Genomic DNA, 72,089 nt, shown 5'->3' on the forward strand with positions numbered 1-72,089 from the left:
ATGTTCATAGGTACTGGAACACACCTGACAAAAACAGTCCCTCAGTCGCTGGTTTTTAGTGTAGTATTTCTAAGTTTCAGGAAACAGTCTCAAAATGGAAATAAACATGGTCCTGTCTACTAGAAGGTCCAAAATGATAGCGAAGATGAGAGCCTTGCTCCCCGGGCATCTCTTTTGTCAGAGACCAACAAATGAGAAAAAATGATCTTAACAATTATGTTAAATGAGAAACTGTTAGTGGTCTTGAAGGTGTAGAGGGGTCTTTGTATTGAGAAACAAAAGACATATAGTGACAGAAGTGGAAAAAAGCAAGCATTTGCTAACAGGCATATAGCACGAGAATGCTAAATGAGGAATCAGAAATGGATAGTTATCTATTTTCAGAGGCGACTCAAAAATACATAACATTATTCAGAGAAAATTATGAGCTCAATTGGGCATGCAATTTTATGGCTACCTATTGGAAGTGGTTGTTTACGATATGACACCATTTAATGATGAAGGAAAAACAAATCAGCTCTGTGCTGGAATACAGGAAAGGTCAGATAGAAAATGCATATTTATGAGAAAAACTAAATTCAAAGGGTCAGCTTTTCTATTTTTTAAAAATACTTTTGCTTTGCATGTCTCATGTTGCTTATTATAACTGAGTTCATGTCCTGTGGCAATTATCTGTCTTTATGTTGGTGGGTATGTGTGCCAATGGTTTAGCTTTTGAATAGATTGTAAGGAATGCATGCTACTGTTGGAACAGCTCTTAGGTTTGTTCTTCATATTGAAGATATAACACAATGGCTGTAATTCTGTGCAAAACCTGTTAACCCCCTGGACACAGAGTGTGTTCAAAGAACAGAGGTTGCCAGTGTGGCACCTGTTACACTGGCAAGAGCTCTGAGTTCCTGCCACTGCGCCCATGATCATAAGGTGATGAAAGAGGTAATCTTTTTCTACATTGAGAAGTGCAAAGAGCTAAAGAAGGAAGTTGGAAAAGTGACGCTCTTTCCGTTCGATGTGCTTTTTCCAAGGCTGAGATTAATTCTTCAGACTTTTCAGAGATCTGCATTGTTTGCTAATTTGCTACCAAGCCAAGTTCAAGGTGTTTTTTTTTAAAATAGTATTTATTAAAGTTTTAAGTTTACAAAAAGACAAAAGAAAAAACACCAAATTAAACAATAACAATTACAAAACCAATACATCACAATAAAAAACAAAAAAACAAAAACAATTAAAAACAAAGGAAAAAAGAAAAAAGAAGTAAAAAACAAATTGAGCCTTCCCATAACTTATCTTTCATTTGCTTGTTTCCCTGACCTCCTCACACCTCCCTTTTTTTGTATTCTAAATCAATTATCCATTTCAGCAAATCCTTTCCCTCTCTTCAAAATTTTTATCCTGAAAATTTATCTTGATCTTGATATAAGTTTACTTTCCCTCTTTTCACCAATTAACAGTCTATTTTCCTTAAATCTTTGATACATTTTTGCTAAAATCACCTAGATTCATTCCAACATCAGTCTAACATTCATTAATTTTACAATGTTTCTGTAAATAGTCTTTAAATTTCTTCCAATCTTCCTCCACCGACTCTTCTCCCTGGTCTCGGATTCTGCCCGTCATTTCCGCCAGTTCCATATAGTCTATCACATTCATCTGCCATTCTTCCAGAGTGGGTAGATCTTGTGTCTTCCAATACTTTGCAATAAGTATTCTTGCTGCTGTTGTGGCGTACATAAAGAAAGTTCTATCCTTCTTTGGCACCAATTGGCCGACCATGCCCAGGAGAGAGGCCTCTGGTTTCTTCAGAAAGGTATATTTAAATACCTTTTTCATTTCATTATAGATCATCTCCCAGAAAGCCTTAATCCTTGGGCATGTCCACCAAAGGTGAAAGAATGTACCTTCCGTCTCTTTACATTTCCAGCATTTATTATCGGGCAAGTGATAAATCTTTGCAAGCTTGACTGGTGTCATGTACCACCTGTATATCATTTTCATTATATTCTCTCAAGGCATTACATGCCGTGAACTTCATACCTGTGGTCCATAACTGTTCCCAGTCAGCCATCATAATGTTATGTCCGACATCTTGTGCCCATTTAATCATAACAGATTTTACCGTTTCATCCTGAGTATTCCATTTCAACAGCAAATTATACATTCTTGACAAATTCTTAGTTTTGGAGTCTAACAGTTCTGTTTCCAATTTTGATTTTTCCACCTGGAAGCCAATTTTTTTATCCAAATTATATGCCCAAGTTCAAGGTGTTACTGTGCCAAGCCCTTAACAACTTGGGATCAGTTTGTCGGAGAGAACACGAAGGTGGAACAGTTTTCAAACATACAAAAGCATTAATTAAAGGCAATGGGGAACAGCGGACAAGGAAAAGAAGCAATGGGTTTGCATTGCAGCAAAAGCAGACATGCAGACTGATTTTATGCATGTTTACCCCTATGTAAGGTCTATTGCTTCTGGTGGGCTTTACGTACAGTTTTAGGCTGTAATCCAGAGCTTTCCAAACTTTTCATGTTGGCGACACACATTTTAAACCTGCATCTTTTCATGACACGGTAATTCAATTTATTAGCAAACTGGAGGTTAAATTAACCCCTTTGCAGCTGCAGGAGGAGCGTTCTCATGATATACCTCCAGTATATACTGCAGCCGACACTAATGTGTCACAACCAGTGCTTTTCCCCCCAGGGAAAAAGTTAAAAAGTTTACCACTTACTGTAACAACTTCATGGTGAGTTTCAGAAAGCTCTGCTGTAATCCTTTGCACCCTTATCAGCAAGGGAATCTGACTGCATTTCATGCATATGTTGCTGGATGTTGAGATGGACTTCCTAGCCGTAGTTGTAACAAACTGGTGTTGTCATCTGGATTGGCAAAAATTCCGTTTAAGGAATTCACCAATTAGAAACAGCTACGGAAATCTCCATGAAGAGACAAAATATCTCTTTTGGAAGTAGTTTGAACACAAACTGATAAAGACAAGCAGATATCCTCTGAACAAATATATTCTGGCTGATATTTAAAAAATGTCTTTCAACACAACATTAGTGAAATGCGTCTTCATTCTTCCAACCGTCCTTTTCCATAAAGAGCTAAGCATTTCATGATGGACTTCAAAGCGTACTCACTCGTTTGTTTTGAGAAACCCGTTCCCTTAGGAAACAGTGCATTTAAGGCAGGAGTAGTGAATGTGGTGCCCTGCAGATGTTGTGGGACTACAACTTTCATCATTCCTGACCATTGGCCATGCTGCGATGGGGGTGATTGTGTCAAATCCCTCTATCTTGGGGTCCCATTGTTAGTCTGGGGAAGACTCAGATTCAAAAATTCTCTAATCAATTCACTTGGGGTAAGGGACTCAGCACCTGCTTCTATACTGCCATGGCCTGAGAACATGGCTTTTCCATCATGCTCGTCCTGAACATGATTCCCCTTCATCATCTCCTGCTGCATAGCTTTGGAAGGGAGTGCGACTGCAGAATCATCAATGGCTCCTTTAAAATTGCATACAGCCCTCCCAAGGAAATGGAACTACTGGGAAGGAAGGTCCTGCTAGCTCTCTGAAGCCTTCTGATTCTGGCATCTTTGATATCTCAGCCAGCAGGGCCTACTGGGAGCTGGCCAGAGTTCTGATCTGCCTTGGACCAGACCTGAAGTCAATTGGAAGAGGCTCACACAATTACAACCACTTCCCCTGTGGCCCCCAAGCCCCAACAGAACAGGGCAGATGGGAATTGCAGCCCAACAACACCTGGATGTTGATATGTTGGGTAGACTTCATACCCAAGGGACCGCATTATCCAATCTTTATTGAATAGATAGCTCCAACCTTAGCCGCTACATGCTCTGTCTTCTTGCCTTCTTCCCATGTTTGTTGTTTATATCTTGGGGTTTATATCATTGGGGGATGCAGATGGCACTGTGGTCTAAACCACTGAACCTCTTTGACTTGCCGATCAGATGGTCGGCGGTTCGAATCCCCATGACGGAGTGAACTCCCATTGCCCTGTCCCAGCTCCTGCCATAGTAGCAGTTCAAAAGCACACCAGTGCAGCGGGTAGGTAAACAGTGTTTCCATGCACTCTGGCACTTGCCACAGTGTCCTGTTGCACCAGAAGCGGTTTAGTCATGGCGGTCACATGACCCCAAAAGCTGTCTGTGGACAAATGCCAGCTCCCTCAGCCTGAAAAGCGAGATGAGCGCCGCTTCCCACAGTCGCCTTTGACTGGACTTAACTGTCCAGGGGTCTTTTACCTTTTAACTTTACCCAGTGCTTTTTTCGGGGGGGGGGGGGGAACACAGGGGTACACATACCCCTAAACATTTTGTGAATCTAAATTTGGCGTCATTGAAGGGGCAGTATTTCAATATGAGTAGAAAAATGACAGTACCCCTAAATTTTTTTTAAAAGAAAAAAGCACTGCCTTTACCTATATCATTATGCAGATGCACCAGTCATGCATGTTCAAACCTGCTTTCACACATCTATTTTCTTTCAAAACCTTTATAAACCGCTTACTGTTAAAGGCTCTCAAAGTGGTGCACAACATAAAGACAGCAACAACATTAAATCAAAAATACTCCACTGGCCAGTAAAACAGCTGGATAAATCTAATAAATAATGGTAATATTAATCATAAAGGTAAAAGGGCCCCTGACCATTAGGTCCAGTCACGGATGACTCTGGGGTTGCGGCACTCATCTCGCTTTATTGGCCGAGGGAGCCGGCATACAGCTTCTGGGTCATGCGGCCAGCATGACTAAGCCACTTCTGGCGAACCAGAGCAGCGCACGGAAATGCCGTTTACCTTCCCGCCAGAGAGGTACCTATTTATCTATTTGCACTTTGACTTGCTTTTGAACTGCTAGGTTGGCAGGAGCAGGGACCGAGCAACGGGAGCTCACCCTGTCGCGGGGATTCGAACTGCCGACCTTCTGATCGGCAAACCCTAGGCTCTGTGGTTTAACCCACAGCGCCACCTGCATCCCTATAGTAATCATATAAACATATAAAAACAAGAATTATGACAAATGAAGATTCGGTATGATCTTACGGTTCAGGGAAATCCTAGACAATAGAATGTTATCTCAAAATGTCTGAGGCAACCTGTGGTTGCTGCTTCACATATGACAGAGGAAAGAGCATTCCATAATATAGGGGCAATAGCAGAAAATGCCCTTTTCAAGTCACCACTTTCTGTAAGGTGTGGTGTCCCTGGTGATCTAATTGATCTTACAGGTCTGTACAGGGGCAGGCAGCCGTTCAGGTAACCTGGTTCCGAGTTGTTGCACATTACATGGATCTCTGTTGTTTCGCCAGGCTGCTTGTGTTTCCCAGAGTGTGCTGTCCCTCACTTCACCATGAAAATAATCATGATTTAAAAATAATTAGAAAAGCTTAATGCAAAAAGAAAGAAGTCTGCTCTTGACACTGACTTGGCTTTCAAGGAACTCTTGGTAACCTGAGGGCACGACCTGACATGAAGAGCAAAGTATGGCCCAGAAATCGAGTACAAATCAAACAAACACTCTGACAACATCTGCAAAGAGAGGGCAGCTTAAATAATAGATGCAGAGTTTGCTGCTCTCATCAATCTTTATTCATAATCTTTATTTTTAGACAGGCAAGAAACCTAATTAAAGATGCATTTTAAAATTAAAAAGACAAAGAGCCAAAAAGTCACAAATCCATTATCATTACTGCTTAGTGCATATTAAACAGAATGTAAATTATCCATTAGTTTTCTGTGCACTGTGGGGTGTCAAAATTATATATCATGTTAATGGGTCATCATGGTTGGCCCAGGGGCTGTGTAAGTCAGTTTCTCAGAAGCACAATTGCTATCCAGGCTCAGAGTAGCTGGGAATATTTCTAAGGGCATGCGGTGCAATCCATCAACTGGAGAAATATGCTCATGCCACTTTTTAGATAATGTCTTCAACCAACACAATGCCAGTAGGTTTCAGGAATAATTTCCACAATGCTGAAAGTGGACTGAAAGGTGGATTGTACAAATAGGTTCTGGATTTGGCTGCCTTGGGCAAGGAGTTTTGTGATGGTTTTCCACGTGTCTCGCCCACCAGGGTGGGAAACTCTTTTAAAAAGTAGTCAGTGCAACAGGTGCAACCAACTCAGACCCTGCGATAATCATCTGAGGCCCTTCTTCATGTGCCTCCTCCATGAGAAGTCTGGAGGGTGGCAAAATGAGAACTGGCCTTTTCTTCAGTGGCTCCCCCTTGTGGAATCCTCTACCCAGAAAGGCTCGTCTGGAACCTTCATTACATATACAGTATTTAGGCGCCAGGCAAAAGCATTCCTCTTTTACCAGGCCCTTGGCTAAATAAACAATCTCTGGCCTTTTTAAACTGGGTGGGTGTATTATTTTTGTTTGTTACTAGGTTATGTATTTTTGTGTTTTTATATTGTAAATCATCCTGTGATCCTCAGATCCTCAGGGTGGTATATACATTTAACAAATAACAATACCTTCATATGGTAGATGATATTCCAGCCATGCAAGAGCCAGAGATTTGTATGCAGACACCCCCCTCCACCTACCAAGCAAGAGACATTCTCACAGTTCAAGGAATCATTCTAGCCAGGCACATGCACCCAAGGAGTGCACAATGTAGAACTGGTGAAGTGTGACCGAGGGAGAGAATCTGTGGTCTGGGGAGTGGGGTCTACAGAGAATAATGGGAGTTGGATAGAAAGGCCCATGTGTCTGAGATTCATCACCTCATATGAGCTCATGAGCTACGAAATCTAGTCTACCTCATTTCCTCCTTTTAAGAAACCTGCATGAAAAATCTACATGTTTGCATTTACATTTTTAATTCTGCTTTCTCTCAAAATACTCATTTCTTTTTCACAGTTCATCCAAGTGAAATGTATTTTGATAGGTTTCTGGAGCCAATAGCTACACCAGAAAAATCTGTGAGGTGCAAAAGTGAATAAATAAGTTTTGATAAGCAGTTAGTCCTGGAAATGTAGATGTGGTCAACTCAAACTGGAGTTCATAAAGCTCTGGTTTTTCCAGGTAGGTCAATTATCTTACCTGACATGATTATAAGGCAGAGAAAGGTGACACCGAGAAAGCATTTGCATAAGGGCAGCACACTTTGGCATTTGTTGGTTTAGGTAATTAGTGAGCACTTAAAAAAAGAGAGAAACCTATTCTGTGCATAATCTGGAAATGATTCATTTTACTATTAGAAAGGATGGAACATCAGAGCGGACAATACACACATTCATTCTGTTAAGACAAAAGACAGCGGCATGATTTCAGTTCCTATCCTTTTCTCCTTCCATACTTTTTTGCCTCCCCGTGGGCTACTTACGCTATTGTCATGAATACATTAGGCATTATGCATAATATCAGATGATTTGAAGAACTCTCAGGCAGATGTAGATTAATTGGTTTCTAATGGGAAAATGCATGTGTGGTGCACTCAGAAACTATTTTTATTGCAAGGCATTCTTTCCCTCCCATGTGTTGGATCACAACCATGTATGCATCTGGAGATTAAGCTTTAATGAAACTTTTGTCCTCGTTGGTATAAGAAGGGGGGTGGGAGATAATACAGCTTCCTTTTTGCTTTAATACAGGACAGCATTTCTGAAACACTTACTCTGGTCTGTGATGGATATGCTGCTGTAATGATATTTGGATTAAGGATGAATGGATTTCCCCCATTCCATTCTTTATTGTTCCATGGGTTCACTCGGCCCTGCATCCACTCCTCCTAAATTCTGGTTTAACAAGGAGGATTTCTGAAATTAATTTTAAAAGAAACAGGAGGGGGATACCTTTATTAGAAGCAATGCAAATGTCACAAATTGGTAAGCAAGTTATCAAGCATCCAAGAACTCTTCTTTGGGGTAGGGTGATTTGAAAGCTTGTTCACTATTTTTTGTTTTTTTCATTGGCCTTAAGAAAATGTATTCCCCCAGTATCCTTTTTTTTTTTTTTACTTATGGCCCCAAACACCAACATGGTTACCTAGAATTTTTGTAAAATTATTTCTACACATTTTTTGCACAGTACCTTAGGAGTGGGTAGCTTGTGGTTCTACAGATGCAGACCCTCCAAGTGCCCCTATTATCCAGGGACACGCCTGGATTTACAGAAGCCATCCCGGCTTCTGATTTGACCCCAGAATGCCCCACGTTTCCTTAGGACACCCCTATTTTTATCAGATAAATGTTAGAGGATATGGAGTTATGTGCCCCCTTACACAAGGAGATAACTATACAACGTTTAGAAGACATCTGAAGGCAGACCTGTTTAGGAAAGTTCTTAATTTTTTTTAAATGCTTGATTATGTTTTTAGATTTGCTGGAAGCTGCCCAGAGTGGCTGGGGCAACCCAGTCAGATGGGCCGGGTATAAATAATAAAATAATAATAATAATAATAATAATAATAATAATAATAATAATAATAATAATACAATAGGACACCCCTATTTTCATTGAAGAAATGTTGGAGCATCCAAAATCACCATGCCCTCTAGTTCATACATTATATGTTTATTTGCAATTATAATCTATCATCTGTTTATCCATACATTGCCAGACCGATGGGTAGAGCATAAATATAACAACAGCAGCAGCAGCAGCAGCAGCAGCAGCAGCAACAGCAACAGAATAGGACATCCCTATTTTCATTGGATAAATGTTGGAGGATATGTCAATGGATGTTCCAGTGCAGATCAAGATAAATGTTAGCGAATATGGAGTTATGTGACCCCTGACCCAAGGAGATAACTATACAACGTTTAGAAGACATCTGAAGGCAGACCTGTTTAGGAAAGTTTTTTTAATTTTAAAAATGTTTTTATATATGTTGGAAGCCACCCAAAGTGGCTGGGTCAACCAACTCAGATGGGTGGGGTACAAATAATAAAATTATTTATTTATTTATTTATTTATTTATTTATTTATTTATTTATTTATTTATTTATTTATTATTATTATTATTAAGGAGAAAAAGTTGGAGAAAAGTTGTAGGGTAGCTCAGCACTACTGTCTACACTGACTGACAGTGTCTCTTCAGGGTTTTAGGCTGGGTTCCCTCCCAGCTACACCTGGAGAAGACAAGGGGTTGAACCAGAGACCTTCTATATCCAAAGCAGATGCTCTTTCACTGAGCTACAGCCCTTTCTCTTTGTAAGACTCCCATCACTGCCAACCATCATGGCCAATGGCCATTGATGATGGAAGCTGTAGCCCAGCAGCATCTAGAGATCCAGAGGTTCCCCACCACTGATATATTTTATTTATTTATAATTCCATTCATAAACACTTTAAGGTCACTTTTTTAGGCAGTGCCCACACAGGCTTCTTACAACCATAAAACCATCAAGAAAAGGGAAAATAGTAACAAAGAAGATTTTAAATGAAATCAACTCATCCAAATTTCTCACAAGAATAAGAAAGCTAGAGAAAAACAATCAACCCAATCTCTACTAAGTGGTACATAAGATTCCAGGGGTCTTGGCGCTTAGCTTAACCAGGTTTTGTGTTTCCTTTGGAAAATTAAGGCTATAGTGTCATTATGAAATATAGTTTATTTACACATATTTACAGCCTAATTCCTTCAGTGGAGGAGGTGCAGAATATTACACTTCTACAGTGTTTTTTGATGCTTCTCTAATAGCTTCAGCAAGCTTGGGTCCTGATAGCATGAATGGAGTCCTGTCCACTTCCTGTTCCTTCTTCCCAGGACCCCTTGCAAAACTCAACTTCCATTTACAACACCCCCCATCACACTGGCAACCTCCATTTCAAGAGCCACTTTTCCTGTGATGACATCACACCCTGTAACCTTGGCAACCTCCCCCTTCTTCCTTCTGTCTCTGTCTACTAAGTATCTGAATTGTCAATTGCCCTTCATGGCCTGGTACTTGGACTTTTTTCTCTCCTAATGGCACCTCTGTCAGCTGATCTCCTGAACAGGAAAACTGGTATAGCCTGCATTTTTACAGTGTGCCTGGCATCTTCCCTTAATACTCCAAATGTTAGCTCAGTTATAACATTTACCAATTTAAGAATTTGGGGGCCTGCCCTCTGCAATTCATAGCAATATGTAGCCACCGTCCAGCCAACAGACTGGAAGGTCAAATGAAAGGATAAGCCTTCAGGGCTGAGCTTGAAAACCCTGCAAAATGGTAATTCGGCACAGGCTGAAAGAAGAGAATTCTATTTATCTATTTTCTCCCCACTGCATTGTTGATACACATGTGCAAACACTGTTAAAACAACCAGCACCAATGCTTTGCTATCAGCTCTTACAGAAGGCCTGTTTATCTTAGCATTTGTACTTGCAAAGTAGCTCAGTTGAAATATTATGGCAGGCTCTTCTATACTGAACTGTAATTTTTTTACAGGGATCCAAATTTATCTCTCCAGTACTTTCTTTGCACTTGGGGGACCCAGGTGAATTTTATGTTTCAATTTCAATGGCAGACTTCTGTAAGATTACCGGGGGGGGGGGGGAGGATAGTCCAGGTCCTGACTGTAGCCATCAATACAAGCACACAATTGTTAAAGGGATGATGAGTTTTGAATCAAAATTGCCTGCATTTTTGAACCAGCTTTGAGTGTGGATTTTGTTATGCTTTTATTTTAAAAGGTGCTATCTGTAAACAAGCATATTGCGTTTTGCCCTCTGCTGTGGTTGTCTTAATAACCCTATACTGTATTTGATGTTTATGGTCTGCAGGCCAAGTAATCTACTACTAATTTTGATGCGATCATATATATAATTGCCTCAAGATTGTTTTCGTGCAATGTTTTAGTGATCCACATGTGCATTCCTACATAATGTAAAAGACCACACAAAAGGTATCTTGGTTGAATTACATGTATGATCAATGTTGTTTGCAGTGTTTTATCGATGCGGACATGTGCATCAGTGATGCAGCTGCCCCAATATGGCTGCTCCATGTTTGATAGACCACATACCTCCTCATACAGGATCTGAAATAGCACGTAGGCATGAAACCAGTTTTAGTGTCAAGTTCAGCCTCTGGAGACTTGAAGTAACAGAACGCCTTTGAATATGCAGAGCTAGCCACAACCAAACCCCACACATCTGGAATGAGGGAGAAAAGGCTTCCATGTAAAGAGGCATGAATTTGAAACAGACTTGGGTCCTGGTACATCTCATTTTAACAATTCCACACCATCATTCTTTAAAAAATGAAATAAAAATATTATTGCCACACTAGATCCTCATATTGTCCTTATAATATACCAGGTGATAAGTCCTGTTACTAAATCTTTGATGTACCTAATTCCAAAATAAATGGTGTGCGCTCGATACCTAAGTAGACTACAGAATCAGGCTACTGATTCATGGCTTTATACTTCAGTGAATAAGCTACAGAGCTAGGATACCATTAGAAAACAATAAGGACACGTTATAGGAAGATAAAGTATTGTAAATGTTCAGGTTTCAGGAGGGCTGGATTCAGAGATGCGCCCACTTGAGGTACTGTGAGAATGGTGATCTCTTATAGGATGTTCTGGACTATAAAGAAGCTGGACTATAAAGAAGGCTGATCGCCGAATAATTGATGCTTTTGAATTATGGTGCTGGAGGAGACTCTTGAGAGTCCCATGGACTGCAAGATGATCAAACCTATCCATTCTGAAGGAAATCAGCCCTGAGTGCTCACTGGAAGGACAGATCATGAAGCTGAGACTCCAGTACTTTGGCCACCTCATGAGAAGAGAAGACTCGCTGGAAAAGACCCTGATGTTGGGAAAGATGGAGGGCACAAGGAGAAGGGGACGACAGAGGATGAGATGGTTGGATGGTGTTCTCGAAGCTACCAGCATGAGTTTGACCAAACTGCGGGAGGCAGTGGAGGACAGAAGAGCCTGGCGTGCTCTAGTCCATGGGGTCACGAAGAGTCAGACACGACTAAACGACTAAACAACAACAACATAGGATGTTCATATTACAGCTAACAAGATGACATAGTGGTGTGCAAAGGTCGCAGCACTGAGCTTTTAAAAATAAGTTTCCAGCCCTTTTAGAAGGAAAGTTATGAAACAAAATGTGCAGACCACCTTCTAAGAGCTGCAGTTTCCCCCTCTGATCCTAAACCTCCACTGCCTTGAAGGAAAAATCCATACCTGCTGCACTGTGGGACATCTTCAAGAGAAGAAAAAGCTAAAGAGTAAACCCTGCAAAAATCCAGAATGGAGGGCATAGGATTGCAGCCTTGGCTTGCTTGTGGGCAGACAGGCTCATGGTGAGGAGGTCAGTATCAATGCAAAACAAACAGAACTTAAATATATTCAGCACACTGGGCATAAAATAAAATAACAACACCGACCTGATTATATTATTATTAATAAAATAAAACAATCCCATCACACTTAAAAATCCTTTTGCATATATATTGGAATGGACAAAGTCCCTCCTTAGAAACTTATTGAAACCTGAGCATCTTTTGCATGTGTTATACTACTTTTCAATTCAGGCAGGCTTTGGTGGGTGACAGGTAGAAATAGCTAAGCATTTGTGATGTTTGCAAGTTGCTTCATTGGAATCTAATGGATTTTTAATGTGAGCATTTCCTAATTTTCTGTGACCTACCCTGAGGCTTTAGTTGAATTAATCAAATATTATTAGGGAGTTTTGCAGGAAGCCTCCATGCATTGAAGTAAAGTGGGTTCCCCCCCCCGATGCGGGAGGGTCATCAGGTAGCATAAGTTACGTAGCTCCACCACAGTGACCATGCCTCCTTACAATCTATAGTTTTGGTGGGTATGCAAAAGGGGTGAGATAAAAACTAAAAAACAACCAACAATTGTCTTCAAATATACTTTTTGCAGATACGTTTTACACGTTTCCCCAAGAAAATTCATTTCTGCTCAACTAAGAATCTTCCTCTTTCCCTGTAAGATCCCAAAGTGGTGTTAATAACCTTATTTAAGAACAACAACGAACGAAACTTACCAGTATGGGAATCCACAGACAGAATTTGATTTTTCGTTTGTGGATTAAGCTATCAAGAAGCAAAAGAATTTAAGCTTGCATGATGCACTGCCTAATCTAACATTGGTTGCCTGGCTATCCACTCTGGCCTGCTATGACTCATTGCCTGGGTTGGAGCCACACACTGGGAATCCCTACTTGAAAGTATCCTCTATCTTTCCAAGATGGTTTGTCTCCCACTGCTAGGTTCATCATCATAACACAACTAGGGCAGTTCCATCCCATGGTGCCTCTTCCTTAGCAAGGCACACTCCACCCCCCTTTTATAAGTGGATTGGAGTTAACAAGCTGCCCCTGCCCCTGCGACTCAGAGACATAATTACCCATCATCTCGAGGCAGATCTCAAGCATCTGACATTGGGATGTCATGACAGGAAAAGCCCTTCAGGATCCAAGACCTTGCCTAGAACCTGCATGATGCTTCTCTGTGACTTTACAAAGCTGGTATAGCCTTATCTTTAGGGTACATACCAATTTGTTTCCCATTAATGTATTCTTTTTGTGACCTCCTAATTAATAATATTAAGGGAATTTAGCCTGGGAATCCAAGAAAAGGCAGTATTCTAGGACCCTTATTGAATATTAATATCCATCTTGTAGCAAAAGCTGAACACTTGTTTATGTATATTGGAGCCCCACTGGCTTAGGTCTTTACCAGGAAAACAACAAAGATCGGAAGGGGGGCACGCGAAATAACAAATTACAGCTGAAACAAATCATCAGCACCACTGTTTTCAAATTATTATATTTCTGGGGGATTTCAGTCAGTTACATGAAAAAGACACCAGATTCAACAGAGCTTTGATAGTCAGGTTATGTTAATAATGGGGACTCATGTAAAATGCATTAGGTATACCTTACAGATGAAGAAGATTGCCGATAATTATTCTGTATGCTAAGAGTGTAGCTCTTTCTGAACTGATATATAAAGACTCCTTTACATCCCAGCCTAATTACTTATAGACAGTTGAGCACAAAATTACTTTCATCTGTTTGAACATGTGGAAGGAAAGAGATTAGAGATGTAGGTTTCAAAACAGCTGGTTGGCGTGTTAAAGAAGAAAACCTACTGGTACTTTGGTACTGATTGAAAAAGTGCATTTCTTTATAATTAGACCTATTAAAGTGAATATCGTGTGTGTGTGTGTGTGTGTGTGTGTGTTCGTGTTCAAAGAGGGCATCTGGGGCGTGCAGCAGGAAAGCCATGGATTTGCTTTCTAGCTAAAGAATTCGAGAAAAAGAGAAAAGGAAATGTTAGCGGTTGGGATGATTTTCTCTCCCTTAGCCATCCAAGTTGTGTGTGTGTGTGTTGTTCCCTTTCTTCTCTTCTACTATGATGGGAGTTGGGATTACTTTCCGGGTTATTCTCACTTTGCTTCTCTTATTCCTGAGTAAATGTTTTACGGAGCATACAAAGTTACCTTAACTTTGATGTAAGTAGACATATTTGGGTGAGACACATTTGCTGAACCAGTTTCTCTTGAAAATTCAGAACCGAATGGTCAACTGAATCCATAGGAACATAGGAAGATAAGAAGCTGTACCAGTTCAGACCAACGATGCACCTAGCTCAGTATTGTCTAGGCCAGGGTTTCCCAAACTTGGGTCTCCAGCTGTTGTTGGACTACAGCTCCCATCATCCCTAGCAAGCAGGACCAGTGGTCTAGACTGACTGGCAGTAGCTCTCCAGTTCACTTACAGCCCTACCATGAGATGACTGGGACTGAACTTGGGTCCTTCTGCATGCAAAAAATAATTTTTTAATGCTTTGGGGGTCTTGGGCCAAAAGTGGTATATAAATAAAGCACAACATAATATTACGTAACAGTTGAAGAATGTTGGGGGGACATTTGAGGCAAAAGGAGGCTTTTGAAAAGTTTCCGCACAGTTATGTAGGCAGTCAGTGCCACCTGCAAGGTTAAAAGCTTGCTTTTTGTACTCGCTTAAATCTTTTAGCATTCCAACATTCAAATTCTGTTTCAAAGTCCTGGAAACACCTACCTCTTCGAAGCAATTCTGCACGAGCGGCACCTCTTTGAAAACCTGAAAACAGCTGTTTATCTTGCCTCCACGTGCTGTTTGAAATGAGTTCCCAATTCCTACAGTAGGTTTTGTCATGGTAAAGCCATAAGACTTTCCTGTCATCTGTGTGGAGCAAATCTTAAAAGGCTCCATGGATTGATCCTGTTATTATAGATTCAAGGGAACATGAAGGCTGCCCAAATGCAGATTCTGCCATGCTGGAAGAAGGTACAGCTTTGCTTATCGATGGCTGTCAGGTCTGTGCTTAAATACTCCCAGTGATGGAGTTCCCACCATCCAGTGCTTAGAGCAGGGGTCAGAAAACTTTTTCAGAAGGGGGCCGGTCTACTGTCCCTCAGACTTTGTGGGGGGGCGGAGGCGGACTATATTTTGAAAAATAAATAAATAAATGAACGGATTCCTGTGACCCACAAATAACCCAGAGATGCATTTTAAATAAAAGGACACATTCCACTCATGTAAAAACACACTGATTCCCAGACCATCCACGGGCCGGTTTTAGAAGGTGTTTGGGCCGGATCTGGTCTCCGGGCCTTCGTTTGCCAACCCATGGCTTAGAGAGTTCATTTAAAAAAGGAACTAGTTCTACTCTAAGTTCATCCTGTCCTTCATGGAACTAGTTCTAACTCATGTTCATCCCAGTGAACTTTTTGGTTCATAAAAGTTCATCCTTGGAGATTTCTTTTTCAGCTTCTTGCTGCAAGCTGCTTCTATTGGAAGGGAGTGAATCTCTTCAGCAGGGAAGACTAGAAAAATCTATTTTATTTAACAAAATGGATGTACCACCTAACTGTAAAACTCCCACTGCTTTAAGTGGTTTACAAAAATATGAAATAAAATATCAACATGGTTGGTAAAAACCGTTAAAAACAAGTATATAAAAGCATTCAGTGCCTCACATTCCTTCTTTTGCTTGTTTAGCAACATGAAGTGTCCTTCAAACCGGCAGTGCCTCCACTTCTGTGTCCGCCCAATGAGCCTTAGAACATTGCCTCCCGGCTTTGCTTTCTAAGGAAGGATTTCAATGTAGTACTTAGGCAATCATTTCACCAGTTGGTGGAACCATCTCGTGTTTCCTCTCTTTATGCACTGCTCTGAGAGCCAGAGTGGTATAGTGATTAGAGTGTTGGATGACCAGGACCTAGGAGACGCAGGTTCAAACCTGCACATGGCCATGAACCTCACCGGGTGACCTTGGGGCCAGTCACTGCCCCTCAGCCAACCTACCTCACGGAGTTGTTGTGGGGTTTCAGTGAGGAGGGGGAGCACCACCTTACCCTCCTTGGAGAAAAAGGTGAGAGATAAATGCAACAAACAAACAAACAACATTTAACCCGGAGCATCTGCATGTAAATGCTCTATCAATTTGTACTAATGACGAGACCATCTATACCCTCTGCCCCCAACCTGGTGGGCATTAGTGGCAGGTCTGTGAGTTGGGCCTCCATGGCCAGCCTCAAGACTCATACTTTTTGCGTGGACAGGCGGAGTCCCCAGATCCTGCGCGGTCCCCCCGTCATGTGGAATAACGACTCAAGACAACGTGCTATGGGATTAAATTGGCCACAACTTTATTAAATTTCAAATGTGGGTAGACCTTGGCTCAGGCATTGGGCGTTCTCCCTCCCCAGTCCCCAGCCGGGGACCTAGGGAGCATCAGGGTTATCCAGTGTGTGTGGGGGGGATGGGCCGGCTCTGGAGAACATATATTCAAGCAGAGATGGCCGCCCCCGTAACGCCGCCGCCGCAGGAGAGAGCAATGACGACCTTTCGGTGTACGGCCAAAGCCTCCCTTCAGAAAACCCCTTTAACGGGGAACCCTGGTATCGCCGCCGCAAGAGGAAGATGGACAAAAGGATTCCGCCCAAGGCCTGATACCGCCCAAGTTGTGACGTTTTGCTACGGGAAAGGCGAAACCTGCCAATGCAGGGAAATTCCTTTCCGGCCCTTTAACAGCGACCTTAACGTAGCAGCGCCCGCATACCTGTGACGAAAAGTTAACCTGCAAAACCTGTGAAGAAAAGTTAACCTGCAAAATAAGACATTAACTGAGGGTGGGTAGGGTGGGAGAAGCTCTGGAGCCAAGTGAGGATTCCTAGGTAAGATCCTCCCTCTATTGTGTGGGCAGGTAATCCCTCCCCTACCTGGCCTGGTCTCCTTGGCAACGCTTCCCCCAGGTGGGATTGGACAACTGACTGAGGTAGGCGGAGACCTCCAGGTATCCCACCTGAGGGAAGGCAAAGCCAAGCCTATGCTGTTGGGGCCGCTCCAGATCTAGGGGCTGCACGCGTCCACGCAAAGGGCGCCCCCCCGTTTTAAGCGGGGAGCGGTCATTGTAAATTTTAGAACAGGCATGCCCAAACTCAGTCCTTCAGGTGTTTTGGGACTACAACTCCCATCATCCCTAGCTAACAGGACCAGTGGTCAGGGATGATGGGAATTGTAGTCCCAAAACATCTGGAGGGCCGAGTTTGGGGATGCCTGTTTTAGAATTTATTGCAGATGTTTTCTTGTGTCTCTGGATGCATTAAATTCTCCTCTCAAAAGGGTGTTCTTTCCCCCCTTTCTCTAAAACCAGCTTGAATTATGCCAGCTGTGAAGTCTTTATAAATAGGAGATACTTCTGATTAAAAGATACATCTTGATTTAAGGGACAGCTACTGTGCCAAGCACATAATACATGGCTATCAAGAACCCCACTGATTGCTAATAATTTAATTCCTATAACAGACTAGGAAAAACCTTATTACCTGGCAGCTGGTATTCAATCACTCTTCCCCAAAATAAATAGCCAATTGGGCCAGTAATGATAAAAAACTAGACAGCAACGGCCTCAATTTCGTGTTTAAAAATGTAATATGCTGGGTTAACACGGGCCCTCTCCATGTTAATCCTCCTCAATAGCTATTTCTTGTTCTCACAGAATGCCCATTCAGGTAAACAATATTGTTACATTTATTTAAAACCTGACTTGCGGGCTGAGAAGTTTTAGTGCTTTGGGGCATAAAACACAATAAGGAGCATTCAGCGTGTGCATGGGTGGTTTGTAAAGAAACAAAGCCGTTGAGTTCTTTATTGCTTATTTTTTAAATAGCGAACAAACCCAGAAGCAAAACAGGCTAAGAAAACTCATTATCCTAAATTCTTCTCGTTTTACTCCTGTATCAGTTATTTAACCTATTTGCTTTGCATTTCAGGATAAAAAATATTTGTGTTCACTGGGCTCTTATTTAACAGGATATTCAGAGGTATTCTTGGGGCTGCAAGCGGCAACTGACTGAATTGCTGGATTAATCAGGGTAAGTTACAGTCTTCCAGTGTGAGCCCTGTTGAAATGAATTGGAGTTGCACCATGGAGGTGAACTTTTTGGATGATACTTCGGTAGTCAGGAATATAGTTTTTCAATAAATTTCAGCCGTGAGCTACATGCCCAGGGCACCCTAATCTGTGGCTGGGTTTTGATGCAGTTGAGCAGAGCAATTAGAAAAGCAAGGTATACAGATTCTGTCCACTCCTTTTTAAAATTGCTGTTTTATTCCAGGCACAGCTGCACTACAGAAAGAGATACACAAAGAAGGAAAGGAACAGAGACAATATGGACAATATGCATGGCAATGCAAGTCACAGATAAATAAGATATCTAAGGATTCATAAAGAAACAGTCCATCATCTCTAATGCATGTGTAAATTTTAATTGGTAAGGGCCCGGAGATAACACAAAGGATGCACAGTTGGTGTGTTACTGAAACATACTCTCTAACATTCCTCTCATGAAAATCAGGATATGAGACCATGGAACCAAAATGTGTGGTGCCACATTCTCACCTAAGTTTGCTGATTTGCACAAGAGCACCACTTCAAGAGCCAGCACCAGCTATAAGCAACGGCTCGTCCCCGGGACTTTCCAGGATCAAATCAGAAGCTGTGTGGCTTCTGCAATTCTGGGAATGTCCTGTTAAAATAGGGATGGTTGAAGGGTATGTTGTAATAGGGAACAGCAACATTTGGGAAGATGGTTCATCCTTCCAATAATGAGTGATAGCTTTTCATTCACGAAATTTAATTTAAATATCATCAATTGCTACTAGTCATGAAGCCTGAATGCTGCATCCCAGATCACCGCATCACAACACTTCCAACAAGAAATACACAACAGTTTTTGATGTTATATAAAGCCTTCTTCTGAAGCAATCCTAGGTGGTCATTTAATGCATCCTGAACAACCTCTGGGTTTGTACGGTGTTCAGGATGTGGTAAATATCAGGTATTTTATTTATTGTCCTTCTTTCTCATGCCCAATTCATATCCAGAGAAACCAGGGAAGTTACCAACAACCATAATCTATTTTATTTTTATTTTATTTTTCCCTCTGCATCTTTAACAGATAAAACAGAAATGGCCTGCCAGATGTTGTTGGCCTACAACCTCCAGTTGGAGCCCAACTATATTAGGAGGGTCATGGGTTCCCCACCCTTGAGCTAAACCATAATTCAAGAGTTCAACCTCTGTCGTTTCACGATTTTGCACTCCAATAAAAAGCCCTTCTGACTTTTGGTGTTTTTGATTAATTCTGGTAAGACGCTTCTGTACTGCGGTGGCTTACAATTTCTCCTGTTAACTTCTAGACTGTGGCGTCATGTCCCAAGACCTTCAGAGCTGTTTCCTTATCTGGAGCCATGAAGGTGGCCTGAAGAAAGAGGTGGAGAATGGCTCCTCTGAGGACTTGTCTTCAGTGGGCAGGATGGAGGAGTTAACCCAACTATTATTTCTTTTCTATCTCTAGCCCCCTTAATTCTGGGATTAAGGATTCCTTTGGTTATGGGCCTCACAGTTATATAAAAATATTGTCCTTTCAGCTTACAGTTTATGATGTCCTTGAAGTCAAGTCTTGCAAACAGGATTTCTCTTTAAATTAGAAATACAGTAAAGGGATGGAGAAACTGCCTTCTTGTGTGCTCCAAACGACAGCCAAAATAAATAACCAATGGAAGATTTTTATATGCAAAAGACCCTCAAGGACTTAAATAGGTACTTTCTTCGATGCCTAATATTTAGCTTAATCCCTTTTTATGTTGCCATTAGCTGCTACACTTTTATTGAATGTGTTTTATAAGAATACACTTTTTGTATAGAGTGCTCAGCAATGCTTTTCAATTGCCACATGAAAGCCCTAACCATAAGAAGGGGAGAATGGTGGAATTGTTGATGGAGGCTGGTTGTCTATATGGAATGGCTGCCCAACAGCTGATGGACAGAGCTTGTTTCTTTCATTCATTTTAAACTGGAGTCAGTTTTAAGTAGATTGGTCTGAAAATAAGTGGCACAGATTTGTGGACACACATCTAATTATAGCTCTGTGCAGACATAAACTCCCTCCTCACTCTTTCAATGTGGGGAGGGTTGTAACAGCTGGTCCTGCCCCCCCCACCCTTGGGTTGTTCAACCTCCTCATGTTGGAGATCACGTTTGCACTGGGGGCCATGTACGAAGGTGGAAGATGATGAGAAAAACCCCAACTCTCAGAAAAAGTGTCAGAAAAGCCAGAGATCCCAAGAAAGGTAAATAATGATCAGAAAAAGCCAAAGTCCCAGAAAAGGTGAAAAACAATCAGCAACTTCCTAAAATCCACAAATAGTGAAAAATTGTCAGAAAAACCATAAAGTCCCAGAAATGGTGAAAAATGGCCAGAAAGACCCAGAGTCCCAGAAATGTGGAAGATGGTACATGAAAGGAGATTCTGACAAACCATTAGGAAGAACTGTCTGACAGTAAGAGTGGTTTGACAGCGGAAAGGACGTCCTTGGAAGGTGGTGAATTCTCCAGTCCTTCCTTTGAGGTTTTTAAGCAGAAGTGGGAAGGCCGTCTGTCATGAATGCCTTGGTTGAAATTCTTACATTGCAGGAGCTTGGACTAGATGACGCTCAGGGTCCCTTCCAGCTCTACAGTTCTATAATTCTATGTGCAGAAGACAACAAACTTGTAGATCAATGTTATGGAAGTAAGCCACATGCACTTGTGAGATTCAGTGTACGGATGCTGAAGATGCAAAACTGTAGAGGGAAGGCTGAGAGGAACATGGGCCTCCTGTTACCACGTACATGCTGGATACCAGCATCTGCAAAATGTTCAGTGCTTTTTTTTCAGCCAGAGCACACAGTTCCAGCACTTCTCAGGTGGGCACCATTGTAGGTGGTACCCCCCTCCTGCTTCTTGCCTTTGCGTACTTCTGAGAAGCCCAAAATGAACATTTCAAGTCAAAATGGAAGCTGGCCAGCATGTGTGAGTCTACACATTTTTTTAGGTCTATGGCTCCACCTAGCTCCTAGCCACTCCTAGGTGTGATTGGCCAATTTGCATTTCCTTTTCTTTAATCCATTTCCTGTGTAGTGGCAGCAGGCTTTAAGCTTTCCGAAGGGTCCTTCCGAGCTTCCCTAAGAACGAGGGAGGCAGAGGTGCATTTATTTGATCTGCATCAAAACCAGGGGTGACCTCCAAACCAGCTAGGGAGGCAGCTTGCCATAGTTTTTAGCACCTCTGCAGGTTGACAGATTGGCATCACTCTGTGACGTACTGTAAGAACTTCATGGTGAGTTCTGGCACCTATTTTTCTTGAGGGGAAAAGCACTTATAATGCTTAATAGTTAAAAAAAAAGTTGCTTAAAGATGCCAGACTGTGGTGCTTGGCAGCTTATGCCTCAAAGCGAGAACTATGCCACTCCAGGCTCCCTACATGCAAGGGGAAGGGCTGTAGCTCAGTGGCAGAGAATCTGTCTTGTGTGCAGAAGGACACAGGTTCAATCCTTGGCATCTTCAGGTAGGAAATGGACAGATCCATCTGAAATCCTGGACAGGCAGACAGTGCAGGGGTAGGCAACCTAAGGCCCGTGGGCCAGATGCGGCCCAGTTGCCTTCTCAATCCGGCCCATGGATGGTCTGGGAATCAGCGTGTTTTTACATGAGTAGAATGTGTCCTTTTATTTAAAATGCATCCCTGGGTTATTTCTGGGGCATAGGAATTTGTTCATATTTTTTTCCCCTTCAAAATATAGTCCAGCCCACCACATGGTCTGAGAGATGGTGGACCAGCTCATGGCTGAAAAAGGTTGCTGACCCCTAGTGTAGACAATAGTTTTCTCTGTTTTCATATGGAAATACAAGATCTACCTACTACTATCACCTTGAAGCAGAAATATGGTTTGGAATATAATCCATACTTGGATATTTTAGGATCTGAGGACAAATGGTCATGGGGTCAGGTAAGAAATTTAAGAAGAAGGCAGAAATACAGTTCCTTGCTTCATTTCTACAAAACCTTCAAATCTAATGCCGTTGGCAAGGCCGTGCATTGCCAACTTATCCTTGAGATGAAACATTTTCCATTTACACAATATTTAAGGTAAAGGGACCTCTGACAGTTAAGTCCAGTCACGAACGACTGTGGGATTGTGGCGCTCACCTCTCTTTACAGGCCAAGGGAGCTGGCGTTTGTCCGCTCCGCAGACAGTTTTTCCAGGTCATGTGGCCAGCATGACTAAGCAGCTTCTGGCACAACGGAACACCAACACCAGAGCAGTGCACGGAAACGCCTTCCCACCGGTGTGGTACCTATTAATCTACTTGCACTTTTGGGCATCCTTTTGAACTGCTAGGTTGGCAGGAGCTGGGACCAAGCAACGGGAGCTCACCCCGTCACGGGGATTTGAACTGCCAACCTTTTGATCGGCAAGCCCAAGGCTCAGTGGTTTAGACCACAGTGCTACCCGCATTCCACAATATTTACATCCATATAAATCACTCAGCGTATGAATGGAAGGAGTTCCATAATCTAGAACTCATTACCCTTGTAGACTAATCATTTAGAAGTGAGCTCAAGGAACTATAGCCTAAACATGAACCCCAGCAATGAAGTTTGAGATGATGGTGGAGCGGGCAAGGCAGGGAGAGGAGAGAGGTTTGGCATGCTAAGCTGCCAATTCACACCACTTCTTCATGCATTGCATGCACCCACTGTGATTCTTATTTATGCTACCTGCTATCCAATTAGCACCCTGTTAAGCTGCACACCTGCAAAGGTTTTATCCTTCACCTCCTGCCTAGTATGTCTCGACTGACCCCTCTACCCCTTTGACATTATAGGATGATGGATTCTGCTTTAAACCACATTGTCACCTGCTGCCATTTGCAGAGTAGGCTAATTGTCCCGAGCCCTTTAATCTTTATTGCCCTGAAAATCCTCCAGCACCAGGCCAGAACAAATCAATTAGAGCAACCCATTTGCAGAATCAAATGTTGGAGGAAGGGATGGGGGAAACCCTCACATTGTGAAGCATAGGGGCTGGGAGAGACTGGTCTGACAGCTAAGTTTGCGTTTTAAGAAATCCATGCTTTCCAAAGGCAAAATGTCCAGCAGTCATCTGGAGGAAATCCAAGCTGTTGTTCAAATGTAAGTTTCTACACATTTTGGTAGTGTACACTGAGTTCAAGAGTGAGTTAAAAACCGTCGGAAGACCTTCATTGTACATAAACTGCAGTTGTCTTTCCAAAGCGCCTAGATATGGCAGTCACTTACAGTCACAGTTATCTCACTGGGGAATGACATCCGATTCAGCACTCAGTATGCTGTGTCCCATGACTGGCGTATTTCCTTTCCTGCTTGCCCATCTTCCCAAACTGCTTTCAGCAAGTTGTCATCAGGCTTTCCAATGCAAACAATGTAATTGATAGAGAGGGAAGAGCTTCCTTTCCCCAAATTTCTAATCCAGCACAGTCTTGCTACAGTTCACGCCAGCTCATATTAAGTTACATTTACTGACGCAACTGGAGAACAGCACAGTGAAAAGCAAAATTACAAGCACTCTCTCTCTCTCTTTAAAAAAGGGACAGTTTTTGGGATTAGTTTTCAAACTGTTTTGATGCTTCTGCACTTCTGGATCACTTCTCAACCAACAGGGGACCCGAAAATCACATGTTTCTCTTCTGGTTGCTCAGATTCCCATTGACTGGATCCAATTGTTAGACATTATAGAGTAAATGAATACATCTTCTAAATAGTGATAGTGCATTATGAGACTTCCATCCATGGTGGGAAACAGTTGTTTGGCAGCATTTAAGTAAACTACTTGCATCGGAACTTCTCAAATGTCTGAATTCTCATGGCTTTAATAAATACATTTTTAAAAGAAATGAATCCAAAAATCTGGATATGATTGAAATATCTGATATCAAGCTTCCATCCTTCTACCACTATTTACTATTACTGCCTTTTAATATAAATCCTACGTATAATTAAAATTGGATACATGTGTAGAATAAGATGTGCTAACAACAGCGTTGACTCAATGATAGTAATGAAACATGCCAACCTCAGGGCTACTAGAATTGTGAAGGGATATTCCTTTTGCTTCTCTCTCGCTTGCTTGAGATCAGTTCCCCGGAACTCCCTTACCCTTTTCTTCTTTTAACTCAGCAGAATTGAAAAATTGCCTTGTGGACCTTTGCATTTACATTCAGGTGTATGTTGTATATAGGTATAGTTTGACTTGTGTCCGTATCTTATGATGTGCTCTGTGGTGAAAGCAGAATGTCCAGATTCCCATAGACAGTGTGTGGAACAGCTTGTTCCTTTGCCCAGATGCTAAGATGCCCACTTTATGAATGCTGCATGAATCATTCATCCTACATTGGTGTCTTCACAAATATGGACGTGCCATATATATATGTGTGTGTGTGTGCACGTGAACTATGTCACCATTTTGTCCCTGCTCTGTGCAGTGTATGACATGCTACTGCAAAGCAATAGAGGAAGCAACATTCATGCAAGCTAAATCCAGCAGGAGGAACATGGTGAGAAGATAGAAGCTTAACTGGTCCCTGGAACCTTTGCCATACCTAATGCAAACATACACTCTTATTGGGCCATGAGTTTCCCCCAAAGTTTTCTTCAGCAAGCGTATTCCACCAGTAGTTAATTGAACATGAGCAAACCTATTTAATAGTTTGGGTTTGCAGATGCATGTGCGCATTATAAAAATGAAACACACTAAACTTAGGGAATGCAATCAAAATTTACATCTATTCACCCAAGCTATCATGATATTAACCTACGGTTAACATTGCCTGGTATTGATCCTTCAAAATTCCTTCCCTAAAGTGCATCTCCAAAACCTCTTGTTGACAATGAACTCTAACACTACTCAAAATTAAGAAAAAAGTCTGCTTCCAGATTCTGCTCACCATTTATCCTAAAATTTATTATAGGTTTGCTAATAATACATAACCATACATGTGTCAACTTCTGAATATTTAAAATGAATGTCCAAAGCAGATCAAGTATTAGACTAATAAAAGTTTTGAAAGAAGGAGAAAGAAGAAAAGAAAAGAAAAGAAAAAAGAAAAGAAAAGAAAAGAAAAGAAAAGAAAGAGATGTACATATGGATAGACAGATGAATACAGAAGCAGGAGGAGGGATTGCAAAAATTACTGTTGACAGATGGTGGTTTAGTCTACTGAAACCCAGTGACAACTGTAAGGAAGTTAAGAGGGTCCCTTAACCATGCCAGACACATGGGAAACTGCATGACAGGAACATTAGTAGAAAAATCTAATGTACAGTACTTCACACTGGAAGGAAAGAATGCTGATTTGCTCATTCATTTGTAAGGCTTTCGTCTTAACACTAGTGATACTATTGGGAGTGCCGGAGAGAGAAATCTACCAGCTATCATTACTTTTATCAAAGTCTTCCTTTGGTCTTGCTTTTCTCTCTTTTTTCTCTTTAAGGTTACGGCTCCCCCACACTTGCCATTTGATTTCGTTTCATGTCTTCAGCGCTGCCGATCTTCTCTGTACTTCCCCTGTTATCACAGCTTTTAACTGGTTTCCTTTGCCATCCTATTAGGATCTAAGGATGGATGTGGGAGTCATAAAAAGAGAGGCCGTTTCAATTGCTGTGTGATTACTTAGGTGCTGAGGAGTGCATCACGGGATGCAATAGATTGGACTCAGATCATTACTTGGGGCCATTTGTCCTTCTTTATTGACATTTAGGGTAAGGACCAATGGGCAATTTCCCTTGATACTTCATTTCATTTGATATTAAATTTATTCACAGACTGTGTTTGTAATGTGTATATATCTGGGGTGGGTATAGAACCCTCAGGGCCAAATGTAGACTATCTGACTCTTGGGGATCTCTCGCTGGCTCTCACCAGCTGCCCTTTGCACCCTTCCTTGGGTGTTTTTGCCTGGCTGCAATGTTAACTTCAACTCTGCTAATGGTCTTTTGTTTGCCTAGGTGGAGGATATAAAGGGATGTGTGAATGTGCGCAAAAATAAGGAGACTGTGCAAATAATAGTAAATAAATAAATTTGTATACTGCCCTATACCCACAGGTATCAGTCTGGTTCTCAACATAAAATCTCAATATTGAAACACAAAATACATATTACAGTGGTACCTTGGGTTAAGAACTTAATTCGTTCTGGAGGTCTGTTCTTAACCTGAAACTGTTCTTAACCTGAGGTACCACTTTAGCTAATGGGGCCTCCTGCTGCCGCCATGATTTCTGTTCTCATCCTAAAGCAAAGTTCTTAACCCGAGGTACTAATTCTGGGTTAGCAGAGTATGTAACCTGAAGCGTCTGTAACCTGAAGCGTCTGTAACCCGAGGTACCACTGTAATAATAAAAACAGGTACAACCCAATAATCCCTCTCTTCCCTGACACATTTTAAAAGGGCATTGGATGTCAACCAGCCCAAGGCCTGGTTGAAGAGGAATGTTTTTGCCTGGAGCCTAAAGGTGTATAATGAAGGCACCAACCAAACCTCCCGGGGAGAGCATTCCACAAACAGGGAGTCCCTGCAGAAAAGACCTGTCCTCATGTTGCTGCCCTCCAGACCTCTCATGGAGGAAGCACATGAAAAAGGGCCTCAGAAGATCTGGGTAGGTTCATATGGAGAGAGATGGTCCTTGAGGTATTGTGGTCCTGAGCTGTTTAAATTTGCATTTGTTGCTCTGCTCCCATTTGCCTCTTGCATCACCCACCATGGGCATGATGTGGACTCTGGAAGGTGGCTCCAAGCAAGCAGCTTCAAGAAATCTCTCTTGAGAAGAAGAAGCTCCTTGTGAAGGAAGGCACTGTGCAAGACTAGATCCTGCAGGATCTGGCCTTGTGCGGTGCTGGCTGTTGCTCTTTTGCAAGCCTGCAGAGAAGTGATTGACACCATGCAGGATCAGCTTCTCCTGGGAAAACGTAGAGAAATGAAGAGTGGAAAAATGAAAAACCCAGGGAACTGGAATCCACAGATTAGCCAATCCCCCAAGAACAGTTAAATGTTTGCAGCATTGGGGGGCAACTCAAACCTTGGCTGCAAACTGGCGGGGCCACCATTGCTCCATCTGGACCAGAATTTGGAGCAGAGGTCTTTCCCATCCTTGATGCTTATGATTATTGGTGAAAAGACGTGAGCGGAGATACTAGTGCCTGAAGCTGGACCCTTTCACCATGCAAAATATGCAGTCTCCCTTTTCAATAGCAGATGTATTCCCATTAAACACCATATGCATTGTGAGGTATGGTCCTAATCCTAGTGGAGTCATTAAAAAAAAAGAGAGAGAAACTTTCCTCCATAGGAGTTAGTTGGATCAAAGGCTGCTTTTCCACTGCAGGTTTTGCTTAGCAAAGCTGTTTTATCTCTCATGGAGCAGGGCAGTGTTCCCTTTTACTGCTCCCCGTTTCTTTCCTTTAATTCTGTTATTAATCACAATTTAACTTCTTTTGAAATAAGAACAGAGCTTTTACTATTTTGGGGTGGGTGGGGGTGGGGGGAGGATTATCCTTAAAAAAAAAGCAACAAAACCCCCCCACAGCACTAAAGTTGGGCTGTTTGTTATTCTTTCTACATACTAAGAACTGACACATTCTTGTTGTTACTAATTGCTACAGGTTGTTTCGAGTTCCTTTCCCCACCAAGTTAAAGATTTCATTAAGTTGGAGCGTATCGCTTTCAGAAACGAAGTACTGTTCCTCAGTCATGTGAACGCTATTAAAATGGCCTCTTTTGATGTGCGACCCCCTTTAAATCTCTATAGATGGGAAGCCTGTCTGGGTCTGAAGCGGGGGCACTTATTTGGCCTGCTTTCCCCCCCTTCTCTCTCTCTCTCTCTTTTTTACAGCTTGGCATAAAGCTAATAATTATTTCACGTTCTTCAAAGATTGATTTATTATCAGTTCCCAAAATATGCCTTTTCATTGGGAAAGCTATTTGCTCGCTTATTATGGCAAATAAATAGCTGCCAAGGGTCAGTGTGGGCCTCAGTGCTTGTTACTGCCTGTTCACCTTCTGATTTGAGCTCAGTGTGACTAGCATGGGTGTCCTGGGATTCCAAAGTCTGTACTGATTACCAACAAAAGCCTCTTTAAAATCAGCAGAAACAGTCTAGGGACTAATGGTGCCAAGGCAGTCTGAGGCAGTGTAGCAATGCCTGAGGTCATAAAATGAGCGATGACAATGGTCCTGTCCTTGCCGATTTTATCACTCGGAAACTTGTTTCTTTCTCTTTTTTTTTAAGGCATCACACAGACGACAAAAGGAGTCTTTAGGCCTCTCTTGCGCTCTCACCTGAGAAGAGCTCCACGAAAGATAGTTGGCATGCCTTTTAGTTATAATGAAGGGGGAGATTTTTTTTGCTCTGCAGCGCTGCACTTCTAGCGATTCTTACGATGTGCAAGCTTTTGAAGCGTTTTGCCCATGGAAGGAAGTGTCAGAACTGGAGGCTGAGCTAGAGATGTGAGGGATGTGTCAGGTAGAGAGAGAGAGAGAGAGATTCAGATTATATGCCACTCGCTGGCTAAAGGAGGCAACTGCAAGACGTACCAGCACCAACCAAGAAAGTCTCTCTGCATCGATAGGCCACAGTGGGTCAGGTGATACTCCCTGACATTTACACATTTATTTATTTTTAAATCCAGGGCTGGTTGGATCACTGGTCTATCTCCCAATGAGACTTGTTCTTGGTGGCTGTACACTGCTTTTGCCTTGTCTCAAACTGAGCTATCCAGGAGCTCAGATATGATTAGCAGTCAAGGCTCAAAGCACAATAATTTAGATTTTTGAGTGCAAGAATTCCATGGAATATTCCTGGAGTGAGTCTATTGTGGAATGAGAATGTCTATGTTACCAAAACTGTGTTTCTTATATGCAAAATACCAATTCTGATACCAGATTTTAGGAAAGTGGCAAAAAATCTGTTGAGTTTTATATGGTCTAAACAAATGAACAAATGTCAGAAGGTAGCACAAGTTAATTGGGAGAAAGGAAGCTAATTATTTGTACCTATGTTTACTTATTTACCTCCTACCTTTCCTCCAAGGATCTCTGGGCATTGTACATGTTATGATCCTGCTGAAGCAATATACTTTCTTGATGTGCTGCAAAGGACCACAAGTTAGCAAGTGGTATACCTTTTCTTTCTTCCATGATGAAGAATTTAATCTAGGAACTAGATCAACAGTTCAAGATTTTCATTTATTGGGGAGTAAGATATATTGGTACAGAAATATATGTATTAAAGTAAAGTAAAGGACCCCTGGACAGTTAACTCCAGTCCAACTTGACTATGGGGTACAGCACTCATCTCGCTTTCAGGCCAAGGGAGCCAGCGTTTGTCCACAGACAGCTTTCCGGGTCATGTGGCCAGCATGACTAAACCGCTTCTGGTGCAGCAGGAAACCGTGATGGAAGTCAGAGCACATGGAAACACCGATTTAGCTGCTGCAGCAGCGGTACCTATTTATCTCCTTGCACTGATATGCTTTCGAGCTGCTAGGTTGGCAGGAGCTGGGACAGAGCAATGGGAGCTCACCCCATCGCAGGAATTCAAACCAACATTCCAATGTACTGGCATCTTAAGTTGTTGCTAAGCAGGACATTGTATGTCATTTTATCTGGACTTTCATGTTTAACTTTTCTGTATGCATAGTAAAGAAATCTAACATCTTTAGAGTGGCAATAGATATTTAAAAAACCAGTTATGTGCTTGGATTTTATAGAAAATTTTATTATATTTTATGTGGAACAAAATGTGTAAGTCCCAAACATATATGGGAAAGTGGAGAAAGCCTTTACAGGAAATGATGCTGAAGGAAGTATTCTTTTATTTTGTTTTATTTAGGATATTTGTTTGCAATAAGCTTAAACCTAAGAACAACTAAAATTGTCACACAATGGCATCTCGTGCTCTGGATAATTTTGACCACATATAATTTGGATACAGGAATTTTTAGCAGAATAAGGGTAACTTTTATCATATATGACAGTCTAGCATAGGAGAAGCTCATAATTTTTGAAGAATGTGTGTGTGGGGGGGTGTTATCCAATAAGCAATAAAGAGCTGGTATTGGTCCCACTGATAACGTCTTTTGAATTTTCTAAAAACATCCAGTAAGCTCTCAAGAGTTCATTTTAAATTTACTAGCTACTGCAAGGATGACTTTTATACTAGGTATTAGAAATTTCAAACTGCGCCAGCCAAGTGTGGGATTTAATGCATCTTGTAAAATTAAGAACTTATAAAAGATCAGTGGTTCATTTTTACTCCTTGAGGGAACTTTGGTCTTGCTGCATTATATATAATGAACCAACTCTCAATATCAGAATGCTTGGATTTGATTCTAATTATTGCTATGAATTATAAGGAGGCTTCTGCCCTCATTAAGCAAACATGATGCACTTACGATTGCCTTGTAAGTGGAAAAACTGATTGTTTTTCTTTATATTTTCTTTGTTTTTGAAAGCTATCATTGCAAATTTTAATATTTTTTTTAGCAAAGTAGCTGAAGTCTTCTATGCAGTGCCAGATTTATGTATAGGCTAAGTAGGCTGAAGCCTAGGGCCTCTAAATCTAGGAGGCCTCACCAGCCTGCCCTCTCCCCAGCAGGCAGTCTTCCCTCTCCCAAAATTGCAAACCCAAGACTTCATGCGAGGGCAGGGCAACTTGGGCCTCTAAATCTAGGAGGCCTCACCACCCTACCCACTCCCCAGCAGGCAACCTCCCCTCTCGCCAAATTGCAAACCCAAGACTTCATACGAGGGCAGGGCAACTTGGGCCTCTAAATCTAGGGGGCCTTGCCAGCCTGCCCTTTCCTCAGTGCCGCAGTCTCCCCTCCCAAAATTGCTGTCAGGGAAGCCATAAACCTGTACGTTCAACCACTGAAATATACACCCAATATGTAGCAATGGAGATTTATGTTACTGCTTGATGAATGAACACTGTGTTTTATGAATGGACTCTGTATTTTGTGAATTACCTAAGAGCCACCAATAGGGAGCTCTAGAATCTGACAGCTAACCAATTGGTTACTACCAAACAGCGACCCCTATTGCTGAAAGCAGGTAACCAGCAGGAAACGCTTCAGCTCAGCCTTTGCACTGTTGACTGAATACCCCCTGCTGTGCAGATAATGGAGAAAGCTCATAAATTGTATCCCTTCTGGCATCCTGGCCAACTCTATTATGCTGGTGCACCAGAAGCCCAGAATAGCAGCAAATAAAATCCGCTCATACGTCAGTGACTGATAAGACTTGTCAACCAGTTCTTTCAAAGTCTTCCTAAATTATAAAGCTCCAAAATACAGGCCAAAAGAGAGCAGGTCTGGGAAGAACAAGGCATACAACCAGTGAAAAGGCCCTGCTCAGTATAGCTCTTGCCCTGTCATTGGATAGGGTGCCCACTTGCCCTCCTTCTTGACATGGAATGCTCTCTATTGGAGTCTCCAGCTCCAGTACAAAGACCATAAGAAGGGAGAGCAGGGACCTTGAAGTTCCCAACAGCTGTTAAGCAAGCACGCACACAGGTCACCTTTTCACAGTCAGGACGCTTATGTCCTGGCCAGGCCTGCACCCAATCTTGTTTTTGTACAATCTTTTTTGTTCTCAGTAACCAAAATTATATTATCAACATATACAAGCAAAAAAGTTGTTTCCCTTCATTTGCAAGAAATCATACAAAACAAAACGGCACTAATAAAGAAATGTTCCAGGGTGGCAACAGAAAGCAAACTAAAAATGCTTTTGCAGTTCGTCAAAACTATCCAGCAAATCAAGTTTTAGTAAAACTGGTGCTATTAACAGTAATCCTTCTAGTTGGTTAATTGGTTCGGCAACTTCCATGCAAATGATGTGTATTGCTGATTATTTCCCTAAAGAGTTAAATGATAACTAATCAGAGGCAGCTACAGTTGCAAATGGCAACAAAGTATCTGTGAAAGGAAGAGGACCAGGTTTGCTCAAGTGTGTTGCAGGTAGAAAAACTGTTTGTAATGAAGTGAGAGCAGTAGTTTACTTGCTCGAATTAACAAATAAGAAAGCTTTGAGAATTTAAATTCTAGATTAAAATTGATTACTCAATTGAGAAGGGGATTGTAACAAAAACACCAGGGCCTAATTTGAATAGTAGAGTGCCTGGTATCTGGTGGGCAATCTCATTCTTTATTTCTACACTGTGGCTACAGACCAAATCACCAGTCAGGAGGGTTATGAGATTCAGTTGAGAGTCAGATGGTTTGTCAATCCCAGCAGGTATATAAGAGGACGACTGCCCTCACAAGGCCTTCGCCCACATTTTTTTTTAAAAAAAGAATAACATTACAACTTCATTTTCCTAAAAAAGAATGCTTATTCCACAAAAGGTTTACAAAGTTCAGTTACTGAAAGGTTTTTCAGTGTTAAAATCACCATGGTATTTAACAATAATATCTTATATCCTTTAGAGGAGAAATTGTGAATTGCAGCATTTTAAATACGCATCATCATCCTTGGCTTCACTCTATTTTGTTTATAAGATTCTTCTATTTTCTTCTAGCTGTGAGGGCTGGGGAGGGGCCTCACAAGTGGAGTAGCCTAGGGCCTCGCTTCATCTAAATCCTGCCCTGCTTCCATGTATGGTAATTTCTATAGCCATACTTGTGACAAGCCACAGAAACCCAGGCAGTTGAAAATGGGCTGCCACCTGAACTATTAAATCAGGGATGGGGAACCTGTGGGCCTCTGGAGGTTGTACTACAGCTTCCATCATCCTTGAGCACTGGCCAGACTGGCTGGGACTGATGGGAGTTGGAGGCATGAGGAGTGCTTCAGATTCCCCATTCCTCCATTAAGGGCTGGACCTCTTCTGATAAAAAGGGATGAATGCTGACAACCATTTGCTCACACATCTGCACCTGAGGTATAAACTGCATAGCAAGATGCTACAGGTGGCAGACTAACCCAGGGGTCAGCAAACTTTTTCAGCAGGGGGCCGGTCCACTGTCCCTCAGACCTTGTGGGGGGCTGGACTATATGGGGGGGAATGAACAAATTCCTATGCCCCACAAATAACCCAGAGATGCATTTTAAATAAAAGCACACATTCTACTTCTGTAAAAACACCAGGCAGGCCCCACAAATAACCCAGAGATGCCTTTCAAATAAAAGGACACATTCTACTTATGTAAAAACACGCTGATTCCCAGACCGTCCACAGGCCGGATTGAGAAGGCGATTGGGCCAGATCCAGCCCCCAGGCCTTAGTTTGCCTACCCATGGACTAACCTGACAGTTACAGTCAAAAATATGTAAGTTACCGCTTGGCCATTGGCCATCTGTACACACCCATCATTCTCCATGTATAGTGTTGTCTGGGCCCAGTAATATCGGACATGTGGGATGAGTGCAATGTTCAGTATGTTGGTGTTCTTTCTTGTGGTACCTTTGCATGAGCTTGCTATGGCACACCATCCAAGAGTCCCTATTTTCCAGGGACAGTCCTGCATTTACAGAAGCCGTACCAATTTCTGATTTGATCCCAGAATGTCCCGATTTTCCTTAGGACACAGTTATTTTTTTCAGAGAAATGTTGGAAGGTATAGTAGGATGTTCCTATTTTAATCAGAGAAGGGTTGGAGGGTATGGAGTTATGCAACCAAAGAGATAAGTAATTATACAACCTTTAGAAGACATCTGAAGGCAGCCTTATATAGGGAAGCTTTTTAATGTTTAATGTTTTATTATGCTGGAAGCCGCCTAGAGTGGCTGGGGCAACCCAGTCAGATGGGTGGAGTATAATAATAATAATAATAATAATAATAATAATAATAATAATAATAATAATTTAATAGAACACCTCTATTTTCATCAGAGAAATTTTGAAGGGTATGCTGTGGTTGGATTTTGAATAGGCAGTTTTTAAAAGTTGTGGTGTGCGTGTATGTGTGTAGATCCATGCATTCACAGTTTAACTATGCTTCTCAGAACAGGGGCTTTATTTAGAGTAAATAGAGTAAATATACCTAGAAAGAAAAAATTCGATCCCCAAAATTGAATATACTTGGCAGGGAGTATATCAGAACTCAGCAGCCCTATAATGCAGAAAGAACAATGTGATATGATGGTCTACAGACAGGCAATGTGTCCTGCTATTATGACTGAAAACATTAGACGATCAAATACCCTTGGAATGCAAATATGAATCAATGGTCCACCACAGTGGAACATAATGGTTCAAATTATCAAACTGGCTTCCCTAGAAAACTGTTTAAAGAGAAAAAGCTCTTTTAAAATAGTTCCACTTTTTATCCCCCCCCCCTTCTAGTCTGATCTAAACTTCAAATTAATGGAAATATGCATATATATATGTAGGAAAACAATGAATATGATCCCTGTGAAACAGCCTTAGCACGGGTGAGCTCTTATGATTTCTTGTTGTGGTTAGTGGTTGTTGAGAGTATCATGTTTTTGCAGTATTATGTACCTAAGAAAATGTAATTTTTCCATCTCCCTTTTAAAATCAAATTACAATGTGACATTCAATAAAATATCTTTTGTGCAGCTAATAAAAATGATATCCCATCTCATGTCCTTGACAAATAAACCAAGCAAGTCAAAATCCTACCTCTGATACACTTTATAGCTTCAGCTTTCATGTCAGCCTTTCCCTTTAAAAAATAATAATAATAAAAAGCCCCATTATTTATTAATAGCCTTCTGTGTTTTAAAAGTTTCTTTTGCTTGAGTGGAGAAAAAATCATTTGCCTTTTAATGGGGTGTCAGATTTGTTTTCCAAACCTACTAAAAGGTTATCGTTGTTACATATGGACAAGTGGTTCCCCCTGTCCAGAATCAATGTAAACTCTCTTACTAGGGTAATTTACTGCTGTCCCCTGGTAGCTGTACGGAAAATTTAATTTCACCATTTTGCAAAGTGGAGAGGTGGAACCTTTTCTCTATGGTTAACTATTTTCACATGGAGTGAAGAAAAGAACCGGGGTGGGGGTGGAAGGAAAGGAAAATACCAACTTCTAGCACATACTAAATAACCAGTAGGCTATTGGCCTTGTGTTTGAGTTCAGGGCCTATCAGCTGTCTGGTAGGGTTCATGGCACAGAAAGATGACTGAACCAATTAGATGTATCATAAAACCTTTTGGCAATTAACCCCAAACTAGCCCAGGAGATCCGGCTTAATGCTAATGGCAAGAGGATAAAAGCTTATTAAATTTTAGACCAATGCGTATCAATATCTGAGCGATATTTATGATATCTGGGGAAACTGTAATTGAGAAGGTGGGAAAGAATTATTCTGTGATCGACTCAAACATGTTAGGTTTAGGTCTGGAGCACAAAAGGCAAACATCACCTTTTTTAAAAAATTGTTATTAAAAAAGCAAAATCAGCTGCATGTATTAAATTAGAGCTTGCTTTAGCCACAAGACAATTGCCGTTTCCAACATGTTATAGAGCTCTATGTTTGCTGCCAATTCCCCCCCCCCTTTCCAAATGCAACCAAGGATTATTCTTAATTACAGATTACAGGTGCAGTTTATCCTCCTGATACATATTTGGTCCAATCCAGCAACGGAAACCCAGGAGCAGAAAAGCCAGAGCCGCCATCTGACTACACTTGTTGTATGGCCTGGAGAAATGTATGAGAATAAGCCGTAGTATCTTGGGGAGTACTTTTCAATATTATTTCCTCCATAGGATTGTGTCATTTGAAACCCACTTAATGGCAACAGTGTGGTAATCTGTGCTGCTTATTCCAGAACAATTTAAAGTACAACACAATAGCACTAACAAACAGAAAAACGAGGAGACCTGGCACGTCTTTTTTAAAAAAGAAATCTGGCAGTGTGCGCTGCCAAATGGTTCACTGACAAAAAAACAACAACTCCAAGTCCCAAGCATTTTAAACATGGAAACACTGGCACATTCCCTACAAATAACCATATACAGTGGTACCTCAGGTTACATACGCTTCAGGTTACATACACTTCAGGTTACAGACTCTGCTAACCCAGAAATAGTGCTTCAGGTTAAGAACTTTGCTTCAGGATGAGAACAGAAATCGTGCTCCGGTGGTGCAGCAGCAACAGGAGGCCCCATTAGCTAAAGTGATGCTTCAGGTTAAGAACAGTTTCAGGTTAAGAATGGACCTCCGGAACGAATTAAGTACTTAACCCGAGGTACCACTGTACAGCCACTTGCATGTGCTAGAAGGGACTATAAAGTGCATACGTTGATAAATAGGCCTCATGCTCAGTTCCTTATTTTTTAAAAAGACCTTGGAAAGTCACTGCCAGCTGGAGCAGACAATATGTTACCAGATGCTTCAATAGTCTGCTCTAGTGAGGTAGGTTCTGATTTCCATTCAGTATCAATGCCTATGATCTCTACACTACCTGCAACCTACTAGGTTGGTGTTCTGTCCTGTAGGTCAAAATACAGACTGGGGCAAAGGATTGGCTGATGCCCCAAAGAACCCAGTTACAGAGATTCCAAAGAAAGATGCACAAAACACCAGAGCGATCAGTTCTAGTGCTTTATTATAGAGATATAGCAAGAGATCTACGTACAGCAATGCATTGCAGGATTCCTTGCTGCCACACATCAGGACAGACCCTGGAGTGACCAGCAGAATGGCTTTGTCTGTGATTAACTGAACCAAACTGAAGGCTTCAAAACCTCTAAGCAAGCACATATGATTTTATTTTACAGCTCGCATCAATGAGTCCCTGGGTTATCTTGACTACCAAGATGGCGTTTACAGGCCTTCTGGAACATATGCACTGTTTGGTTCTACACAATTGGTTATAGATGGATGCTAAGGTTGTTTCATAGTTTAAACATCTTCTGGATATACAAGTATTATTGAAACTCTGGTATGTTCCAGCTTAAAGGTAAACGTAAAGGTAAAGGGACCCCTGACCATTAGGTCCAGTCGTGACCGACTCTGGGGTTGCGGCGCTCATCTCGCTTTATTGGCCGAGGGAGCCGGGTTACAGCTTCCGGGTCATGTGGCCAGCATGACTAAGCCACTTCTGGCAAACCAGAGCAGCGCACGGAAACACCGTTTACCTTCCCGCCGGAGTGGTACCTATTTATCTATTGCACTTTGATGTACTTTCAAACTGCTAGGTTGGCAGGAGCAGGGACTAAGCAGCGGGTGCTCACCCCATCGCGGGGATTCAAACTGCCAACCTTCTGATCAGCAAGTCCTAGGCTCTGTGGTTTAATCCACAGCGCCACCCGTGTCCCTGTGTTCCAGCTTAGACGTCTGCAATCCATTGTGCTAGGAAACTTCCCTTGAAGGTTGCTGGTAAACTGCCATTTTTCTCCAAATGCTGTCACCGGCTGCTAACTGGGGCTAGTTTGCTTATGTATGAGAAAAAGAAGGTTTCTGCCCCAAGGATAATACAATATTAATGTAGATGCAAGGGAGAGAGAGAAGGACAACAGAGAGAGAAGCAAAAGTAATGAGAAGTGAATGTGAACAAATACAGTTATAAACAAAAGGGCACTCTCTGTCCAAAATAATAAGGAACAAAATTATTTATCCCCACAGCCTCCAAATCGCCAAACCTCAAGCAGCAGCAGTCTATTAGACATTCAGCCACACAACAGATGTGGTTGCAACTCCTCCCAGAGGGAGAGAGAAGAAATCCAGCCTGTTGCTGATTTGCACATGGTAACATTCAAATTAATAATGCACATTAGGAATTATTTGTTCCAAAATTTGAAATCATACCAAAAATAACTTAGAAACAGAGCCAGTGAGAGTTTGCCAGAAACAATATTTTTTAAAGTTTATTTCAAAAAACCCAAATAAACAGGGAGAGAGTCTGTCAGATCTGGAACTTGTAGTATTGAGGAAAATGGTAGCATTCATCCTTCATTTTTGTGCTCTCAATACATTTTGCTGCCTGCCCTGCCTGCCCATCCCTCCAGTTCCACATACAGAAGCTCAGCTGGATTGGCAGTTAAATCTTAATGCAATACTGGTAATGGGACATGGCTTCCCAATACACCAGTAGGCAGCAGATTAGCTTAGGAGATACAAGGCAAGCTGCCTTGCAAACCGAGTGTGTCCTCTAATACGTCCCAGCACCTGCGGCAGCTAGCGGCCTCATTTTGCCCAATGATAGAGCCGGCTCTGTGAGCTATTTGCTTTTGCAGCCCACCTGTGACAGACTGGGCAGACAACCACAGATAATCACAAAACGTATCAGGAGGGGCATGCGCACAGAAGCTTCCTCTGTCTATGCTTAAGCTGATAGAGGCAGAAGGAGAATGCAAGATGTTCCTGCTCTACGGTAAAGAACAATTTGACACGGGGCATAAAGCTATTACTGGCGACACAGCCATGATGGCTGTGCATTGCCTCCACTTGCCTCTGAATACTAGTTGCTGTAAATCACAGGTGGGGAGAGCTCAGTGGCACTCGGATGCTGCTTGCAGTCTTCCCATAGGCATCTGGTGGCCATCGTGCAACCAAGATGCACTATATAGCCCTTTTGGTCTGATCCCATTGGGTTCTTCTTACTGCAATGGCTGCCTTGCTGGGTTGTACCCAATGCTGCTGTTTCACTTGCACAACAGACCCCCGTGTGTACAATGGAGCTCCTCTTCGTCTCCCCTGCGGCCAACCGTGCACCCTCAAAAAGGTCAGTGGACCTCCCAGAAGCAGATTTTGAAAGGAGAGATGGTGAGAGGAGAAGAAAGAAAGTCCCACTATATGAGCAGAATGACACTAGTGCAGCGTTGATTGCAACCCCATGCCCACAAATTTCCAAATCGTTTAAAGAATATGGAAACTCAAAGCAGGGTCTCCTCAGTGGCTGCCTCTAGGCTCTGGAACTCCCTGCCAAGGGAACTCTGGCTAGCTCCACCCCTGGAGACTTTCCATTCCCAGACAAAAGCATTTCTATTTAGTCAAGTAGACTCTTCAGCGGATTTTCAGATTGTATTTGGTTTGAACTGGCTGTTTTTGTCTGCTTTTCTTTTTTTGTTTGTTTTAATTTATTGCTTTCTTCTTATTTGCGTGTCAAGGCCCCGAAGCCACCCCCAAGGAGAATAAAGACACAAGAACCATGGCAGCAGGGACAGACAAGATCCGAGTGTGCAGGAAGATCCGCGGTGCAAGGCTGAAAGAGGAAGCCTCAGAATCTTGCTGTGGCTTAAATCGTCCCCAGCCATGCCCCCAAGTGACCTGATTGGCCGCCTGGCAACCTGACGTGGCCAGGGTCTCCCCCAGCGGGACGCCGCCCTGCCCTGATGCTGAGGAGAGTGGCTAGGTGGCCAGACCGCAACCTGGCTCCAGCAGGAAATGGACCCGATTTCCCCTCCGCCCTTGTTATCTGTCTTATTTTGTTAGCCACCTTGAGCGCTACTTGGTAGAGAGGCAGGATACAAATTTAGCAAATAAAGAAGCATAGGAAACAGCTCAGTGTTCACAAAAGAGACAGTGTTACAAATGTTCCTTTTTTGGTGTAGAGGTGGAGCAACAAGGGCAGATGTTTAAAAATTATGTTTTAAAAGGGACTCTTCCTCAAACCAGTACTGTACTTTGTGAATAGCCACTGATAGTGTTCAGTGGGGATGATGCAGCTGCAAATGGTTTGCCAAATTGGTAAACAGAGAAAATATAGGATAACAGCAAGTTATAAGGGAGTGTCATAAAAATGTAAGAATCATAGCATCTCGACACACATCCTGTTATCACGGGCCCAACTGGATGCCAATGGGAAGTCCACAAATATAATAGCATACTCTCCTACTTATGATCTCCTGAAAACTGGTATTCAGGGACTCTGGTCCTGATACTGGAGGTAGTATAACCGTCATGACTAGCAGCTGTTGATAGCTTTATCCTCCATGATTTTCTAATCCTCTTTTAAATCTGTCAGAGTCGGCCATCAGTTTCCACAATAAAGTTCAGTGCTGATGGTAGGCCTTGACCTAACCATAACAAAACCCCCACATCACCTCATTATTGTGTACAGTAAAATAAAATGTTTAGCATTTTACCTCCCTAGTGAACCATTTTTTTGTCAGTCATGTCATGTTTTATGATTTATGTGTGTGCAATTTTGTAACCAGAAGATAAAAAGATATTTAAGAACTAAAAAGAAAGAAAAACTCTCGTGAGGCCTACTTTGAGCATGAGCCTAACCATGTTTACACAGAAGGAAGTCCTGTTGAGTGGTATCCAGCTAAATGGTTCGGCTAGTGAAAGGATTTTTAGCTGCCCAATGGAACTTCCTTACCCTTTCCCACCCCAATTTGCTTCACGGTGTTGGGGAAACCCATGGAACATATTCAAAGGTCATGTGGGCAGTATGCAGGGAGAGGAGAGAATGGGGAAAATGCCATTGTGCAGCTAAGTCCTTGTGCTAGCACAACTGTTCAGTTGAATGCCACCAACTGAATTCAATGGGATTTTCTCCCAGGTAAATGGGATTAGGATTGCAGCTTTAGATTCATGTTAGTCTCAGTGCAATTTGCTGCAGATACATATACTCTGTATGTAATTAATTACTTCTAATATCAGGTTTAATTATCTTAGTTTTGTGATTATCCTTAACATGTATGCTTTAATTTGCATCTTGTATTCAGGAGGAAATTACCTATTTCAATCCAAAGCAAATAAGTAGCCTCTGCAGAAATGGTGCATGTGGAGGCTCACATTGCATACACTCAGATGGTAAAGTGTAAATTAGATACTCTCAGTCACAGTAAATTAAGAGAATAAATAAGGAAATAAAGAAATACCACCTTGGAGTGATATTTTATCCTCACATAAAGAAACCACAAGATAGGAGAGAGAAATTCAAGCAGTTTTTATTTTTTTTAATGTAGAAGCACCTTGACATGCAGCTTAATGGTTGGTAAAGATCATTTTGATGGTGCCCAAAATATAGTTTTTGCTCATTAAGCTGTGGATGCATTTGCCCAAGAGAGCGCTGGTTATTGCATTTTCCTTGCACTCTGATTGCATTTTCCCATTAATAAAAGAAGAATCTCCAACAGATGAACATTGTTACAGCAGGGACTCTCCAGGGTTCCAGATGGTGGGCATTCCCAACCCTACCTGAAGATGCCAGGGACTGGATATGGGACCTTTGGCATTGCAAGTCCAATTTCTGAATCACCACCAAGCTATGGCCTCAGGAAACTCCCAGGGAGTCTATCAAAGAATTCTCAGCATCCTCACCAAACCTAAATTCTGAGGATATCTCACGAGGCAGCCATGATTGTCAAATGGATATTAAATCGAAATAAATTTATAGTGTTGACATGACCATATTATTGGTGGTTGGCATCGGGACTGGGTCTAAGAACAAAAGTTTCCAAAGTGTTTGGCTGTAGTTAAAATGTAGGTCCCTGCAATTTTCATCAGTTCTCTTTTTAAGCTTGATTTTCACTGTACTCCTGCCCTCTTCATTATCTATTTCCTGCTATGCCACTGGTCCATATGGCCCCCTTCCTTTGTTGATGAAATTTAAACAGCAACATCTGTTTGGTGTCATATTGGCTCCTCTGGAAAAGTCTCTTATTCATTCTCCCTCCCTCTCTCTCTCCCTCCCTCCCCCCGCCTCTCTCTCCTTCTCCTACAGCCTTTAGCAAACTCTCTATTTTTGTAGTAGACAGACACCCAAAGGGTGCTTCATCTTCTAGACATTTGTCCTCCTGTCACTAGGGGGTTGCCATATTGACCAAAGTTATCGGAGGTCTTTCAGGACTTCCGCAGTCCCCGAATTGCTGCTTTGATGGGGCTGTCATCAGCCATCTGAAGCCAGACTTCAGGGAATGTCATCGGAGTATGGCAGTTTGGCAGATGTTCAGAGGGTCACAGGAGTACCTAGAGATGATCCATTTGCATGGCAGATAATAATACCTTCACATTTTAATCATCAGAAGCTTGGGTTCCATGGAGAATTTGAAGAGCATTTCTTTTGTTTAAAGCAGCCTGATATCTCTGCTATTTCACACTGCTGCACTTGCCTCTTGTTTGGAGCTGCATATTGATCCACTGCCACACATGCCTTCTTTTCAAAGATGAATCTAATGTTTGCCCCTTATTATGGAAGATGTTCCTTAATAACAATACGATCCATGTACAGTTGAAGTCCAGGACAAAATTCCCATTGGTTTCAATTGGGCTGCATTGTTCAGAGTGACAGTCCCTTATTTCAGAATACAACCCCTTCGTTGAACCCTGTGCAATAGATGTTAGGTGCTGTGTCCCTTTATTTTAAAATGGTTGATCTGGCAGCCTCATATCTAGGGTGTGTATTTTTCTACGTGTCTTTCTATACTGCATCAAGGCTGTGTCATGTAATTACAGATTTATCCATGTTCTTCACCTCAAAGAACCTTTATAGAAAGCATTTAAATCTAATACTTATCTATTTGAAAGCCACACATAGCATCTTAATGAGCTGGACAACAGATGGAATTGACAGTTTTAATAGGGAGCAACTAACATCATCTCCCAATCTACACCTCTGTATTGGATTTCAAAGAACTGATATCAGTTTGGACATGTGTAGATATGGGGCCTGCATTTAAAGCCAGAAATTCAATCAATAGCCTGTCTCTCAACAGAATTTACAAGATTAGATCAGTTAGAAGTGACCATCTGGCCTAATCTTGGGAGTTCTGAAGTCTCATGTAGATCTTTTTCACTAATGTCATTTTTATTTGGTTAACATTAATAAACTGTAGCAAACATTGCAGATCTTGCACTCTGGAGCTGTAACTCAATTTTTGCCTTTTACATGAGTCAAGTCAAACATCTGCTTCTCTGGAGGGAGTGTGCATGCATCCATGCTTAGAGAGAGGAAGAGAGTGCTACATGCATAACGCATAATCATTCTGAAGGCATTACTAACTTTCTAACATTGAAAGCTAATAGAAAGCCTCAGGTTTGGCTTGGTTTTTTTCTAAGGAACACTTGATTAAAGAACATTCTCTATGCCGGCATTGGAACTGGGAGATGAAGAAAGTAAAAATATTTGGAAGAATATATTTCTTCCTGTAACCCATGCTATTACTTTTGTTAAAAAGAAAAGTTGTTATTTATCTATTAGGTTTATGTTAGGAATGAATGATCACACACCAGGGGCTGACAATTCAGCTATTATAGATGATCTTGTTTATAGCATGGCTGGTTTACGTGGTTCTGTGATTGTATTCTGCTTTTGTTTGCTGTTGTATTATGGCTTTTGTGATCAGTTTGTTTTTATTATGGTTTGTATTTGGATGGTAATACCCTAAATGGTCACTTATCCATCTTTTAGACGAACACATGTGTAAACAAAATAGCTGAACATTGCTATTTATTGTAAAACATTCCCCCTGTATCTCTTATGGGGGAAAGTAATAAAACTTATTATTAAAGGTAAAGGTAAAGGGACCCCTGACTGTTAGGTCCAGTCACGGACGACTCTGGGGTTGTAGTGCTCATCTCACTTTACTGGCCGAGGGAGCCAGCATACAGCTTCCAGGTCATGTGGCCAGCATAACTAAGCTGCTTCTGGTGAGCCAGAGCAGTACACGGAAACACCGTTTACCTTCCCGGCGGAGTGGTACCTATTTATGTACTTGCACTTTGACGTGCTTTCAAACTGCTAGTTTGGCAGGAGCAGGGACCAAGCAATGGGAACTTACCCCGCCGCAGGGATTCAAACCACCAACCTTCTGATTGGCAAGCCCTAGGCTCTGTGGTTTAGACCACAGCACCACCCGCGTCCCTACAAGCTTTTTATTAGGTGAACCCAAAGGTCTTACACATGTACTAATAACAATAAGTAGCAGTAGTAGTAGTAAGTTAATGCATACTTAATATTATGTGAACCCAAAACCCTTTACTCAATTTATAGGGATTTGTTACTCAGTTGCACAGGATCCAAATGCACTTTTCTAAGGTGGTACTCAAACTGCTATTGTAACATCAGCCCTTCCCCCCTCAACAATGCTATCCCTGCTTTATAAAAGTAAGTGCCCCTTTCTTATACCAAGGCTTCCATAGGCTAGGAACTGTACAAAAATATTTTAAGTTGATTTACTGCCTTTTCATTTGCAAAAGTCAATTAACCCCCCCCCCTATGATTGTTGAAGTTTTTAATTGTTGCATTTATCCAACTGCAATTCTATGCCCACAGGTGTCTGGTTTTTGGAAAAATCTATTTTATACTGAAAACATTGTACAGTTATAAATGTTATTTCCCACACTGAAATGGTATTTGACAGCACAATCATATGCATGTCTACTCAAAAGTAAATCCCATGAACAATCATTAAAGAAAACACTTTAAAAAATCATCTTGCTGGTCCCACCAGCCACTGCAATTTCCTGTGTCCAAATAAAACAATTGTATTGCTTGCATAAAATGTTCTGGACAAAGTTTTCTAGGGGAAAGCCTTCCAACCCTCTTCTTCTGTATTGTGAGTAATCAAATGTGATAGTAAATACTACTACTACTACTACTACTAAATAACAGTTGTTATGCTGAAAACCTAAAGCATACAGTATTTTCAAACCCTTAAATGCTTTAACAAAAAAGATGCACAATTTCCTCACATTTGCTAGAAACACTTGGTGGCCATTTTGATCTTGAGCAAAATACTAAAAACATCCTTTCAAATCATGTTTCTTTTTTCCCTTTCTTCTTCCTTTCCAATAGAAAAGAAAATCCCATCCATTGTAGCACGAAATTCACTGCTAAGCACAACTAAGGGTTTCCTCTAGGCTAGCTCTCAATGGATGTACATGGCATTTCCAACTTTCTGTTTTTCACTGTAGTTAATAAATCAGGATGCAGATGAGCGATTCATAGTTAATTTTCAGAGCCAGCGCAGCATGTCACAGCCTATAAAGTCCTGGAAGTCTTAAGCAGTGAATTCCTTGATACTGACAAGCCAAACAGCTTAGAAATTATAATTATAAGTTACAAGTGTCTTAAGGGTTGTTCTTCTGACATAAAACTAATTTCATGTTTTTATTCATAATGTGAAAGAGACGAGAGGATAGGGCCTTATTTAGACTGAGCTCCTAGAGACATCACAGGCTCCATTTTCAGACTGTAATCAGAAGCGATGGCTTACTTCATTTTTTTGGCGGGAGGGGGGCATATATATATATATATATATATATATATATATATATATATATAGGTTTTGGTGTCTTCGGGTGTCTTCCCGTGTAAGAGTTGGGGTGTCTAGGCGACGTTTCGACGAGGTCTCACTCGTCATCTTCAGGCTGGTGCTTTCGGCTTCTTGTTACTAGAACAGAGCAGGATCTCAGTGTTTGAGTTCCTATAAATACTGTTGAGGGGGTGTGGTGTATAGCCTCCAACGTTCTGGGCAGAGAGGAAGTTCCTAGGTTAATGTGCCTTTTCTTCTTTTGTTCATTAATTACTTGAGGGATATCTTGAGTGATTACTTGAGTGATATTCTGAGTACCACTTAGGAGGGTCATTAGGTGTGGATTAGTTGCTAAAGCTTTCGTGTCTTGACCTCTTGACCTTGTAAAGAGTTTTTCTGAGAAGATGGCTGTACTGCACTTAGTTGTGCTCTGGCTTGGCTTCGTGTATAGGGGCGAGCTGTGGTTTTGTGCCCTGTGCCAGCCAGATCTGTGTAGGGATTGCAGGGGGGTGCAGCATCCGGAGGTGCCACTATGGTTTGGCTACTGGATGGTGTCTGTAATTTATCTGTGGAGAGGGTCTGGGTTTGGGTCTGGTGTGGTTGATTGGAGATGGCGTTCTGTGTGCCTCTGGTTCTGGTGTCGGTTTTTGTGGGGAGGGCTAATTTCCAGATGTCTGGCAGGCGGGACGTGTCGTCACGCTTGTTCATGTTGTGAGGGTGTTTCTCTATCTCGATGGCTTCCATGATTATTCTCTTGTGGTGATGTTCCATGTTAAAGAGCAATTTGGAATCTGCAAAATTAATTTCGTGTCCTGTTTCTTTCATGTGTTGGTAAAGAGAGGAAGTTTTTTCTTCTTTTTTGACGGCATTCTTGTGTTCTGCGATACGTGCATTTATTCGTCTGTTTGTTTGTCCAATGTACGTGGCTGGGCAGACTTTGCAGGGTATTTCATAGACCCCTTGGTTTTCTAACTGGATTTTATCTTTTGGGTTTCTGAGGATATTGGCTATTTTTTGGTTGGTGCAAAAGGCTGTTTTGATATTGTGTTTATGGAGGATTTTGCTAATTTTATCTGTAGTGCCCTTGATATAAGGAAGGAGGGCCATGCCATTGTTTTCTTCTGTGTCTTGGTTTTTGGGGGGTGTTTCTTTTTGGATTAGCTTCGTAACCCTGTTTTGCTGGTATCCGTTGGCGATTAACACATTTGAGAGATTCTGTAACTCAGTTGTCAAGTGGTCTTTGTCAGCCAGGCGTTTGGTTCTGGAGATGAGAGTCTTGGCTACGGAGTTTATTTGTGCAGGGTGGTGGTGTGATTGTGCATGTAAGTAGCGGTTGGTGTGTGTTTTTTTCCGGTAGATAGTGTGTCCTAGGGAGCCATCAGGTTTTTTGTAGATTAGGACGTCAAGGAAGGGAAGTTGGTTGTTGGCTTCTATTTCCATAGTGAATTGTATTTTGGGGTGTAGGCTGTTGAGATGTGTGAGGAAGCTATCTAGTTTTTCCTTCCCGTGTGGCCAAATTACAAAGGTGTCGTCAACATATCTGAGCCAAAGTTTGGGTTTGTGTTCTGACTTGTCTAAAGCATTGGTTTCAAAGTGTTCCATGTACAGATTTGCGATGACCGGTGAGAGGGGTGATCCCATAGGTGCTCCTTCTATCTGTTTGTATCTTTGTCCATTGTGGATGAAGTACGTGTTGGTTAGGCAGTGGTTGGTCAGGTCCAGGATGTATTCGGGGGGATTGTATTTGTTTTGAATGGCTGTCAAGGCTTCATTAATGGGCACTTGTGTGAAGAGAGATACAACATCGAAGCTCACAAGTAGGTCATCGGGATGTAGGTTTTGCTTCTTTATTGTTTCTATGAACTGGAAGGAGTTTGTGCTCTGTTCTAGTAACAAGAAGCCGAAAGCACCAGCCTGAAGATGACGAGTGAGACCTCGTCGAAACGTCGCCTAGACACCCCAACTCTTACACGGGAAGACACCCGAAGACACCAAAACCTACATTCCTGTACCCGTGAAAATCTACGAAAGCAAATATATATATATATATATATATATATATATATATATATATATATATATATATATATATATATATATATTATATATATATATATCTGCTCTGTAAGCTCTTTTAAATTATTGTGCTAGTATTGTGCTAGAACCCACAGCATTTGCCACACTTGTCAGTTCATTCCACCTTCAAGTTAAAAAGACTGATACCCGTGTGACTTATATATGACTTGTTTCTGTCCAGTAATATGGTGGTATTTTTGAAGCTCACCATGACAGCCTCCATAGTCATACATAAGACCATAGGAAGAGCCGGCTGGATCAGACCAAATGCCCATCTAATCCAGCACCCTGTTCTCACAGGGACCAACTAGATGCCTGCGAGAAGCCTGCAAGCAGGACCTGAGAACAAGACCACTCTCCCTTCCTGCATTTCCCAGCAAATGGAATCAGTGGCGTAGCGTGGGTTGTCAGCACCTGGGGCAAGGCAAGTAATCTGCGCCCCCTAACCAGTGGATTTGCGCCCCCTAACACGTGGATTTGCGCCCCCTAACCCTAACCCCCAGATGTTGCGCCCGGTGCGGCCAGCCCCCCCTGCACCCCCATGCTACACCACTGAATGGAATTTGAAAGCATACTGTCTCCAAATGTGGAGCTAGAGCCTAGTTGTCAGGGTTAGAAGCCATTGAAAGCCGTATTCTCCATGAATTTGTTTCAGTAGTTTAACTATGCACTATGAGGAGAAGTACTTTCCTGAAACTTTCATCATTAAGCTTGATTGGCTTCAATGAATTCTTGTGTTATGAGAGAGGGGGAAAATATGTCCACGTTCTCCATACCATGTGTAATTTTATAAACTTTTATCATGTCACCTTTTGCTCGCTTGTTTATGAAACTTAAAAAGTCCGAAATGCTTCAACCTTCCCTGATAGAGGAGCTGCTCCATCCCTTTGATAATTTTGGTTGCCCTTTTCTGAATCTTTTCCTACTCTACAATATCCTCTTTGAGGTGAGGCTAGCAGAACACCGCCATTGAGGACCTACAGCTTTGCTTTGAAGGAGAGTCCAAAATGCTGGCAGCTGTGGTAACTGATCATACAGTCACCATCAAATTATTACCATTTGAACTTGTAGCTGTTGTGGTTCAGGACCCAGAATTCTCAGGTGAAGAGATGTTCTATAAAAGGTAAAAGGTAAAGGACCCCTTGATGGTCTGGTTAACTCAGTCAAAGGTGACTATGGGGGTTGTGTATGTTGTGTAGTGGTTGTGTAGTGGTTAAAAGCGGTAGACTTGTAATCTGGTGAACTGGGTTCATGTCTCTGCTCCTCCACATGCAGCTGCTGGGTGACCTTGGGCTAGTCACACTTCTCTGAAGTCTCTCAGCTCCACTCACCTCACAGAGTGTTTGTTGTGGGGGAGGAAGGGAAAGGAGAATGTTAGCCGCTTTGAGACTCCTTCGGGTAGTGATAAAGCAGGATATCAAATCCAAACTCTTCTTCTTCATCATCTCACTTTGGGCTGAGGGAGTCGGTGTTTGTCCACAGACAGCTTTCCAGGTCATGTGGCCAACATGACAACACCACTTCTGGCACAATGGAACACCGTGACGGAAACCAGAGTGCACGGAAATGCCATTGACCTACCCGCTGCAGTGGTACTTGTTTATCTACTTGCACTGGCGTGCTTTCAAAATGCTAGGTTGACAGGAGCTGGGACAGGAGCAATGGGAGCTCACCCCACTGCGGGGATTTGAACCACCGACCTTCCAGACAGCAAGCCCAAGAGGCTCAGTGGTTTAGACCATAGTGCCACCCTCTCAGATGCAGAGCTCTCCTATAGCGGCGGTCTTTAGGAAGAGATGGATCCACTCACTGATCCATCCCATGTATATGGTAGTGCTGGGTTCTGATTTCATTCATTAACCCAATGAGAGATCTCAATCACTGAACTCAGATGACTTCCTCATTTAGAAAGAGCTTCTGAAAAAGCCACAGGTCCTTTGTACAGGTGGTTGTACAGGTGGCATATTCAGGATGTGCAGCTTCCATCTTGATTGCCAGGCTCAGACTATAGAGGCCTACTAGTTGCTCCAAAATATTGCTGAGGTAATTTGTGAAGCTGAGGCTCCAATACTTTGGCCACCTCATGAGAAGAGAAGACTCCCTGGAAAAGACCCTGATGTTGGGAAAGATGGAGGGCACAAGGAGAAGGGGACGACAGAGGACGAAATGGTTGGATAGTGTTCTCGAAGCTACCAGCATGAGTTTGACCAAACTGCGGGAGGCAGTGGACGACAGGAGTGCCTGGCGTGCTCTGGTCCATGGGGTCACAAAGAGTCGGACATGACTAAATGACTAAACAACAACAATTTATTTTCTGCCCCAGCTGTAGGATGGCTAACAGCGGGGTCCTTGTCCAAGGTCCTGACCTTACACTGTTTGCCTTCCTATCTGCTTATCTGCTTATCTACCAAGGCTAGGAAACATGGGCCTGAGAGGTTTCCCACTTGTTCTAGACACAGGTCCAAGCAGTTTTCCATTTGCCCCACTGCTTTTCCCAGGAAAACCCGCTCTTTACCACTAATGTTTGCTCTGATTCAGCAGCAAAGAGTGGGTTTGCTTGGGGGAAAGCAATGGGACAAGCAGAAGGATGGATGAACTCATAGCGGGGCAAATGGCTTTATACCATTGTTCCCATTTACCTCACCACTGCCACCACTATGCAGTGACTTCTTTGAGTCACCTTCCAGTGACTCCAGTAATGTTGAAGCAGATCCAGTGTTTCCATTCAGCACCGGATTTTGCAACCTGGTTTGTTAGCCATGTAGGACAGCTTCCCTGGGTGCTTGATAAACAAAGTGGCAATTTTTTAAAAATCAAAATAGTTTCTTCATCCATGTGTGTTTGTGTGAATAAGTGAGAGAGGGAGAGAAGTGACTTTGTTCAAGTTTCATGATAAATTGTGGTTTATCATGATAGGAATGAGCCCAGGTTTCATGCCAGTCATAAAAAGCAGAATGGTTGTGCTGTGAGTAGCATATCTGAGATGAGGAACTAGCATCATCTGGAAAACTGAAAGATGACATTCTTTGTGCATGACTGTCTTGGCCAAATCTGATGGTCATACACTTAAAACATGTAAACCAATGATTAGGAAATAACAGAAGGTCACATCTCGGGGTTGGACAAGAGCAAATCTGAGATATATATATGTGGACAACCTTGTGGACCTTTCTTATGCTTTAAGTCTCATCCTTGAACTCTCTCCAGACTAATTTATGACAGGGCTGCTGTTTGCACAATTTATTGGCCATTTCCATATACATGTTTTATTCCCCCTGAAGGAAAATAGGAGGAAGTTCTCTTTCTCTGCATGCTTATGCAAGGATAGGCAGAAACTAGGCATATGGGACAGAGACGTGTGAATATGGTTCTTCTTTGCCTTTTAGAAAAAAAAGCCATTATCTTGCCTTTCATTGCATATATTACCAATGTCTCAGGTAGAGCAACTAACTGTCAGCTGAACTGGGAAGAATAGTCCTGGGATAATATTTCATGTTAAAAATCCACTTAAACAAAACCCCTTCCCTCCTTGGACAGTTACTTTAGCATCTCTGGACAAATGTTTCTGCTTTTTTAAAAAAAGAAAAAGAAGAGGGAGAGAGTACTTTAAGAAAAAATGCACCCCATTTTTGCCTAATACTTTAGAAACCAAACCCTAATTTATTACCGCTTTATTCAGAATTCTGCTTTATAATGATTTCTCGGTATTGGCAGAGTCTAACACATATTAGAAATAAATTCAAAGGAGGTATATTATATTTGGAAGAATCAAGATGGACATTAAATCCAGGAGATAAAAAATGTTGGAACAGGGGGGAGCTTATAAAAGCAAAAGGTAAAGCCTGCTGAGAGCAGTGGCCGAGGTTCATTCTGCATGCAGATAAGTCATTCATCACAAATCCATAAAACAATTAGCACTGAACTAATGATATTGCTTAACAACTGTATTTTTGATTAATGCATCAATAATTTAACAGAGTATTTGTTTAGTCTCCCCAGCTCCCGCTATTATTTACTGGCCCTGTCACGGCTGCTCATAACTCACATGTCTTATAAAACATTTCCCAAGCTGTTGTAAGGACCAGTTTGTTTTAATGCTCCAAGTTAACACTGCGAGAGCTATTAACAGGCTGATTAGCATAATCCATTGTGATCTATCATCGTCTAAAAGTTCAGCTCCGCAACTGAACAGGACTGGAAAATTGCTTTGAAGATTTTATGATACGATAACTATCCATTTGATAAGCAATTAAAAAGATATTCTCAGACACTAAGAGGAAAGACAATGGGAACAGGAGGGAAGGAGGAGGGTAAGGGAGCAGGAGTCTCCTGCCTGGAATATAGATTGCATCGCAGTGATTCCCTCATCAACAATTGCACATTGCTGGAGGTCTCTGAAACCCCATGATAACTCTGTATGTCTGATTTTGACCTGTTTATCCAGGAGAGAAAGGTTGTGATATTCCTCTCATCCTGGACAGGGTGAGCTGTTTGTTTGAGGCTCCAAGGATCACCTAGATTATTTGGTCTGCATGCCATCTGTCTGTAGCCTGCACTGTTTTCCTGATTAGACTCCTTATTTTGGTTTCGGGAAGAGTACCAACATCACAATCAGCAGCAAGCTCAGAATTTCTTACATTGTTCCCACTCCTAGAGGTTTTCCTTGCTCCTGACCTTAGTGTTAAAAGCCCAGTCCCAAACACAGATTGTTCCTTTGCAGGTGCACTCGAAGGATTTTGGGATGTTTCCAAACTACCTGCTGTAATCAATGGAATTAACATAGAAATCGTTAAATTTATGCATGGATTTGAAGGAGTCGGCCTTCGCTATGGTTTACTTGGATACAACCCATCAGGTCTATCCACACTTTCTGCAAAATGGGGTCAACCAACTGCATGGCTGGGCTGTGGGATCAGCGCTGCCCATCTGGCACAAATGCACATGCGTCCTGACACAAGTAAACCAACAGCATACAATCTTTAGCATCACATGGAAGGGAGGGGAAGGTCTTACAAATCAGTAGTAGGTGCACAGGACTGTACATTAGCATGCACCATATTTAAACTTTATATCGAATACACAGAGGTGAGGCTGAGCTATTGCGATTCCACAGTCCCACGGTGCAAATAAGCTACAAAAAGTGCAATGAGATCTCTGCTTCTGCCTTGCATATTTTTCCATTTGTAAATCTTCTTTTGGATTATTAGATGCATCCATTTCATCCCGTCCCCATTATCCTCAATAGAAATTATCAAGATGAGGTTAAACTGGGCAGGTTTCCTGCTATCTCATTTTCATTGCTGACCCTACAGAATGTAATTTTTATTGTGTTTCACCAATGAATATGGAACAAAAGGAAAGGGCGGCATCCTCATTGTGAGGAAGAGTGGATTTCCTGCAATCTCTCACACACAATAGCAGGGGTATAATATTGCGTCTTTCTGTTTTTCTCCATCTTCACTCTTGAGAGAAGCTTTGGTCATGGCATCCATTGTTAAGGAAATATTTGATATTCTGCCCTGAGCTGAGTGGAGTTTCCCCATCAAATGATTCAAGGTGCCTTCTAAACACCCATTCATTAACCCCTCACAGTTTCAATCCCAAGACTGGGGAAATAGGACATTTCGTGAGGTGTTCCAGTTAACTGCTTCAAGATTGCCCCATCTGGCATAATAACAATACTTAGCATTTATATAGCACATTTCAAGTGTTTCCTACTCAAAGTGGTTCATGCACATTATCTAAATAATCTTTATAACAGTGCTTGGTCAGGGCTTAAATAAGAAGTCTCCTCACCTGCAGCTCAGTGGCAGAGGAGAACAGCGTCTTGGCATGCAGAAGGTCCCAATTCTCTCCACAGAGAGTTGGGCAAAACGCCACAAAACCCTACAGAGTTACTGCCACTCTGTGATACCAAGTTAGGTGGACCAAAGGTAGAAGGCAGTTTTCGATTTTCCTGTGTTAGCGAACTGTCTGGGACTGTATGCACTCAGGGCTCAGGAAGCCTCTTCAGAGAAGGGTATAGGGATGCATAATATTGACCCCCTTGGGACTGACAAGGCAGCATGAAGGATAACCGCAGTTATGTGAATGATTGCCGAGTGAGTAATGGCAGAGTAATGTTGGGAACTGGCAGCAGCATCGGCTGCGAGGGCTTTTTTTTGCACCACTCCTCTTATTTGAGTGTTTGTTTGTATGAAACACAAAACCCCAATTAATGATGCAGTTTTCCATTATGTTGCTCTCAGGGACAGTTTATGGAGAGTACAGCCACACACACACACACAAATAGAAATCCTCTGTCAACCACAACTATGAAGTAATATCAGACATGTCAAGCATTTCTTGTTTTACAGTTTCCAGGTAAAGCCCTGTTGTGAAGGCACTGCTATTTCATTATCTTCCTGGTTTACAGAGGAAATTAAATCTGACCAAATTGTAAATTATTATTATTATTATTATTATTATTATTATTATTATTATTATTATATCAGCCAGGATGGGACGCGGGTGGCACTGTGGTGTAAACCACTGAGCCTCTGGGCTTGCCAATCAGAAGGTCGGTGGCTCGAATCCCCATGATGGGGTGAGCTCCCATTGTTCGGTCCCAGTTCCTGCTAACCTAGCAGTTCGAAAGCACATAAAAGTGCAAGTAGATAAATAGGTACTGCTCCAGCAGGAAGGTAAACAGAATTTCCGTGTGCTGCTCTGGTTTCGCCAGAAGTGGCTTAGTCATGCTGGCCACATGACCCAGAAAAACTGTCTGTGGACAAACGTCGATGAGCGCTGCTACCTCAGAGTTGTTCGTGACTGGACTTAACTGCCAGGGGTCCTTTACCTTTACCTTTTTATTGGCCAGGACCCTCAACGCTCAGTTTCCCCCTGTATACACTTCTTTCACTTTGCTCTAGAACCCAAGCAGAAGCTTAGCCCATCCTGCCTTATAGTATCAGTCGCAGGAACAAGCTCTGACTCCTGAGATCTTTCTGCCTCTGCCCCTTGCTCCATTTAGATACCAGAATTCACATTTGAAAATGAAAGCTGGCGGTTCTAAAAACCAAGCCCTTAGACCCAGCAACTGATTCGAACGGACTGAAAACAATGGAGAACTGAAAAAGAACCAAGAGTTGCTAGCGTAGGTTATGTGGTGATAAGACCCTAATCGTGCATACCAAGCAGAAGCAGGTTGAAGCAGAACAAGCACAGAATGTGAGAAAGCCAAGCAGATCAGTGGAACAACATGGATGTTTCTGTGTGGTGTAGTGGTTAAGAGCGGTAGTCTCGTAATCTGGGGAACCGGGTTCGCGTCTCCGCTCCTCCACATGCAGCTGCTGGGTGACCTTGGGCCAGTCACACTTCTTTGAAGTCTCTCAGCCCCACTCACCTCACAGGGTGTTTGTTGTGGGGGAGGAAGGGAAAGGAGATTGTTAGCCGCTTTGAGACTCCTGAAGGGGAGTGAAAGGCGGGATATCAAATCCAAACTCTTCTTCTTCTTCTTCTTCTGTGAAGAAGATGGGAAGTCATCAGAACGGGTGCTTATGAACTGAGCAATCCTTAGGGTGATGAGCCGCAAAGAAGGACACGGTTGTGTGGGTGTGTGAGAGCATTTCAGCAGGCCCAGTGCCAGTCTGTGGTGTAGAATTGTCTATAATGATTCGCCCTTCATCGTGAAGAGGAAAAATGCAAGACATGTGCAATTGGTGTGGTGGGACTGAGGCAGGATTGTGGTGAGATCAGGGCTGCACAGATGCACAGGCAGAGCCAATCCAGGACTCTGACTGGTCCATCTTCCCTGCCCTGCCCTCCTCCATTCAGGTACGCTGCAGTGATGCCAGTGTTGTGAGGGTGGCTCCACAGCCCTTTCCCACCACATGAGCCACTATTCTCTCTTTCTGTGGTGTGTGTGTCCCCCTTACATATACCTCCATGGCATGTGAAAACTAGCCTTCGGTGAATCTCTGTGGCTTGCGTGAATCAGGAAGTTACAAACTTTGCAAGCTCTCTTGTACCTCAGGCACCTTGTCCTCCAGACATCAGGGTGTAGATCCATTTATACAATTTACAACGTTGCTGAAAGATCTATTTGGTTTTCATCCTTTAACAAGAACAAAAACAACAACAACAAAAAAAACCCCACCCGGGCTCAATGGCACGGCATTCCTGTGAGAGCAACCAGCAGACTCATATACCTCCAGCCAGGGAAGAGCAGCTCATTTAGATGATAAATAGAGATGACAAAAATTGCACAATTTGAATATGAGTGATCAAGCAGGGAGAGGGAGAGAAGGAATCAGGCTCCTTTTATTACTGCCATCTTAGTGCTTCGACAACAGGTAGCACTATTACATATTCCCTTTCCACTTTAAAGCTCTTGTAATTTCCTTCCTCATGTCCGGGAGATTTTATTCATTGTTTCCTTGCACCTGTGATTGATGTTCTGAGCTGCTAATCTCTCTGAGTGATAACTATTTTCATGTAAGTCCGTGAGTCTATGACACAGGCAGCTCGACCAGGGCTACTGCTGACTACTTATTTTGTGCCTCATTTACATTTCAATCTCGGCCTCATGAATGTAAAACCCAGGCTGCAAATTAATAACAGGGAGAATATTAGACTGCTCCAGAGTGGGGGGAACAATGCAAATCCACCCGAGCGCAGGCTTCACCATTGTGTTCCGGGAGGGACTCATTTATTGGTCGGCGGTGAATGACATTACAGAGAATGGCATATCCAGAGTGACACAAATTTATTTCTGTCCCCCCTGCGCTCTAGTATATTTTCATAGAATCAGGGGGCTATTTGTCTAGGGACAATTTAGTTTCCATGAAAAATTTAAATGGTTTCTGTGGAGATAGTGGAGTGAAATTTAATTTGTTTCTCATTTACTACAGCAGGTATGAAAAGGAGAAAAATTGGATGTCTGATGGGCAGAAATTGGCGCTGTCCCTCCACACTCTCCCCCAAAGGCCCAGTGGGCCTATATCATGGAGATTGAGCAAGACGAGAGACTCCCTTCCTCACCCCCCCTTAGAGAATGGTAACCTTAAACCAACTTACAGGAAATCTTTGGGGAGGCTGCCAATCACCCTGAAAACAACATTCCCATCGATTCCTTGTCTGTGTGATTTATGGCTTCATTTTACGGTAATTGAGAATTAGTGAGAAGATTAGCAAGGCTCAACACTTTGCCATGATATGCACACTAAGCACCGTAATTTGTCACTAAGGGATGTTGGACACTTTTTTAGTTACACGGGGTCCCCATCTAATTGAATTTGGGGATAACACGGAAATTAATTTGACACAGGAAAATTTTTTAATACACCCATCTCCCCTCTATTGTAATGCACAGTGCTGGGCTGTGTGCCGGGCCAGCAATATTGATCCTGATCACTTTCAATTGTGGCCAGCTGAAGGATGGAATAACTCTAAATCTTATTTAAGCTCATATGAAAGCAGTTCATCTGCAGCAATCTGCGGCAGATAAAGAATATTACCTTTCATTTTGTCTGACGGCATCAAGATGAAGTTTTGAAAATTTACTTCTTGCAGCAAATATACCAAATGTCCAAAGTCAACAGTTACAATTCAATTACAGAGCAGCTCTTGTGGGCTGTTTACAGGGTAATTTGCTACTTAGGCAGCAAATGAAAATACTAACTATGCCCACTATCCAGACAGAAGTTGCTGCACGTAAAAGAGACCAGAGGAAAGGGGGGTGGGCAGGACAAAGGATAAAAAACAAGAAGGCATTTCAAAGTCCATTTCAGTTTAAAGGACCAGTTGTGGGATTGTGTTTCTGCCTGGGATGATTTCAAATGCAGTTATCTCAGGCTTCTGGGCAAAGGTTCAATCATATTATTCCACCCTGCCTCCCCGAACTCAGTGCATCAAGACTTTCTACCATCTCCTTATGGTACCATTGCACCTTATCCAAGGGCATTCTGGTCTTGTGAATGCCCTTAGGTTGAAGGCCAACACAAGCTTGTTCAGCTCAAACTTCCGTTATTATGGTGGCTTGAAGAAATGTCCCAAAAACACTTGCTCCCTTCTCCTCCTCCCACATCCCCCTTATATCTGTTCTCAGGGTTCCAACAACCCCTTGGCATGGATTTGGAGGGGGTATGTGGTAAGCTTGTAGGAGGAGAGGCAGAGGGAAGTTCTGTTGCACAAGTAGAAATCCTTGCATTGATGAGGAGCTTACTTAACAGTGCCTTGGATACAAGCCCATGTTTTCTTAACACCTTTGTGCTTCTGCCATAGATGTGAACTCTGTGACTGCTAGTGCTAGTGACAGATTTAGTTGATGGGTGTTCTGGGGTATATTGTTTCAATGGGCAAGCTTTTAAAGTCTGGTATTGTAATTATTTTAATAACCCATTTTTTAATGTATAACAGCGCATCATTATACAAACATGGGGCTGGATTTCGGCAGAGTTGCCCTTAGGTCTCGTTGAAATCAACGGGGGAAATTAACCACAAATTTAACTTTGAACCATTGATTCCAACTGTAACTAAGGATAATGAAGAGTCCAATATTAACCATGTCTATGCAGCTCTATTGACTTCTATAGAGGTAAGTGGGGGTATGACTGCAGCCTTAGTCTGGATGTAACCTTTTGGGTTCTTGGTAGCACATAGAAATTAATAGGATTATTTTAATATTTAACTTACTGGTTTGGCAACTGAATCCACTGCATAGTGCTACTGAAATACAGCATTTTTAATCCAATTAAATTGCCATTGACATTGCTGAGTGAAGCTGCCATGGGCTTAAATCCCATATACACTGGAATTTAACTGGCAAACTGGCTACTTTGCAAAAACAACCAACCAAACCAAACCAAACCAAACCAAACCATTTCAGTGGACTAATCTGTGAAAGTGATGGTAAGGAAGGGTTTATATTTAACAATGAGGCAATAGCTTAGCAGCCACACAGACAGCAAACTATAGAAGGGAGTTTTATCTGTGGTAACTATTTCCAGGCCTGCCTGCATCCACCTGTGGTATTTTCATGCCATATAGAAACATTGAGTCTAAAATTAGCATTTCCCAGTAGGCTAAAACCTTCCTATTCAGATAAGCCTTTAAAAACTAAGGTGCAGACGATGGTCTGCTATCAGGGCAAACTGTATTTTAATTTTTGGTTTTAAACGTGTTATGTTGTGTTTTAATTATTGTTTTTAACTAGTTTCTTTTTTCTTTGTATATTATAATGCTGTTTTAAATGTTAGAAGCCGCCTTGAATCCCACCTTGAATTAAATAGTAATATAATCATGCAAATTCATTTGTCTGTTCCAGAAGTAGGGACTGGTAGATCTGTCAATTTCAGTTTCTCCCAGTTTCTGATTTTTCCAGTCTTACGTTCAGTTCAACATATTTTCATATCAGTTTGAAATTTTTGTAAAAAAAGAAAAGTCCTCATTCGCCAGTATTTTAGGGACGATTTCCCCTCATGCACACATTTCCATATGAACTTTTCACTAAGGCATGTTTTGCAAACCTGTTTTCACTAATGCATGCACCTTTAAGGCACATATTTATCCTAGCACATCACTTTGGGTACATGCTACTTGGCTGGAGAACGACATTGTAGCATTCGGAAAAGGGTGAATTTTGAAGGATGGCTGTTGTGGTTTGTGCATTGTTTTGGAAAATGTAACTTAGGTAGGTTCACCTTTAAATGTGGTCTGAATCAAATTTCTCTCCCCCTCTCATCCCTATTTTGAAAACAGCTTGGTTTGGGGGTGGGGTGGCTATATAGGATGTCTGTAGCTCAGTGGCAGAACATATGCTTTGTAATGCATATGGTATCAGGTTTCATCCCAGCAAAGGCTGGGAAGCCCTCCTGTCTGAAACTCTGGAAAGTCCCTCTCAACAAGACTGAGCTAGTTGGACAAATGGTCCAACTCATTATAGTGCAGCCTCCTATATTCCTTGAGCTGATCCACACTATCATAATGTGTGTAGGAAACTTCCAGTACAGTGGCACCTCAGGTTACATACACTTCAGGTTAAATACTGTAATGGGTATGAGTTACTCGTGCGTAAACTGCCACCTCTCTAGGCTTAATTGCCTTGGTTAAACCGTTCTGACTGCACAGCCCATCTCCGTGTGGCTGTCTCAGTCGCTGGCAGAATCTGTCTGTGGGCGTTTCTTAAACCTTTTCCAGCATAAAAGCTGTCTGACTCCCAGTCGCCGCATTCTCTCACTGCGCGGGAGTCTTCTGCACAGGGAGGGCGTGGGTAGTGGAGGGCCTGTGCTCTCATCACTAATCTCCAGAGAAGAATCCCGGAGCTCTCCCTCCGCTTCCCCCATTTGCCCCCCTTTATCCCTAGTGTTGCGCTGATTTCCTTCCTCCTCTACCAAGCTGCTTCTCCCCCTGGTGCTGGGTCCTTCGCCCGCAGAATCTGGGAGCCTCCCCTTCGCCTCTCGCTCTGATGTCAGTTCCCTGACACATACGCTTCAGGTTACAGACTCCGCTAACCCAGAAATAGTGCTTCAGGTTAAGAACTTTGCTTCAGGATAAGAACAGAAATCGTGCTCCGGCGGTGCGGCAGCAGCAGGAGGCCCCATTAGCTAAAGTGGTGCTTCAGGTTAAGAACAGTTTCATGATAAGTACGGACCTCCGGAACGAATTAAGTACTTAACCTGAGGTACCACTGTACCTCCTTTAATTCTCTCTTGTCTGTTCAGTAGTCTCCTCCAAATCATTGCTTTCCCATATTTTTCCTCCCTCAATCCAGATTTCTTCATACCCTCTCCTTTTCAAAGTATCCCTGGTGAGAGAAGATCAGGATCGAGGGGAGAAAAATGTAGGAAGGAGAATATCATAGGGACAAGAGAGGCTTAAGAGAGGTATAAGAAGCAAAGAATCCACATGAAATGGCCGTATGGATGAGTCCTGAGTTACTGGTTCTTTGGGATTTCTTTTTCTTTGCTGTGGGCTTCCCTTTGATTAAAAAAATAAATGTATTATTCATCACTGTAATTGCTGTGATGGATTGAATAATGGAACCATTGTTTGTGTCATCAGTGACTGATAGACTCTCCAAAGGTTTTGAATGTACCAGTCTCAGTGTGTCCATGTTATTCTCAGTCCTTTGCCAGAATACACATAGAAGTGGATACTGACACCCCCCCCCCCCACCTTGAATGTGATGGGTGGGTGGAGAGATCGATTGAGAGATAGAAAGGTAGGGAAAATACAAATAACGAATAACGCGGCTTAGAACCCATTCCTAGATAAGTTGACTTAGAAATATCACGGCCTTAAATGGAACGTACTCCTAAATAGGTCTGCTTAGGATGGCAGTCATCATCTGTCTGTGAATCTTAGCTGCGAAATCTCCAGCTGGTGCCATGGAACTTTTGGGACTTGTTGATGTTGATGCTGATAATTTATTACGGTCAAAGATCAGCTCACATAACATAACACAATAAAAACAGCGTTCATAAGGATAAAATATACAATCGGAGCAGATTGCAGCAATAGCTCATGAGTTAAAATTGAGATACACCCATACAACTGAGATTTGGACTACAACTAATCCAGAATGCAGCAGCCAGACTGGTGACTGGGAGCGGCCGCCGAGACCATATAACACCGGTCTTGAAAGACCTACATTGGCTCCCAGTACGTTTCCGAGCACAATTCAAAGTGTTGGTGCTGACCTTTAAAGCCCTAAACGGCCTCGGTCCAGTATACCTGAAGGAGCGTCTCCACCTCCATCGTTCTACCCGGACACTGAGGTCCAGCACCGAGGGCCTTCTGGCGGTTCCCTCACTGCGAGAAGCCAAGTTACAGGGAACCAGGCAGAGGGCCTTCTTGGTAGTGGCGCCCTCCCTGTGGAACGCCCTCCCACCAGATGTCAAAGAGAACAACAACTACCAGACTTTTAGAAGACATCTGAAGGCAGCCCTGTTTAGGGAAGCTTTTAATGTTTGATGTATCACAGTATTTTAATATTCTTTTGGAAGCCGCCCAGAGTGGCTGGGGAAACCCAGCCAGATGGGCAGGGTATAAATAATAAATAATAATAATAATAATAATAATAATAATAATAATAATAATAATTATTATTATTATTATTATTATTATTATTATTATTATTACCATAAAAAATTGACCCTGAGGAGCCCCAAAGGACAACTTCAGCATTTCCCTTGTAAGCTATTTTGTTCTAGAGGATGATCTGTGCCTACAAATCTGGGTGCAGAATCTGGTTACCAGCCAGGTCGACTTGTTGATGTTCTTGGGCACTGTTTCCAATTTCTAAACTTGCCAATAGGCCCAGTGCCTTTCTGCTTTCTGTCATCACACAGAATGAACTGGTTGGCTGCTGAGGGGTGGGGTGGGGTAAGCTATGAGCTTACTAACAGGTGTCTTTTGAATGAAATCAGAGGAGACAAGGGTGAGGAGTGGTGCCAGGAGGGTACCACAATGGCTCATCTTCTGTGCAATCGCACTACCCTGTCGCCCTTGTCTTTACAGGTACAGGTCCCTCCCCACCTCACCTCTTCTGTCATCACTTGAGTGTTCTTCTCCCCTCCACATTCATCACCATCATTATGTGTATTATGTGTGATAGCAAGCCTTCCTGAAAGGTAAGAGGAACGTTCCTGGGTTCATCAGCAGAGCGTGCCACCTTTTTCTGATGGAAGCACTATTGTCCTGTGTTGCGTATGAATGAAAATCAGCTAGAATTTCTGGTATGAAATACTGCTTCCAGTATTCCCAGTGTAACTCGGTGAATTTTAATGCTAATGAGCATCTATAATGCATGCGTGTGATTATCACATGACAAGAAGCCATTAGGACAACTGATTATTTTTTTTTGAATTTGTATTGGAATTACGGCTTGCATCAGTATTATAAACTGGTTACAATTCATCATCCTCCAACAGTGATTTTTTTTAAAAAAAAATCCATAGACATGGGAACTTATTATGTCCGCCATTGACTCAGATTGCTTTATGGAGAGGTTATATGCATGTTCCAGCTTCTCATTAATCCTTTAGAAAGCGAACTGGTAAGATATCAGAATATACATGACACATTAGTTTCTGTTGTAAATCTCAATATTGTATATGGATTCTGTACCTATTTTTTTGTAGTCCAGTGAGTCCAACTTTGTTAAAAAAAAATATGTGTTTGTTTTGTTACTTCTAAAACGCAATAAAAGCTATTAAAAACCAACAACCATGAAATCCTCTTCCCCCATCAGTTTTGTATGTTAGCAGTGCAATCCTCAAATATTTACTTGGGAGTAAGATCAACTCGACTCCCTTTTACATGTTTAGGCTTTCAGTGTAAATATTACACCACTGGAAAAGAAGTAGTTCTGGTTGCTCATTTGGCCTTTATGTCTAATTCCATTTATATGCTATGGACTTAATATATTCATCCCTCCCCCCGCCACCCCCTGGGGCTTTCTAATCATGAAACCTTTGTAATCCTTCTGTGGTTAATGATTGTATAAATGCGCCTCCATGTGGTGAAACTGAAATGCAAGCATAGCTTTCAGCTATGCACAGGATAACAATGAACCAATTAAACTAATCCATGCCTTGACCATGATTCAGTCTTTAGCCTTCTGCAAAGCTAGTACCGAAATATGTGATCTGGGCTCCTAAGAATAATGATTGCATTTAAGACTCCCACCACCCAACCTTACCTGTTCTGAGCCTGCAATCCTTGGCGTAAGCTCAACTAGACATCAAGGAGCTGACTTCTGAGTAAGCATTCATAGGATTCCTCTGCAAGACCAGCTTCCTGAGGCAACAATTTGATTATGGTGTTTGAGGACAATCTGTTGTTCAACCATCTTGGAAGGACATAAGAAGTCCCCTCCTGGATCAGGTCAAATGGCCATCTACTCCAACATCATGTTCTCACAGTGTTCAAGCAGATGGGCAGGACCTGAGTGCAACAAATGCTCTCCCCACTTGAGATGCTCAGCAACTGGGATTCAGAAGCACACTGCTTCCAGGAGTGATGGTAGAACATGACTATCGTGGCTTGGCAGCCATTGCATACCTATCAACTGTCCTGGAAAAAAAATGGAAGGTCCCATTTTTTCTTGTGAGAGGACAGTAATCAAAATGGCCACCACAAACTTGAGTGATTTCGGCCTGCACTTTTGTTCAGGCATGGCACCTAAAAACACATATTTTGGGGTGCTGTACAAGATCACTGCCCTGTGCCATTAAGGTAAGATGGGGAATATGCAGGAGAAATGATTTTGAAGAGATATGGAAGGTGTTTGTAGAATTTGTACTGTTAAAAGGGAAACAGAAACGCAAGGGGTGTTGAAATTTTGGGAGGTTGGATAGTTGCAATGGAATGGTCTTAGTGGTGGGCTGCACATTTTTATTCTTATTTATTTATGATAATAATTTCTTTTTAAGGATCACTGCCCCCAAAAGCACTTTTTTGAGCAATCTTACACAACACCAGGGACACGGGTGGCGCTGTGGGTAAAACCTCAGCGCCTAGGACTTGCCGATTGCATGGTTGGTGGTTCGAATCCCCGCGGCAGGGTGAGCTCCCATCGTTCGGTCCCAGCTCCTGCCCACCTAGCAGTTCGAAAGCACTCTTAAGTGCAAGTAGATAAATAGGTACCGCTTTATAGCGGGAAGGTAAACGGCGTTTCCGTGTGCTGCGCTGGTGCTAGCTCACCAGAGCAGCTTCATCACACTGGCCACGTGACCCAGAAGTGTCTCCGGACAGCGCTGGCCCCTGGCCTCTTAAGTGAGATGGGCACACAACCCTAGAGTTGGACATGACTGGCCCGTACGGGCAGGGGTACCTTTACCTTTACCTTTACACAACACCCCAAAACGCATGTTTTGGGGCACTGTGCCCGATAAAGCACTTTGGGGAGCTTTTTAATCTTGCGTGGGTCATGTGACTTGTGTGGGAGTGCGACCCAAAAGTTTGCCTCCCGGTTTGGGGCCGCTTCATATTGGAAGGTATGCCATTGATAACCTTATTTTCCATGGATTTGTCTAACCCTGTTTTTATAGCCATCCAAGTCGCTACGTCTTGCTGGAAGAAATTCCACAATTCCATTCTTTGTATATGCTGTGTGAAACAATGCTTTCTTTTGTCTGCCCTGGACAGCTTTTCTTACACACGCCAATGGTATCGCCGGACACTTGCATGTTACGGCATTGGCTCTCTTCATGTCCCATGATTGCAAGGGAAACATGTGCCTGACGGCAGCAGAGGGGGATGGAGGCTGAGCATCAGGGGAGTGCGAAAGTGAGACGCTGATAGAGACATCCTGACAGCTGCAATGGGTCATCAATAGATCCATCAGGCCAGTAATTTGCAACAAATTTAACATGCATCACTTTAGTCAGGCCATGCTATATCCATCTTGTCATGGCATCAGAGCAAATAACACTTAAATCTGGTGTCACCGCTGACCTTTAGCGACCCTTGAATTGACACCACCATTTGAGCTTGGCCTAGCTGAACAGCAGATGGAGGGAAGATTAGTACAAAAGAGAGAGAATGTGTGTGTGTGGAAGGGGGGCAATTAAGCTTAACCAGACAAACAACTGGATGGAAGAGGGTGGGGAGACTGCATTGCTGCACACTCCTTCATGTGTGGCTTGATAGCCTCTTACTGCCACTATAATCTTTTGTTTGAATCAGATAATAAAATGCACACAGATATAGCAACGCCCTCAACATTCAGATGGAATCAGCACTTCATGAGTCACAGCCAAAATGGTGTAAGATGGAGCAAACAGGTCTGCTTTCAAGCTATTGTGGTTGGAAGGACTGAACAGTTTTACAATGAAAGACCACCATAAGAACTTGATATTGAAATGTAGCCTTATTTTGAAATGGGACTTGGCGTTTCCTCTTTCTCAGAAGGCTAGCCGGGAATATTATTTCCCAGTTTCCGAATCCCTAATTAAAAGTTACAACATTAATTTAAAAATTGGGTCGGGGCATTAGTTTGCCACCCTCCTGGTTTGCCTCCCAGCTCGAAGCATATTGTGCCTGAACTGTTTGATCAAACTGCAAAATCCCTTCCCCGGCCAAGATCAGGAGGAATCCCCCTGGTTGCTTAATGTGTTTGGAACGATTCCCAATTTCACGAGGATTTAAAGGTGAAAGGAAAACATTACAAGTAACAGAAATAACAGGAGAACAAGAAGAGAAAAAAGGTTATGTAAACTCAAGCCCTTATTCATGAGGGCAGCAAGCTTACTTTGAGACGTAGTGACTTACTTGAGGCCACCTACTGCGGAGTTGAAGACCAGGCCCTCTGGGGCTGAGTCCAATAGAGGACCACACTGGCTCACAGTAACTTTGTTTTACGCCATTATACTCTTTCATATAGGCCCTGAGGCAGCCTGACAAAATTAACACATAAATTCAGAATGACGAAAAGGGGAAGTATTCTGGTAGATGCCGTCACGTGATATCGCTATGGGTGATGGCACAGATATGATGAATAGGAAACAGGAACATTAGTGGCTGCTAACTAAAAGCTAGGATCTACTTGACTGATATTTTACAGTGCTAGGAAGGTGGGGTTTGTTTGTTTTTGTTTTAATATAGTGAACCTCATTTTATGAATGGGTTCAACATACTCTAAGCCACCAATCCAGTGCACTCCTAAGAGATACATAGAGCATTTTGGAAACCTGGTAGCTGTAGTTGGCAAATGAGCTACATATATGATCTTTTCATAAGAACAGCCCTGCTTAGAACTTCTCTTGGAGAATCGTTTTATCTAGAATGCATCACTTCTGCATGTTCTGAAGATGGTACTGAATACTGTTCTTCATTCTTTGGTCCCCAGATGTTGTAGGACTATAACTCCAATTTTAGCTTTAGCCTCAATGGTCAGGGATGATGGGAGTTGTAGTCTTACAATATGGGCACCTAAGGTGGAAGAACATTGATGCAAAACATCGAAAAGGGCTGAGTTTAAATTTAATGGTCCATTAATGGACTTGCTTTATTTTAGAAGCCCATAAGAGACACGGGTGGCACTGTGGGTTAAACCACAGAGCCTAGGGCTTGCTGATCAGAAGGTTGGTGGTTCGAATCCCTGCAATGAGGTGAGCTCCCGTTGTTCGGTCCCTGCTCCTGCCAACCTAACAGTTTGAAAGCACAAAGTGCAAGTAGATAAATAGGTACCGCTCTGGCGGGAAGGTAAACAGCATTTTCGTGCGCTACTCTGGTTCGCCAGAAGTGGCTTAGTCATGCTGGCCACATGACCTGGAAGCTGTACGCTGGCTCCCTCGGCCAGTAAAGTGAGATGAGCTCTGCAACCCCAGAGTCAGCCACGACTGGACCTAATGGTCAGGGGTCCCTTTACCTTTAAGGTTAAAATGCATGTGTTTGCACTCACTTGTGAAAGTGCTCTAAGTCCCATATCAGGGGTGGGGAAAGTTTGACCCTCCAGAGATGTTGCCGAACTACAACTCACCCATCCCTGCCCATTGGCTATGCTTGCTGGAGATTGTGAGAGTTGAGGTTCAGCAATGTCCAGAGGGCAAAGTGTTCCCCACCCTTGTTCTATGCCATAATTGTTAACTGAGCAACCGAGAACCTTTAAAATGAACTGGGTACCTTCCATTGACTTAAAATGGAAATGATGTGAATATGAACCCTACACAAGAAAGGGCTTCTGCACAGGACGGTTGGAGCTCAGTGGTAGAGTACATAAAAGGTCCCAGATTCTCCCTCTGGCATCTCCAGGCTGGGTTAGAAAAGACTCCTGCTTGAAACCCCAAAGAGTTGCCACCAGTTATTCTCAACAATACTGAGCTAGATGATCTGACTTGGCATAAGGTTCTTTCCTAGGCTGTTTCACTTCTGTCTCAGGGATAGCTTTGGGTCTTCTGCAAAAAAGATGCTTACAGCATGATTTTATATGATCGGTGATACCGCAAGACCACACATGTTTGCGGCTGCAGGTTGACATGCAGATTTGCTTTTCTTCTTTCTCATTTCCTTACTGAGATATGAAAAACAGGAGAAAAGTCCAGGGGCACTACTAGCATTTTAAAAGTATATATACTATATTAATATTTTCAAGTACAATAGTTCCATGTACAAAATATACAAGCATCTAAACAATATTTAAAAAATAAAAAGTAAGCTGAGCTTTAAAAACGTAGCATCAGGAGGGAAACCCTCTGCTAATATTTTCAAAATAGCAATATTTCTAAGGATACCTTTCTTATTATATTTTTCATGCAAGTTACACATATTCCAATAGTTCCTATATTCATTATTCTATACCTTCAGGGAACCTTTCGTAAATGAATAAGGTATTTTTGTTCTTTTCCACTAACCTTCCATGTTAGGGTTTTTCACAATCCCCACCCAATTCAAATTATGAACTCTCCTAACTTCTCTTCTGGGTAAACTGGAGAAAGCATTATGAAGGACAACATTATTAGAGGAACAAGCTTCGCTTGGGAAGAATCAGTACGGTTTCTGCAAAGGGAAGTTCCCCTCACACACCTTTCAGATTTGTTTCTCCTGGTAGATGCTTTGGAAGAGCCTTACTTTCTTATTTTAAATATTTCTCTCTCTCTGCTCTTCAGCTGACAAGGCTCCCCGAGTGGCTTACATAATATCAATAAGAACAATAACATCTAATTAAAACAGCAAAACAGGTTATTTAAAGAGGAGTCCATGATGGCAGTGTCCGTCTTTCTGTTCTGCTCCCAAGCCAGCTGGTTCTAATGCCTTTGGGATGGGAGGGTAGACCCATAACCAGCTGCTGATGCAGCAGATGGGGAAGGAGATGATGGCAGTTGGTTTCACTGACTCTTGCTCCCCCAAGTTGTCTATTCCGGATGGGGGTGTGTGTACTCCCCCAGAAGGAAGAGGTGCATCGTTTGGGCGTGCTCCAAATAATGCAACTGCTTCTTCAGCAAGAGTACATCCGCATTCAGAACAGACAACTTAATAAAGCAACAGAATAAGAAAGCAATAGATCCATCTAGTCCATTTTGGAATACAGGCAACTCCCTGTTTGTTTGCTTGCTGCACACATCTGCGGAACATGCGTAAGTCTGCCCCACCTTGTTGCGCTCCCTTTTTTGGCCACTTCCAGGTCTGCAGCGATGAGCATGTGTGCGGTGGTGAATCAAACTGGATGTGCATCAATCTAATCACACGCTTTCTAATTCACTTTAAACTATTCTTTAGTAATAACTGACATTATTGCTCAAAGTTTGTTCTATTATAGCTGATCAGGCACTGAAATAAACTTTGTGTATGTCCTTGAGCACCTCCCTCCACCCCCCTAGACACCATGTCTAGTGGATTGATACCCAAAATCTTGAAGCTGCCTGCTCATCTCTGGCTTCTTCCATCTGAATCTGCATATCTAGGTAAAGAATTATTTTATTTTTTCTGCCCAAAATATGTGTGCTGTTGAGTCCGCCAAATGTTTGTGTAATGGGAAGGTAATAAAGTACGGTGGGTGTGTTGCAAACAGTGTTTTATGGTAACAGACAAAGCGGACCTCTTACAAACCCCATGTCTCTAATTTCATTGTAGAAAATTAGATACTCAGAATTTTGCATAAGATAAGTGTATTACTGGGATGCAATTTGGCCCAGGTTCCTAGCTTTCGTGCATGTGGCTCCTTAATAAAAAGTGTCAGTTAAAATGAAAATACAGCTTGGGTAATTAAATTTAATTGGATCTTGTCACTTTAAATCCTCTTCGTTTTTGAGTGTTTCCATAGAATTGCAGCTTCTGGTTTTGCTAATTTCTTTATTGCAAGCTGTGCGCTGAACCTCACTGTCCTATAATAAAGTGGGACCTTGTTTTTGTAGAGGGCTTTGAACCATGACTGCAATAACAAACAAAAGGGATGGCAACTAATTCCATACAGAGGGGTGGGGGTGGGGGTGAACTCTTTTCCTTTATTGTTCATATGTAATCAGGGGATAAGGTTGGCTTCTTAACTCTTTAATACTGATTCGTATTGCTGTTTTGTGGAGGCCACCACAATGGCGATACAGTGTGACGCTATGCATTCAGAGGCAGGAAGATAATTACCATTCCTATATATATTTGTACCATGCAAATTGCAGTATGCATACATAGGCCAAACAGGGAACCAAAAGGCACCAATGCAGATGTTGCATATTGCCTGCCAATAGCCCCTGCTCTGAAATGGAAGGATGATGCTCTCCAGAGATGATAGATAACTCAGTTCCTTTATTTCATCTGCACATGCTCATAATCGGAAAGCAAGAAGATTGAAATGTAGATGAAGAAGCAAACTGTTTGTGATCGCAAGTAGAGGGACCATAAAATATGATTAGTCTTCCGCCAATTCCCTAGACGCTAATAAGGCAATCACAATCTATGGCCTTGCTTCAAAATTAAAATCAGTTAATGAGTTGAATATATTTAAGCACCCAGACTTGAGGTATATAATGTATGTCTGCTTTTTCTGAGACTACCTGTAGCCACCTCAAAATTCTTCTGTGGACATCATAAAGCCACACAAGCAGACCTGCCAGGTTGTTCTCTTAGGACTGGGGCACATGTTGTAAGTAAGCCCCATGAAGATGCTGTCCCAATAGTCACATGCTCTCAAATGGGGCGAAATGTGCAATTCTGAAGACATGAAGCATGTGCTAGAGGCCTCAGAGTGCACCATGCCCGGACATTGCAGTGCTGGCTCCATGAATGGCAGAGGTAGCAGGCAAAATCCAACATACTCTGTGCGAGGCATCCTGGACTGCAGCCCGTTTTAACTCCTGAACCAAACAAGACTTCGCTGTCACCCCTTCATAATGCTTAGCAGAGACTGGGGTTCTTGGATCTAGGTAGTCACTGAATCCTGGCCTTTGTCTTTCCCTTCCATTCTAGCTCCCATGATCAACCATGGTATTTTGGCAAGGGCTATTGCATAAACTGCTCCTGCACGAGCTCCAGAAGCTCCAGGCTTGGGTTATATCTGTGCTTTCTTCCTGTGCTTCTCAGACTTCTTGTGGAAGAATATAATTGGAGGAGTAGGAATATAAGTGAACCAGTGGCAGGTGGTCCCATTGGTGGTGCTGAGCACCGCTAATTTGGGCCCCAGACTGTAATGCAGTGGCAGCGGCGGGGGGAGGCTGGGCATCCACGGCAAAAAAAATGTGGGTGCCTGGGTGCCCAGAGCCCCCTGGAGTTGGTGCCTGTGGTGGTACTGGTAGGGTGGAAGTCAGGGAGACCAACAGCAGGTGGAATCAGAACCAGCATCAGGCAGAGCCAACTTTGCCCTCATGTTCTATAATGGCAACATGGAGATGGAGGAGCAAGCTGACAGGAATTGGTTATAAGTAAGAAGGCAGGCAGTTGGATGTTCGCTGAGGGCAGATTGAAGTTGTTGGGGGCACTGCCCCACTAAATGGACCAGCCTTCAGTGGACTGAACCATTCGTTAGATGCAGTTCACCTGGCCAGAAGATCATTCTTGCTGAATTGGATGTAGTTTTGTTTCTCCCCTCGGTTTTGAATAAAAGAAAATGTTTTAAGAAGAAGCCTGCAGCCATCCAGCCACTGTCCTCCACATATGATAGCAGCTCCCTCAGCTGGAATACACTGGATATTATCGATGTCTGGTACCGGAGGGGAATGTTGAAGTTGTGGGATGAGTTAGGCTGCGTTAGGCCTGCATTCTTGATAAGGGTCAAAGGGGGAATGCAACACTTCGTGCAGTTTACACCCATGCACACTTCATCAAACCCGCTTCAAGGGGAGAACAAAACTTCCTGTGTGTAATTATGATACAAATACCAAAGCAGAACATGTCTCGGACACATTCTTAAGTCATGCAGAAACCATAAAACGAGCTGAATGCGAAATGAAATGCACAGTTGGCCATGCCTGCAATTTATATCCCTGAAAAGGTGTTGCTGAAATGTGCTCCCCCCCCCCCGGACTTATTTTTTCCTGCCCCCCTCTCAAATGCCCCCAAACTAGCAAAGCAAACCCTTGACATAAAAATGGTGACATTTGGGGCACTTAAAAACTTTATATAATCACGCAGATTTTAGCAAAATGCCAGAATTGATATGCCTTACCAAGTTTTATATTTTAACTGGAAAGAGAGGCAGCTGCAGATTGTCAGACCTCTGTGAAATATGACTGCTCCCCCCCCCATTGTTTCTGCCTTTGATTCTGGGCTGTACCACTAAGAGCAATCTGAGGGTGGAGGTGGGGGGGATCAACATATTCCCTGTTCCACATTATGGATCCTTGTACCAGCCACATAACCCCAACCCTTAATTTGCTGCTCTGATGTAATAGGGATAGCTTCTGCCACTGCAGCAATTATGATCCAAGCTAGTGGCAGGGAATCTTATTCAGCCCGAGGGTCACCTTGCCTCAGGAGGAACCTTCTGTGGACCTGCATGCCAGTTGTGGATGGGGCCAGAAAAGAGGGTGGAGAAACAGATTGTACTGTTTTTATGTGTGCTTCTCTCCA

Source organism: Podarcis bocagei (genome assembly GCF_964188305.1).
Source record: "Podarcis bocagei genome assembly, chromosome: 6".
In the NCBI taxonomy this organism is placed as follows: domain Eukaryota; kingdom Metazoa; phylum Chordata; class Lepidosauria; order Squamata; family Lacertidae; genus Podarcis; species Podarcis bocagei.